The 65,554-nt window shown below is 43.9% G+C and overlaps 2 protein-coding genes across 2 annotated transcripts; both read left to right on the plus strand.

Moving 5' to 3' along the window:
* The first annotated feature begins 2,341 nt into the window (after positions 1 to 2,341).
* On the plus strand, positions 2,342 to 10,011 carry LOC130551255 (uncharacterized). Its single transcript, XM_057328809.1, has 17 exons — positions 2,342 to 2,380; positions 2,650 to 2,931; positions 3,751 to 3,844; positions 3,947 to 4,015; positions 4,341 to 4,736; positions 4,873 to 4,974; positions 5,916 to 6,148; positions 6,529 to 6,707; positions 6,974 to 7,067; positions 7,223 to 7,570; positions 7,664 to 7,781; positions 7,890 to 7,981; positions 8,927 to 9,044; positions 9,159 to 9,263; positions 9,399 to 9,560; positions 9,649 to 9,816; positions 9,917 to 10,011. The coding sequence occupies exons 2-17, from the start codon at positions 2,668 to 2,670 to the stop codon at positions 10,009 to 10,011; spliced, it is 2,637 nt and encodes an 878-aa protein (XP_057184792.1). The 5' UTR covers positions 2,342 to 2,380; positions 2,650 to 2,667.
* A 14,538-nt stretch (positions 10,012 to 24,549) lies between these two features.
* Positions 24,550 to 60,612, plus strand: si:ch1073-83n3.2 (uncharacterized). The gene is made up of 6 exons (XM_057328810.1): positions 24,550 to 24,748; positions 30,569 to 30,628; positions 41,526 to 41,784; positions 41,960 to 41,993; positions 42,469 to 42,637; positions 60,257 to 60,612. The coding sequence occupies exons 1-6, from the start codon at positions 24,550 to 24,552 to the stop codon at positions 60,610 to 60,612; spliced, it is 1,077 nt and encodes a 358-aa protein (XP_057184793.1).
* Positions 60,613 to 65,554: the final 4,942 nt, after the last annotated feature.

The following is a 65,554-nucleotide window of genomic DNA, read 5'->3' on the forward strand; positions in this document are numbered from 1 at the left end:
TATATGTACTGTGTAGTATGTACTGTGTAATTTGAGATGTTTCTTAAATATAAATAGTCTTGACAGTAATGTTTTGCACCTACCAGTTGGATGGTATGCCTTTGTTCCAAATCTGGACAATCCTCTAATTTAATCTCTGCAGTCTCGATGGGACCACCCATCAACACGTGAACTACTCAACTCAACTCAACTCAACTTTGTGCAGTGTTGGCTTGCTCACCGGGAGACTGCATTTATTTATTTATTTATTTATTTATTTATTCATTTATTTATTAGATATTATTTATTATAATGATCTTGCTTGGCCTATAAACACCATGCACTGTGCTGTGTTTTACCTTTCTGTGTTTTTCTTATTTGCTCCTGTAAAGCTGCTTTGGAACAATGCACATTGTGAAAAGCGCTATATAAATAAAATTGAATTGAATTGAATTGAACTTTATTTATATAGCGCTTTTACAATTTTCATTGTTACAAAGCAGCTGTACATGAGACACATTGACTACAAGCAAAACAATCAAAGTTTTACCTGCAAAAACAAGAAAAGGTTGAAAACACAGAAGACAGACACACCCACACACAAAACACTCCACACACACAACACGCACACGCACACGCACCAACACACACAGACACAGAGACACACACACACACGTACGTACACAGACAAGTACGCACACACACACACGCTCAGTGAGAGCACACATTTAGGATAAAGGAGAGAGAAGCACAGGTCAAATATAACAGATAATAAATTCCTATATGCAATATTAATTAAGTAAAACTTTAAGATTCTAAAGCAGCCCCCCCGGTCAGGCAGATAGTGCAAAAACAGTATGCAAACGGTGGCGAGGAACCCAAAACTCTAATCGAGAAAAAAAACCTCAGGAGAACCCAGGCCCAACCAGGGGATTCCAGTTCCCCTCTGGCAAAAGCTGCTGCCTCTGCACAAGCTCCAGAGAGCTTGCACAACAAGGCTAAATAAAATAAATAAACTTAATAATAAAATAAATTATAGTTTAAGATTATCATTAATAATCTAATAGCATTTGAAATTTTGTGGTGAAGACATGTCAAGAGACCGCGTCCTTCTTTATCCAGCTCTATCATCTCAGCTCTTGTCAGGTCCCCACTTCCCATTCTCCGCTCTACCATCAGGTCAGGCCATGAACTGCATCCTGCTCGCTGTGGTAACCTTGGAACAATGAGACAAGACTGGCTGAGAGTAGAGTACTGTTCTGTACTCTTTGATGCAACAAGTACATCAGTTGTGTTTTTGGTTCCGGTTGATCTAACTAATGCAGCCTAAACCCTCTAAAGATTTCTATTATGGAAGAGTAGTGTATGCAAGATTAAAAAGATGCGTCTTTAGTCTAGATTTAAACTGACAGAGTGTGTCTGCCTCCCGGACAGTGCAGGGAAGACTATTCCAACTACGGCTGGACTAATTCCAGGAAGCAAAGGGCCACCATGAAGAAATGAGTGGCCTATCATGCGCCCAGCAACCACAAATAAGTCACTATCAATCAGAGTTTGACTGCAACACGGAACAAGGTGATCCTGTTCACCCTCAAACAGGAGTGTTACATCTGCTATGCCTGAAAAAGAATGTAAATGTGTTAAAGAAATGCTTTATCCTTTTTCCATAAATTAAGACAGTAAAGTTTAAAACATTCCCAATAACAGCATGAATACCAAAATTCAGAGAAAAGCCTGTCCTCAGCTTCTCAACAGGCATACTCAGGAGATGTCTATTGACCCCATCACCAATGGCTGCATCTCCTGTAAAATATGTTTTAAATTAATTTCAATAGAGATACATTATTAAAGATGGTATGAAAAAACATTGCAACATATGTAAAACAGAAAAACAACAGAGAAATGTTTGGATTACAAAATCTATAAATCTGCGAATATACCTTGTAATATGCCAGCCTGATCTCACACATAAAACGTACATATTTACACGTAAATTAAAACTGCCCTATACGTATGCGATTTTACGTATTTAGAGTGTCTTTTGCGTATTATTTAGACGTAATTGTAGGATCGATACGTATCTAAATTTACGTAAGAGCAACTTAAAATACGTACAGATCCGAACGTGTTCTGACCAGTCAGTCATCCAGGAACAAGATATTTGCTTTTGAAGCCACTTTTAAATGCTTATATTAATTTAATTAATAAAAAAAACTCTTTAGCACTTTAGCACATATTTACTACTTGCTATAAAGCCTTATGAAATGTGAACTATGAATGTTGTGATTCCTTTATTTAAAACAATGAATAATCTGACGAATGGACCGCGTTCCCGACCGGACTTATTTCAGGGTTACACAACAGTATCAGAGTAGCTGCGGTGTTGACGTCTTTTCCCCTGGTGAGGAAATGTGTTTACATTTGTTAATTTATATTCCTGATGTTTTATGAAATATATTCGTAAGTAGTTAGTAGTTGTTGCTTTTTGTAAGAATAACAGCTGTTTTTTGGCTATTAATTTAAAAAGTGCATGGACTGAAGTGATGCTGTTAATTGGGTTTTAGCATCTGATAGTCATTACACATCAATGATTAGCGTTTAAAATGATCTAACGTTACAGTAGTCTAAATTCACAATTATTTGATGTTTGTTGTGTTTTAATGTCCTCAGATCACACTTTATCTCACTATGGCGGATAACATTAAAGAATTAAACGAAGTTATCCGAAAAGGGCGCGCTGTTGCTGCAACCCTCGAAGATATTCATGACCGCACTCAATTGGATGCTTTCGTTAAAAAAGGCCACACTGCAAAACTGGACGTGGGTCAAATCGTCAAAGAAGGACAAACTATTATTGAAATCCTTGACTATGAGAGTTCAAGAAATCATCTGAATCATGTTCTAAAAGAATCCATAGAGCTGCTTGGAAAGGCAAACCAAAATGGTCCAAAGGTCAGTCTTTTTTGAAAATCCAAACTTTTAGGCAATCGGTACCCAGCTAGCACAGGTACGTCTGCTAACGATCTGGAGATCTGGAAAACATTGTGTAAAAACATCTGCCAAACATATTGGAAAGAGCAGATTTACATCCATTCTAAACCATAAACATCTTACAGATGTCTTCTAGTAGATGTCTATATGACATCTGACAGCAGATGTCTTCCAGACCTATTGAGATGAGCAAACTGTCTTGCAGATGTAAATTCAGACATCAAATAGACATATGGCAGATGTTCGTGTGCTATCAGGGTATATAACATTTGGCAGAAAAAATATGATAATTATGAAAGATTGGTGGAACAATGGATATCCTATATTAGTACATTATATTGTTATTAATTTAAGATTACGACAGTTGTAATCATTAATGTTGATGTGGAAAACAAGTGTCAAGTTTTTGTAACAGAAAATGTAGAGTCTTTATGATGCACAGATATAGACGTTTCATGAGACGCACGCGCATTGCCACGGTTATGCGCCTAACCCAAAGTTAACTTACTGTGTTTGCTTATTGGTCTCTCTTGGGCCACAAAAGCCGTTTGTTTATGTTGTTGTTGGCGGCACTGAAACTGTCTATAGCAGTGTTTCCCAACCCTGGTCCTCGGGGCACACCTTCCAGAATGTTTTAGTTCTCTCCCTATATGAAACACCTGATTGATGAGTTGATTCAGGTGTTTTATATAGGGAGAGATCTAAAACATTCTGGAAGGTGTGCCCCGAGGACCAGGGTTGGGAAACACTGGTCTGTAGTGTACTGTTTGAAATTAACAGGCGAAGAAAAGAAGGATCCAGTCCAACGGTAGAGTCAGATGTAAATTGAGAAAGAAGTCATGTCCACAACAAGCAAAGCCTTCTACTTCACACGGTAAGGTTTTGTTGACCTAAAGGAAAATAATGTATTGTGTTGGAAAGCATTACTTTTGAAATAACAAAGATGTTTTGATGCACTTTTACATGCATTAATCAGATTCAAGACTCAAATCAAGGGCATGTCCAGAGCCAACAGAACGTCGTCAAGACCAGGGTCCAGTTCATGGTTAGTTATAACTTATTAGGTTATTACTTTTGAACATTTTTTAGTTTTGTTTATCTGCTTATTTTTGGCATGTATTAACCATATATTTTTCATGATGTGCTACATTAAGATAAAGTAGCCCTTATGATTAGAGTATATGATACTGCTATGGAAATAGTGCCCACAAATGCTTTGCTTTAATGTTACAATTATTTTTCAAATTTGAACAACGGCACTTGACATCACAACAAAAAGCAATTCTTTATAGTAAGATTTCTTAAAGAACAGCACTGCATCATTAGACAGGGGACTGTTTTGCATAATTGTTTTTTCTGGGGTGTGACAGATTCTCTTCTACATGAGTTGCAAGAGCTTCTGTCAGCTGTTAGTTGTAACCTCCGTTCTGAGGGAACCCCACATTCAGCATCAATGCATTGGGGCACACGGACAGCAGCTTCACCAGAGAGATGGGGGGAGGCCAGACCCTCTTTAATCAACAACAGGCTTGCAACAGAGCAGATCGAGGGACAGCTGTGTTTGGAGTGTAAGGCAAAGGTGGCAGTGGTCAAGTGCAAAGACTGTTTGCCTAAGCAGTATACCTGCATCAACTGTGACTGTGCTATACACCGCACACAAGTATTCCACAACAGGAGCACCATGATGTCAGGGTTCCACAAGGCTGTACCTCCCACCACAGTGGTGAAGCAGGACTCTGATGGGCAATACTTTCACCATCATGAAGGTACAGTTTTATTTTAGCAATAATAGTAATTATATTCATAGTAGTCCTCATAAATGTCTTAGGATCTCTTAAGATAAACCTCTTTATTAATTGTATTTATTGAACTAATTTTTATTGGTTTTCATTTTCATTGTAGATCAAATATTACCTATGGCACTACCAAATTCAATATGCAGTTGTGGGGAAGAAAAGTACAGTGTTGGAAAAGCGAGGTCCATTACTGTAATCAACATGAAGGGTGAGTGTTCAGCACATACATGTCCTTTAACTTATGCATGTTTATTATTAGAAATTTATCACATGTATGTATTGTACTTTTTAAAAGCTGTTGTGCTATTTACCAATATTTTTTTTACTTTATTAAGCTCCTCCACATGTATGACAGTGGCCATTTTGTATATTTCTGTTGGTTGATATTAAACCAGTCTGTTGATTTGCTTCACTAGCACATTTCTGAGGCTATAGTATATATAATATCTGCGCCTGGTTTGTATCAATTGTTTAGAATGTCTGTGTCTACAGTGGTTCTCAACTCTGGCCTGCGAGATCCATTTTTCTGCCGAGTTTAGCCCCCTGCGGATCTGCGCAGACTGCTTGGCGTATAACATAAAAATACTGCGAGAGTGATTCAAATGCATACGCCGGCAGATCTGTGCAGCGCTGTGCAACAAACGTGTCTGTTGCTGAAGACACTGATTAGCTTGTTCAGGTGTGTTTTATCAGAGTTGGGGCTAAACTCGGCAGGAAAATGGATCTCACGGGCCATAGTTGAGAACCACTGCTCTAGAGAAAACAAGACCTTGGCTAAATGAGAATCTGTGTTGAGTCTTTTTGCATTTAAATGTGTCTGTACACTGCCTGCTTTAAATTCTGTTTAAAGTTGCAATGCTGCATATAAACTTAAAAACTAAATTATACCTGTTCTAACCATGGTCATCGTGGTTACTCTAATAATAATATCATACAACACAAACACATCTGCACTGGACAGTTCAAGGTTTGTAGTTAATTGTAGTTAATTTAACTACTGTAAAAGTAGGACACTAACAACAATTAGCTTCGTTAAAGTAGGACAGTAAGCAGTTTTTAAAAGTGTGTGTGTGTAAATTTTTAGGAATCATTTGTGTTCTATCATTATACTTTGGTATTAAATTTCATTTACTAACAATTAATTTATAGGTCGCTATGAACTGTCATTGCCCCATCTTCACTGTGAGAAATGCAGAGAAACATGGGTACCAGGTGTGTTAGAAATGCAGAAGAGTGGCTACTGGCCTGCAACCATGAACTTTTGCACCATTTATGATGAGGAAGTCTTCATGTCCTTCAAAGACTTGAAAATGGCTGCTCCAGGACTGTCGCGTTTAGCATTCATAAGAATGCTTGACATGAAGACAGTGCACTACGGCAGAGTGAGTACCTTTCTCATATACTGGTCAGCCATTGCATTAAGCATAAAACAACCCGCATTAACCAGCCTGCCTATTATTTTTTTGGCTCCAACCTAATGCGTGGACAATTATTATTGTCCCTGTGACATATTGCTTTATTGTTTCCTAAATTCCTAAAGTCGCTTGGATAAAAGCATCTGCTAAATGACTAAATGTAAATGTAACAGTGTTGTTAAATGGGATTTGTGATATTTTGGTTGAACAATAAGAGCCATGTTAATAATATTCTAACTGTTTAATATTAGGGGGATATATTTAACTTATGGAGTATGGTAGATGTGGAAAAGACTTACAATGAACAAACCTAGTATTTAGTAACATTTCTGTGTATCTTTAACTAGAATGGCACCTTATGTGGTGATACATTTTTGAAGAGCTTTTTCGAGTGGTCCATCTGCCTTTATGAGGTTGACAAGATCTGCGGTGACCAACATTTCATGTGCCCAGCTTGTACCCCTCTAATGCTGGCAGTTGCTGTGGATGGCAACCGAAAACTTCATCGCTTTAAAAAGGCGGGGAAGTAAGTGGTTTGTTGTTGTTGTTATTGTGATTATTGGTTGACTTTTACTTTTTGTATGGTAATAACATCTTTATACTGTAATGACTTGGTGTTTTATTTTAGTAATAAAAGGACTTTGGAGCAGAATGTTTTATACTTTGAGGACTGTTTTGTTCTTTTTCTATTAATGCCACAACAGCTCTTTAAATTACCCTGAAATTGTTCTTAGATTTGTGTTTATTGTCATTAAGACATTTAATTTAAAAAAACGAATTATGTTTTATTAGTTCAGAGGACTCTGGCTACTTCGAAGGGTTGTTTCTTTGCAAAGATGATGATGTTTCCTCTTTTGTTCAATATATACGCAGAAAAGTGCAACACGTAAGTTTACTCAGATTGCTTGCAAGACGACATTATAATTCATGATTTGTTTGAGAAAAGTTTTATACAGTGATTTTACATACTGTGTACACAGTTCATAAATCAGGCCTATTTGTTTTTCTCTCTAACCCTTTTTTATCATGTATTTCATGTAGGTTGGGGGCAAGGGTGTTTGTGGATCTGCGGAGTTCACAGCCTCTAAAGAGTTTTCCAGAAAGACCAGCAGTAAATTGGATGAGGAGGGAATTGAAGTCGGTGTCTGTAGGCATGGTGTTCTTTTGAGGGCACTCAATATGTTCAGAGGAGAGATCTATGCATATCCTTTGTACCTACAGAAAGAGCTCTGGACAGAAAATGCAACTTTCTTTTGTGCTGACATCATGTGCAAATACTGGCCATACTTGAAAAAAGTTTGCCAGGCCTGCCCGGAACTGAGACATCTTCTGAACATGAAACCATTCCTTTCAGTTATGCACGCAAAAGTTCATGGTGTAAAATGTGAGGTATGTCAGGCCAATGTGTTCATATTGCATATTTATATTATACAGTCTATTCAGATAAAACCTGCATAAATTAAACTTTTTCTCATTTATTAGATCAAATGGAGTGGAAGTTTTCAAAAGGGTGCTGCATATACCATGGGGGAAGAAGTAGAACAAGCTAATAGCTTTTTATCAAGAATTGGTATAAGCACTAAGTTTATGTCCAAAGCAGGTTAGTATGTTTATATGTAATGTTGGCTTCAAAAACTTTTCTACATTTGTAAGTATGACCTACCAAAAGTAATTTGAAACTAGTGTATCTATTTGTTTTGATTGACAGGACGAACAGATTTGCTGACATTGCAGTGTATGGGGTGGAACAAAATGAAGACTCAAAATATGTGCCAAACTATTTGCACAAGATACCAAAAGGCAATCTTTATTTATATTCATCTTTATTATTTGTGGTAAATGTTGAAGCATCAGTCTTTTGAAGGTGTTTGGATTAGGATTAGTTTTAATCATTTGATTTTCAGGCATTTCTCACAGAATGTCATCTCATCAACATTTAAGTCAACGACACATTATAGAATTGTTAAACTAAGGCATTAGACGTATGGGCCTTTCAGTCGGGACACGGCAGTTGTGTCTAGTTTTTTTTCAATAGGAAACATGCAGAAAGCAGTACAACATGGGCGGTTTCACAGGTGGAGCGCCGGTGGTCCACACGCGGTGCTTGTGCACCCAAAATCCTGCCCCTTCCGTGAGCTCGGGTCTTTATAGCAGGCGCCACTGAAGATAAAAATATGTCCACTACATGCTGCACAAATTGCTTCCACTACATGAGAAAAGCGCATACCGTGTGAAACGCCCAGTATGGTTCCCCTAAACGGATGATCAAACTTCCTAAAAAATTCATATAGTCTTACAATGAATGTTCAGACCCAGTGTTTGTTTTTTACAATCCAACTGTCAACTCTCACTCAAACGTACATTCCATAAGTCTCTCTCACAAACAAACACAAATGCAGACAGACAAACGTATGCAACAAATGCAAAAACACACAAACGCAGAGACACACAAACACACACGTTTATATCTATTGAACTGTCTGCCTGTCTATTTAACTATCTGTCTGTCAGCCTCACTGTCTGTCTGTCTGGACATGAACATTCAATGTGATTGTATTTCAAGACATGAAAAATTATAATTGGTTTTGTGGCATTAGCTTAAACACATTATGATTTGCCTATACTTTTGTCTTCCATGAAGATGAGATGACATTTTGTGACCAGTTAATTCAGGAAACCAACTAATCATATACTTTTGCCATTGTAACTACCTGTATCACTGGTTTATTGGTTTGTATGTTTCAGACCCAGCAGAATCTAAAAAAAGAGACCGAAAGCCTACAAGACATGAAAAAAGAACTGTGTGTAGAAGATGGTGTACTGCATCAGTGGGTCACAGATGTACAGGAGTGGGCCCACACTAGTATGTAACAACTATATGTCATTCTGTTTACTTTTGCAAAATACTGTCACTGCAGTGTGCTGTGACTGACCAAGCAACTTTTTGAATTGATTGAACATTTTGAGACTTTTACAGCAACTGTAGGAGACAGTGATGCTGCAATTCAGCCAATAAGGAACACAATCGAAGAATTATCTTTGTGCATTAAACAACGGCAGCATCGTCTTTACAGACACACTGGTATGTTAAATATTTAGGATAGAACTACTTATTCATTGTCTTCATCGTTATTATTATCATTATGACTACTACTTCTAAAATTGTTGTCAATAACAAAGTAATTAAAATGCCCAATGTCAATTCATTATGTTTTAGCCACAAACAAAGGACGCAATAAAATAAGAAGAAAAATTAATGAGGAGAGAAAAAAGCTGGCTTCTTCCATTGATGCCCTTGTTGACCCCTCCTTTAAGATAGTGTCCATTGAAGAGGTCCTTCAAAATGACTTGGTTTTCCCCTGGCAGCTAACAGAGCAAGGTTAGTGTTGCATAACATTGGTATTCACATTGAAGTATTTAGCCACTATGTCTTTATCTTATTTACATGTTTTATCTGTATTATGTAGATGATGTCAACCTCTTGACAAAGAAGAAAGTCTTTGACAAGGTAATGCTGATTCAACGATTAGAGGAAGAACAGACTGTCCTTGTTCAAGAGGCAAAGCAGCACTGGCTTTTTCTAAGAAGTCAGGAACACAAACTGAACAGTTTGCTTGATACCATCATTTCAGGTGGTAAGTATTCATATATTACATGAGCTAAGAGCTCACCAGGACATTGTGAAAACAAGTTATCAGGCAATAGACACCATAACCGAACATTTTACTGTTGAAGAATGCGAATATCCTAGCTGGGCAGAACCTTCGGTAGCCCTTTACTCAAGCAGTACCGATCTGAGCTCTGATGAAGACGATACATTTCTGCTGTAGTTATCTATTACTCCCCTTGTCTTCTCACTATTTTTATTTTCATTTAGTCTTTGCCTCTGTGTTTGCATGTGTGCTTGTCTTTTTATACCATGGGAGATGAACCGATTAACTTTGAGGGATCGATTAAAATGTTCCTTTGGGTTTATTTCTGATGAGTTTTACAGACATGTATCCTGTGGGGGTTTTACAGACATACTACAGTATCTTGCTGGGATTTGGAGCTGTAAGGATAGTTTTGAGGAATGTTTCTATTTTGTGTGCAACAGAAGATTATTTGTGTGCGTGTGTGTGTGTACCCTTAATGAGTATTTATATATAAAGAGTTTATTTCCAAAATGAGATGACTCGGTTTAAATTTTTTCGAAATTGTTCTTTTTATTGTGCATTCCAATTAATATCAATCAAACTGCAGTTGGTTTGTTTTGATTTAAGCCATAATAACAAAAAATAGAGCTAACTTACACAATAAAAAGTGAAAGTGACATATTTGTCAGGTATGGTGACTCATACCAGAAATGTGACCTCTGCATTTAACCCATCCAGAGAGTAGTGAACACATACACAGCAAGTCGTGAACACACGTACACTCAACTTTATTTATATAGCGCTTTTTACAATTTTCATTGTTACAAAGCAGCTGTACATTAGACATATTGACTATAAGCAAAACAATTTAAGTTATACCTGTAAAAACAAGAAAAAGGTGAAAACACAGAAGACAGACATACCCACATACAGACGCTCCACACACACAATATGCACACGTACTAACACACACAAACAGACACACACACACGGACGCGCACACACACACACACACACACACACACACACACACGCACAGTGAAAGCACACATTTAAGGTAAAGGAGAGAGAAACACAGGTCAAATATTAAACAGACTATAAATACCTATATGCAATATTAAGTAAAACTTTAAAATGCTAAAAAAAAGCCCTAACCCTAACCCCCCCCCGGCAAGGCAAATAGTGCAAAACAGTATGCAAACGGTGGAGAGGAACCCAAAACTGCAATCAAGAAAAAAACCTCAGGAGAACCCAGGCCCAGACAGGGTACACATGGAGCAGTGGGCAGCTATCACTGCAGCGCCCAGGGAGCAAGTGGGGTTAAGGTGCCTAGCTCAAGAGCACCTCAGTCGTTACCCACCGGCCCTGAGAATCCAACCGGCAAATATTACATACAAGTCTCCTGGTCTACATTGTTGTTCCTTTGTTACATGACGAATATTAATGAATGTATGACAAATAAGGATTGTTTTTCTTAATAGGCAAATACTTACAGTGTATGAATGGATCATTATTACAGTGATTATGTTTCTAGCATGTTATATGTCTGGTTACTGTACTTTTAACCCTAAAAGATGAAGTGTGTAGCTTTTCATTTCTTAAACAAGCATGTAGGAAGACCTATGATGGCCATATTCCAGGATGATTTATCAGGCTCAAATGGTGAAAAACAAATGCTTGGGAGGGAGCACAAAGAATTATTTTCACACATGAATGAACACCTCTGACTTCTGACCGCCTCAGTGAAAGTCTTTGTGATGTAATGGAGGAGGCTTTACAGAGTGCTCACCTCTGGAATTGTCATTGTCAATACAAAGATTGATTCAGCTTGATAAAAATAAATGTGAAAGTGACATGTAAAGGCCAATTATGGTAGCACATGTCCTCTGCATTTAACCCATCCAAATAGTGCACATACATTAGGAGTAGTGAGCACACACCTGTGGGCAGCCATAAAGGTTATGATGTTATTTCCATCAAGTGCAACTCTTTTTTGGACCCAGAGACTCTAAATTACACTGACTTTATAAAGATTTACCAGATCTTTGTATAAGGTACGTTTTTTTAAAAGACATATTGTAGATGTGTGCTATAGGTATATAGGTTTACCCAGACACAAGGATTGTTGGATGTGTTGGAACAGACATGTTCATTGACATAAATACTTGGACTAAAGATCAGGAAAGGTTACAGCCCTTTGCAGGTGAATTGCATGCTGTTGTTTGTATGATTTGTTTACAATTTTGACATTACATTATGTCTGCATTCAATGATATAGAGTACAACAGTTTTTGTCTAATTACCACAAAATATATATCTTTTAACTATGCGAAGTACACAAAATAATTTACTCATTGTATCACTACAAAAAGACCATGCTATTAATGTTATTTAGTATTCACAATTTATGATACCTTTAAAAAATAATAGCAACTATTGAATGTAATATTGTAAATATAAAAAATATCTGTGAAAGGTATATCAAATAATTCCAGAACTTTTAACTATTGTTGTAATCATTTCATGTGTCAGTAATACCCCATCTGTGTATGATAACATACGCTACTTAATTTCAACCAGCACAGTTCTATGATAAATGTGCATTAGGGTTGTGGGTAGAGATGAGGCGAGGACTCATATGCAGAGTGTGTAATGATCTTTATTTAACAATGACAAAACCTTGGCAAAATCCTCGCCAATGAGTGAAAACACAGTCCTCTCAAGCACTGATTTTGTTTTACAGAAATTGACACTTCAGGCAAACAGGCATGAAGGGCCGGCAAAAACCTCACAGGTCAGGACTCCTGCAGAACCAAAAACATGGAGAAAAGACAACAAACAGAGAACAGAAAACAAAAGTAGAAACAAAGAAATGAGGAGGGTAAAGAATTAAACAGCCCATGGGACAAATAACTAATAATACAAGGGGGAACGGTCAAGTGCACGTGGCAGACAGCAATACAGTTCAATCATGTTTTCAAATGTCTGTACAGAAGTACAATAAAACTATATCAAATCCTTAATGATTTATTGCAGTGAGCTTCACTTCAATTTATTCATCTGAATGAAAACGTTCATAAGGCTCCCATGTGTCCTTCCACTTAACTCCACTGAAAAACAATATAAATTTGAGATTATTTTAAAATTTTCATTTAAAAAAAGATGCAAAACAAAATTTAAGTAGCAGAATTTTAGAAGACAATGAGAATAAAGACTACACAAACTGTAACTGTAATAATATTTATGTTCTTTACAGCTTAACTAAATATTTTTGCATGTAAAGCCCTGTGAAATTTATATATAAAGTACATACCAGCCAGAGCAAGGCTGCCAGCCTTGTCTCTTTTTTCCCCTGAAAATAAGCAAATTATTTATTTTCCACATTTTAATTACATATTTATTTTTTAGATTCCAAAGCTGTTGATCCTGCCCAGATATTCAAACCAAATTTCAAACTCAATGTTACTTACATTTTTTGCTATTCTCGTTCCCATGGTTTTTACAAAGGGAAAGTGTTCTTTGTGTTAATGCACTGGGCAGTCTAATAGGAAAGAGCACAAACATAATCACATAACTATTTGAAAAGGACTGAGCTTCAAATATACACAATGCCAGATGCATGCATGTCTGTCTGTATGTATGTATGGATACAAAATTAAAGGCATACAGATGAAGCAGCAAAATGATGGAAATAAATCTCTCCCCTGCTAAAAACAAGATCAGCAGATTCTGTAGCCATCTTTAAGAACTGTCTGAAAACACATCTCTTCCATCAACACCTGACTGATCAGCTCTGACTTCTATCTCTTTTCTACTTTCAAAAAAAAAACAAAAAAAACCTAGCTCTATGTGTGGTAGGCTATATGAGACAAATTTTCTTTTTTGCACTTATGCTTTTTGTTGTCCTTATGTTGTTCCAATTGCTTCCATTCTTTCCCTCATCTGTAAGTGGCTTTGGATAGAAGCGTCTGCTAAATGACTAAATGTAAATGTAAAAAATCCAGCATTCCTGTTCACCAGAATATGGCATGTTTTGCATGCTGGGACTAACATGGGATGATGGCTGCTGATACGAGCATAAATTTGTCTTTTGAATGCTAGTACAATGCCAGCAAGACCACAATATAAATTCATTTGAAAAGACCATGATGACTGACAGTTATAAGTTAAAACTACATGTTTTTCATTTTGCAAACCACATTCTTTTTGCCTGATGTGTGTACAGATCCTTTGAAACATGCACTTATACAACTCATCTGACCCTGTTTTTACTTCACTTTAACAGAGGAAGTAAAAAAAATCTGTTAACATGAATATGTTAAATATTGTAATAATCAGTCAAAAACGACATTCAGGGAATTACCTTTAATCTTGTAGCGAAATTTGTTTGATTTTGAGACAGGCAGATGATGGACACTGGCTGCTGAAGCAGAGGCTTGAACAGCAGCACTGGAGTTTTCTGGACCCAAAGAGATTGTAAATTGACAAATTAAATAGACAGAAACATGCTAAATGCATGGACGGTTAAACAGGCAGACACACACACACACACACCACACACACACACACACACACACACACACACACACACACACACACACACACACACACACAACACACACACAACAAACAAACACAAACACACCACACACACACACACACACAACACCACCACACACACACACACACACACACAACACCACCACACACACACACAACACCACCACGACACACACACAGACACGCACCACGCACACACACACGCACGCACACGCACCACGCACACACACACACACACACACACACACACACACACACACACACACACACACACACACACACACACACACACACACACACACACACACACACACACACACACACACACACACACACACACGACAGACAGAGCCGATGGTAGTATGGAGTCAGTGTACAGTGTTACCGTTAAATGATTTGAGACAGGCAGATGATGGACACTGGCTGCTGAAGCAGAGGCTTGAACAGCAGCACTGGAGTTTTCTGGACCCAAAGAGATTGTAAATTGACAAATTAAATAGACAGAAACATGCTAAATGCATGGACGGTTAAACAGGCAGACACACAGACAGACAGACACACAGACACACAGTCAACACACACACAACACTGCACACACACACACACACACGCAGCACACACGCAGACACACACACACACACACGCACACGCACGCACACACACGCAGACAGACAGATGGTAGTATGAGTCAGTGTACAGTGTTACCGTTAAATGATTTTGAGACAGGAAGATGATGGACACTGGCTGCTGAAGCAGAGGCTTGAACAGCAGCACTGGAGTTTTCTGGACCCAAAGAGATTGTAAATTGACAATTAAATAGACAGAAACATGCTAAATCATGGACGGTTAAACAGGCAGACACACAGACAGACAGACACACAGTCAGACACACACACACACACACACGCAAGCACCGCACGCACGCACACACAGACAGACACACACACACACACACACACGCAGACAGACAGACAGACACACACAACACGCAGACAGACAGATGGTAGTATGAGTCAGTGTACAGTGTACCGTTAAATGATTTTGAGACAGGCAGATGATGGACACTGGCTGCTGAAGCAGAGGCTTGAACAGCAGCACTGGAGTTTCTGGACCCAAAGAGATTGTAAATTGACAAATTAAATAGACAGAAACAATGCTAAATGCATGGACGGTTAAACAGGCAGACACACAGACAGACAGACAGACGGTACAATGAGTCGTATTGATTTTGAGATACTTAATTCATTAGATGCTTGTGTATATTTGGCATAGTTAGAAACATATGTATAATCTATTTATCTATACGAATAACAGGTAATTACCTCGAGAGATCTCCAGGATCTTCTTTTTTATCGGTGGCTGGCAGATTTGAGAGGGTTCTTGTGAGAGATCCACTGGAGTAAGGGTTAAAGTAACAACATCCTCTCCATCAGTGCTGGTACTAGGAGCATCCCCCTCTTCTTCATTGCTGACACCACGATCTTCCTCGCTGGGCGACATGCTCTGATTACTCTCAAATTCATTGTCCCGGCCAGAATATTTCACTGTAAAATAAGCAGAGCAGGAGCTGTCAGATCAACAGCTGGGCAAATGTCTATTACTACAGTAAAACAAGCCTGATATTCACATGATCTGAAAGGCTGCACTGTAAGAAAGGAGCAATTGCTCCAAATCTACACCACACCTACAGCTAATTCCATTATCGCACATCGACTGGCTGTCATTGAATGTGTTTGACAAAGGTATGGTAAAAACTGCAACATGAAAAATCTTTATCAGTACAGTTACCTTTTAGAAGTGTTGAAAAAATATTCTTTATTGTTTTTATGGACAACTTCTCCTCTGGGGATGAAAAGTAAGTATCTGTGATTACATCAGTTGTGAAAGATCCTGACACATTCCTCTTCCCCAAGAGCAGAAGAGGATATCTTCCTAATGCGTGAATTTTGTGCATCTGTAATTAAAAGGGGAAAACACATTAGTCACACATTAATAGGAACATGCTGAATGTAAAATATTACTTGTAATAAAATTAATAAGCTAGTGTAAATCTTTTTTTTCAAGAAGCAATTAAGCAGAATATAAAGTTGTTTTGGTTTCATCTTCCACTTGCCTATAAATCTTGTAGGAAAGTATCACTGATAAGTTCATAAAACATTTGTTTAGACAACACAAGACACTTGATCAATCCCCTGAGCCAGACGCAGCAACTCTGTGTTTGTATAACCAGTAGAATATGGGAAAATATTTTTGAAAACAGTGGTTACTTCACATTTCATATTTACATGAGAACACGCGCGCACGCACGCACGCACGCACACACACACACACTTAATAAAGGCCAACTTTAACATTTGAATGTATTTAATATACTGACTTACCAGAACATTCGCAGAATTTACAAGTTTACAGAAATTGTTTGCATCTTTCATATTTTTGACCCATCGCTCATTTATTTTTTGTTTTGCAACTTTTATGGCTTTTTTCATTTCTTGCTTTTGTCCACAGTATTTACAGGTTTTGGAAGCCACAGAAATGTGGACACTGCATGAACAACATTTTTTGAATGTACCCAGGCATCCTGTGATAAACAAAAAACACACATGAAGATACATGTAGAAAGTCATTCGATGCAATGTTATATTGCTATGCTTCTACACAACAGCATAGACCAATGCACTTTCATGCTGGTTAACGCTGCTGGCGTGGTGCTGCATTTTGGAACATGTCATAAATTTGTTATAAACAGGTCCAAGTTGGTCCAAACTGTGTCATGAGCTGATAAAAGCTGGTACAATTAGGAAATTAGTTGATCTAAACTAATCCAAGCCTGGAAGATTAACACTTCGATTTAAACCAGTGTCAACCATGTTCCAAAATACAGCTGTTTTTCCGCAGTTAGTGTGCTTTTAAGGTTAGTATGTACTGGTGGATTAAATATAACCCATTTTTACAGTACAATACAATACAATATACTTAAATGTCCCCTGGGGTAAATTTGTATTGGGCTTATTAGTGAATGCTGCATTTCCAAATCACACAATATGTAAGTAAATAAATACACGGAAGGTAAATAAATCAATAAATTAATCAGTCACATAAACTCGCTTTAACAATCTAGACATGGGAACAGAACACGTTTAATTTGAGTGTCATGAATAACAACAGGACTGTGGGCACTGACTGCTCTGGGGTCAAAAACTATCTCTTCCGTTTTCCTTACATTTAGAATCAATTTGTTGGCATCACACCACTGTACAAAGTTCTTTATCTCAGAATGATAGCAAGATGGGTCACTGTACAGTACATGTAACGTTACTTAGTATACAAGTATCCCGTCTGACTTAATCCGAGCTCATAAATCATCTTATTAATAAAGAAAAAAGACCGGGTTAGATAGTGTTTAGTAATGCATCATGATGATTTGGTGTTCGGAAAACATTAGCACATCTATGCCACAAGAAACACACGTTAATACATCATTACAGATCTTTACAGTTAAATGAGAAACAACATATCAAGTGAGAACCATTACTGATCAACTAGTATAAAAATACTAAATGTACAGTTTACTTTGAATACAATATCAGGTATTAACTAATATAAATAAGAAAAACACAGTTCCTACCTGTACCGCTATTTTTTTTAGCACGCAATGCGCGGGAGATTACGCAAAACGCGAAACACCGGAAGAGGTCCAAGCAAAGCGAAAAAACTTTTTGCATACCTGATAACACAGCATTTTCAAAAATACAACCCAAAAATATTATATATAATATTTTAAATTTCATGCTTTATTTCAAATATTCTTACCACATTTTATTTCATTTTGTATTTAATACCCGCTCTCTGAAATACTTAACTGGTCAGTCTCGACATAGTGTATAACACTGTGTACTAACAATAACTTATGTTATAGTGTACTAACAATATAACATAATACAATATAATATAATAAACAAAAAATGCACATATAGGCTAATATTACAGGTATTGAATTCATTTTTTTATTTTATATATGCAGTAATAACGACACACACGTGTTTGTTCAGTATATTTTCACACCGAATACCCTTTAAATACAACTACTGTTTATTGTCTTGTGTCTTAACATCTTGCACCCAGTAAATGTAAAACTGTTCGTAAATTTACAGGGATTTGCAGCATTTCAACTCATGCAGTGTGTTGCACTTTAGTCCAAAAACGATATGGTTCACAATGAATGATAATGTCAGAGTCTGAAATTAATTCTTATGCTGCCAACTATGGATCTGTGTCACTAATAGTATTTATCCAAATAATGTTTGGCGTTAGCATAGTTTTCCCGTAAGAGAACACTATTTTTCAGTCCGCATATAATTCCCTTTTATCAAGATATTAACGTTCTCACAAACAAAACATTGACAAGGCGGCTACCAAAACTTGCAGAGAGCGATCCCAGATATTGTCTTACAGGGAGATGGAACTGGGGAAAGCGTAACGGATAACATAGATCACTTAAAACATATGTGAACATGTTGAACATTAATGGGCAGGCAATCGATTCCTTTAATGAATAGCTCTGTCCTCACAAAAGCGGTTTATTCAGTGTAGTGAAGCTTTTTTATTATTAAAATCTATTTAAAAACAACAGCTGGTCTCCTTTCCTGCGTTTGCTAAAGCAGTAGCGTTAGCATTAGCCGTTTTTGGCTAAAAGTTGCAGACTTTCCATCTAGTGGGTTTGGCAATCCTGTAGTGAAGCTTTTCTTTCATTAAAATCAATTTAAAAACAACAGCTGGTCTCCTTTCCTGTAGCATTAGCCGTTTTTGCCTAAAAATGTCAGACTTTCAATGTAGTGGCTTGTGGCTTTGGCAATCTATCATATCATAACCTACAGGATAGCGGATTCGTCCCAGCATGCAAAGCGGCGTGACGTCGCTTCACGTTCTTTATACGTAAGCATTTATACGTTATTAATGTGAAAATACGTCAGTCTCTAACGTTTCTGAAGCCTTTATACGTGTATATTATACTTAGATGCATCTATTTATACGTCAAGTGCATACGTTTGCTAAAGAATTTTTTTACGTACAAATAGATACGTATTCTTATGAGATCACGTTGAATATGCACTTTAGTGGAGCAGCCCAGTTGACTCCCTTTGCCTTATAGAAAGATAATATGGCTCTGTCTTGGTCTTCAGGGCTATCTTTCAAATCTAGATAAAAACGCAGTGGCTTTTCCTTGCTCTGTTCTCTCAGCAAAGTCCTGCAGAACAGCAGAGATGCTATGCGTGGATCTAAAATCCTCATCCATTCTATCAGGAAGTACAAAAATAAATAAAATAATCAGATCAGCCATTGTCGCATGAACAAGAATAAATTAGCCCCTTAGGTTATTTATTTGTATTGGTAAGAGTAGTATAATAATTGTTGCCCTTCAAAGGTTACTTTCTTTGCCTCTTCAAAGTTAAAGGACCTCTCCAAGTATCCAGATGATTCCACTGCTGATGATGATGGTCCAGGAAGATCTTCATTCTGATAGGGACTGCCATTTGTGTCCTCCCTTGGACTATTTCTTATTTAAAAAACAAAAGTAAATCTCAGATGTTCATTTTTAAAGTTTATTGATTTAAAAACCACCTTAAAGGGTAACTCCACCCAAAAATGAAAATTCTGCCATTCATTACTCACCCTCAAGTAGTTTAACATCTGTATGACCTTTATTTCCCCCCAAAACGCAAATTAAGGTAATTTTGGAAGCTTTCTGACTCCTCAGATTGCAACGCGACCAATCTTCAAAGCGCTGAAAGTGCGTAAAGACACCGTAAAATTGTCCACGCGACTCCGGTGTTTCAATATAAATTAATATGTGACAAGGATACTTTGTGTGCAAACAAAAAAAACTAATGGTTATATTCAAAAACTTCCCGATTTGAGTGCATGTGGTCGATTACAGTGCATACGGTGTCAGAACCGCTCGACACATGCGCGTTCTAACGTAGAGCCTGGCTCTAGCGTGTGGCTCCCATGAACGCACGCTGGAAACTAACAATCAAATCAGGAAGTTTTTGAATAAAGTCATTAGTTTTTTTTGTTTGCGCACAAAAGTATCCTCGTCGCATTATATTAATTAATATTATATTAACTACTTGAGGGTGAGTAATTAATGGCAGAATTTTCATTTTTGGGTGGAGTTACCCTTTAAGTATTACTACCTGTCAATGCATAAATTAACATGGGTCTGGAGAAAATCAGTCAGTATCACTGTCTGGCAAATGGAGCAAGTCTGTAAAACAAATGTAAGCATTTAGGAAAGGTTAATGCACTCAATATGAAAACACTGATGTAACAGTCTTCAGGATAATGTGAAATTATAACTACCCCAAATGACTCTTCAGAATCTGTTACCTCAACATCAGGAGGAGTATCGTCTTCTAAAATCTCAGACTCCGATTTCTATTTCACAGGTTGCATGAATTATTTATTGAATGCTCTAAATTATATGTACAAAGGGTCGTAAATATCCAACAGAGAGACAAGACGTTAACAAAACTCTAAACCAGACCCCTGGAGCCAGGTTTTTGCTATAGTCTTTTGATGATGATAGCAAAAGAAACCAGGACAAAAGGGAGTGGGGGTTGATGGCTCTTCTTTCAATGACTCCGACCATTTGGCTTATGCTAGATTCTCTACATATTCCCCCTTTTCGGGAGATGAAGTTCGAGTGTAAAGTTCAGCTGACAATGGATAGTTGGATCATGATGGTAGGATGACTGGCGGTTCCTATTGGTCCCCAGTATCTCGACATACAGGCAGAGAATGTTCCCCAGTGGTCGGGCATTGTCTCAACTTGGGTACCTTTTCATCTTTTCCATCCTGCTTGGACATCAAGGGAGAGCAGCCCTGCACCTGTTTGCTGGTTCTTGCAACAGGTTGCTTTGGGTGTTTCCTGTCTCCACGGAGATGCACAGCAGCAGTCCTGGATGAAACAACAGGTGGGATGGCATGATTGGCTTCCATGCAAATGCCTATAGTGCTGTGTCATGGGGAGTGGCGTTGTCTAGCTAACCCCCCCCCACGTCTCCCGTAGCTGGGCAAAGTTGTGATACACAATCTTGTCACTCACATCACGTTCCTCTTGTGAAGCTTGCCGGGTGAAGCATGCTCTCTGGCCTTCACATTTTCTGCAGTGATTGCTGGGCAAAAGCAGGTGTCACACTCCGGTGTTTTTCATTGAAGTACTGGTGAGTGGTGTAGGGCGTGACAAGGATTGAGTCTCTTGGAGTTGGAGTTGTGGTGGTGCCGTCTGACCTCGGGCGGTGGTAAGAGCCGTTTTCTGCTGGTGCTCCTCCTTTCGTTCTGGTCATGTTGTCAGTGTAGACCAGTGTTAAGGCAGTGTTTGGCAAGTCCAGCTTTCAGATGGAACTCCATTCAGCAAGGGTAGATCAGGCATGTGGTGAAGCGCAGGTGCCATTTGGTGTGTACATGGCACCATCTTGAGCGCTCATTTACATGAGTGGGCAGTTCTTTTAACAGTTCACGAACCTTGTAGGTGGTGTTCTGTGTAGCCCAGGATGCAGCTAGCTTGGGATGTAATGTCATGTGGTTCTGTGAGTGGGGCCACATAGTTGACATTAGTTCTGCATAATTGTCTTTTGTGAAGAGCAGCTCTAGCACTGGCCGTTGATGGCAGGTGCAAGGCATGGTCCATCTCCTTGGAGTGGTAACCCGCTTTCATTCTCTTCATAAATACGTTGTTCAAAATCTTTGGTAAATGTACTCACTTGTACAGTATGTACGCTGCAAAATATGACGTATTCAGTAAAAAGGGGGTATGGCTTCCAGAGTGGGCCATGCTCCACGTATTCCATTGAATATGTGTGGTTGAAGGCGTGGTCCCACTGTGTGTTGAGCTGAACAATGACCCCTTTTGGTGAATGCAGGTGCTATAGTCTCATTTATTCACCAGAGTGCAAAGCTCTGGGATGTTCTAGTCTAGTAGAAAGTTCTCGCACTTGACAGGGCCCCCCATGGGGCTGTGAGATTCACGAGAACCAGGAAGTAGCAGTTATAGCATTGGTTATTCCATTTAACGTTCAAAGTCCTAGGCCATGGCCGTGGTTGACAGGCATGAGTCCAATGGAAACCGTGCGCACTTGACAGAAGAGGAAATGTCTGATCCTGGTGTTGTTGTGGAGAGCGTGGGAACAGTGCAAAGCTGATGTCTGAGATAACTGCCCCTAGTTCCTTTATGGTGCCTGCTATCATCATGTCACTTGGTGATGTGCCTTTGGCATGTAAGGGCAGGAAACGTTTGGGTCGTCGGCTGGTTCGACCTTGAGTCTGAGTTCTCGTGACCAGCTGAGATGCATTGCCAGGTCACAACAGTCATGCAGGACATTTCAGATGAGTTGGCTGGCTGGAAAGCTGAAGTTCCCTTACTTGAGCCCAATTCTTTTGTAATGGTTAAAGTCTCTTAGAGGCTCAAAACAATTCAGCAGGTCTTTGCTGGTGAAGAGAGGGCGTGTGTCCATCTGTGATATGTACATGGGGTGTACATGCTTGTGGAGCTGTTGGACAGGTTTGTGGGAACGTCTTGTTTCAGTCATACCTCAGTTGATGGCCGCATGTGTGTGTCTCGGCTTGTTCTGGGTAGTCAGCCGTCTGCTGAGATGTCTGGGTCTGGGTGTCTGGGTGCCATGCTCATATTGTGTTAGGATGACTGTCTCTGTGGTCGACAAGCAGGTTGCAGAGATCTGGACGTTTTCTCAGTAGGAGGGCATTCATGAGGGTTATTTGTTTCTCATGCCACTCGTGGTTCAAACGAGTCTGATTTGGATTTTTACATCCTCCTGTTGAGGTTTCTTGTGGAATCAGCTCCTTTGATGTTCTCAGGATCTCTGCTGGCTCAGACGTATTTGCACGGTTTTGCTCGCTGGACAGGTGTCGTCCATGGTGTTGAGATGAATTCCTTGATGACTGTTGGGCCGAAACAGGTCAGTGGCTCCTAGGTTGCCAGCTGGGTTTCCACGGGGCGCCGTCTTTCGTGTCCGATGAAAGTGGTCAGCTCCATGTTGTCGCAGGGCATCCTGTCTGGTGCTTGGCTGTTCCCAGCAGGCTGTAACGTCTGCTGAGTCTCTGCTGAAGATCTGCTGCTGTGGTGCACCCTCCAGAGTCATTTCTTTGTGATGTGCAGAGATAGGCAAGATTTAAACAGTCTTTATGGAGGCAGCGCTACGTTCTCTGTAGGTCTTATGGGCTGAGTTCCGCAGATATCAGGTGATCTTGGCGGAAGAAGGCAATAGCGCTTAAGTGATGACTCACAGTGTGATGCGGCTTTCCGAGGCAGGAGAGTTTTGCATTGAAGTCTTCTTCCCTTTCGGCCTGTTCCGTCCTCTCATATAGGATCGGATGCTGGCTGTAGCAGAGGTGTTGTAGCTGCTGTAATCTGCTTTGACAGTTTCTAACTGCTGGCATAGGATGCTGTGGTCATCTAGGCTGGAGGTGATCCTAAGCAGGTGGTCACACTTGGCAGTGTTCCTGCCTAAGAGTCAATGTTTTGCAGGTAGGAGTTTGTTGTGGCCTCCTGCAGTGTTCAGGGTGACAGCATCTAGTGGTGACAGCTGTCATGTTTCTGGCCAGCTTGCTGGGGTCTGTGGGGACACGCAGGGTATGTGTCTGCAGGTTCTTTTGAATGGTTCCTGCCCCACCCCTCTGTGTTTGCTGGCTAGTAAGGTGTGAACAGTGGGCTTTCGCCCCACCCCACCCCCCTTTCGCAGCTTTGGGCTTTTAGCTGGGGGGCTGGACAGGAGAGATTCTGTTGCATTCTCCTGTCTGTTCACCTTGTAGTCTGCAAGCTATGTTCAGTTCCTTTTGGTTCCATTGCTGAGTCATGGCTTGGACTTCAGCGTGGACTGCTTGCAGATGGCCTTTATAGGCCTTGGCCGTGGCATTGTATTGCTGTCTGCCGGGGCCATTATGAAGAGAGCTTCTGCATGTTGAAGTTTTCCTACCAGTTCCTCTCTGGCGTCTGCTCCAACTGCTCTCTTCTCTCAGTCTGTGTTGCAAAGGACTTTTGTAGCTTTCATCTTCTCCTGTAGCTCCTGGTCCTCTTCATCCGCTGTCATTTGCAGGTCCAGCTGGTCTAGGCGGTTCTGCACGTGCTCATGGCTCTAGTAGGACGATCTGGTCATGGTCACTGATGATCCTGGCTGTGCACTTCAGATGAGTTTGTTGTCTCTCTGTAGTTGTAGCTCTGGTTTAGATCGTGGTCCCTTTGCCAGTTTAGGTCGTCCGACCAACTGCTCTCAGCACAGTTGCCGTGTGCAGATGTTGGTCTTAGGCAGGAGTCCATCGCAGTGCTTAGCCTGGACTCTAGCTAGTCTGGCAGGTGACAGGACTGGATGGTCTGGACATATTGAGACAACAAGGGAAGAGAGAAAGGCACAAAGAGCAAGATGCAAGTCCGTACAGATCTGCTGAGCTAAATATGTGGGCTATGTTTTGAATGCTTAACTGAGTTGGTAAGTTAGTGACACAAACTAAACGCTCATTATCCTAGCCGTGAAGGCGGGGGCGGATAAGTGGTGTGCGTGAACACAAGAAAAACTATGAATAATGTTGCTGAAGAGTGTTACCTACAAGGTCATTCTGTGACTTAGGCTATTTGGTTCATCAACATAATTACCAAGAATTTTTTCTGATGTTCAGACAGGTTCAGTCTCTGATAGGAAGAAGAAAAACCAAAACCACATAAGTGAAGAGAGTGAGAGATTAGGATAGAGATGGAGGGTTTCCTTGTTCACCGGTGAACTGTCTCCACACTAAGGTCTATGACATGGCCCGTAGGTAGGGTGCGCTATGGAGTCATAGTAAAGTAAAGTCAGTTAAATCATTAAATGAATAACTGAAATACAAAAATTAGGCGATTGTCTGATTGAGAGTCTGATTGTTTTGATCAAAGCTCAAATTCAACTAAATTGATTTAATTAAAATTGAAGTATCATCAAATACAATTCTAACTGCAAGGGAGAAAATGTAAGAAACCCTGATAAGTAATTAAAATTAAATTAAAATTAAATCATCAAAACAATAATGGAATAATATTAATTATCATTATAGTTTGTATATAATAACAAATAATAACTACTCTCAAATAAAGTAAACGGTGAAATAGCAGAATAATGAAATCATAAAATCAAACAAAAGGAGAGACTGCCTGAGACTTCACACTAGATAGCATTGACCGAGCAAAGGGGGGAAGTCGGGCAGAGATGAGACAGGAGAAGTGTTAGACACTTTAAGACAAACTGACCTCTAGTGTTAGTAGACGGTAATATGTCTTCTGCCGGACTTCCGGTTCCACATTCTATGTGGAATCACACTTACCTTACATTAACGCGCATTTGCTATGGTGACAAGTGTAATTTGATCGCAGTTCTAATGGCTGAACCCGGGTTTACCTGAACACGGGTACATGGCTTTTCAACGTACACACACAATAGACACACAATACTACACTATAACTGACTAACGGGATTTCTTCACCGTCCTGTAAGTTATTTGTGTAACTTGGTTGGGATTCTTTGCCGACTGTAACATAAAAATAAACAAAACACTTGATCAAGATTTTTATCACACTCCTCTTTAAACGGTCGTCATCTACTGTTTAACTATACAATATACAGTAAAGTACATATACAGTACACAGTATCCTTTCGCCTCGCCTACTCAAGAGAAAATGAGAAAGCACGCATTAGTTAGCTAGTCTAATGGTTAAACTTCGGGAAGCGGTGTGTCTTCGATGAAAACATTGGAACACGCAATGCTTCAAAATCTAATTTACACATAATTCGGCCGTACACGAACTAGGGGGGAAATTCGCTCCACTATTTCCTTCGCGCTAACAAGATTTCTTCACTCAGATTAGAGCGGTCAAACGATATCGGGACACTCTATAAAAGATTTCTTCATTTTATAGGATCACATTAAATTGCAGTTAATGTAACCATCATTAACAGTACCTTGGGCTTTTCCTAAATAGGTCACAGAGGCTTGTTTCAGCACAGTAACTTAAGATAGCGAGCCTCGCTCTACCTTCTTCGCGCTAAAAGAGGATTTCTTTGCTCAATTTAGGGCGGTAAAATAAATAGAATAGTGCGCTATAAAGAGATTTCTTCGTCTTTATATTGTCACTAAATCTTTGACAGAGGCTGAGGTTTTCTCTGCGAGAAGCTCAAAAGTCTGCCAATGATAGGTGGGTGGGTCCACACCTTCATTCATACATAAAGTGCCATTTAAGAGAGTATTCGTTTTCAATAAACACCCATAGAAACACACATGAATAGTCACTGAGTTCTGCTCACAAAACAAGGTTTAAAACTGCGCCCGCATTCCCTCCACCAATTATGTAGCGGTTTTAGCTAACGTTATTATATTGATGACCAAAGCTCACCAAATATGGTTCTCCACCAGATCTTTCAAGATCATATCCATGAAATGAGTTATTTAAAACATCAATTTCAGTCAAGGAATTATTTTAGTTTAGTTTAGTGATCAAATATACATATTTTACGTTCTCTGATTAGTAATATAAAGCATAACAATACTTGTATGCATTCGTCCAGCGAATGCCTCAATGATATTATACACTTTACATTATCTCATGGCCATAAGTAACATGACTTTACCAAACAGGATTTAGAGCAAAGGTAGCGAATCGAAACACAGTAGAAGGGACCAAGTTTGTGAGCGTGAATACAGAAAACCCATCACAAATGAATATATATGGTTGTTTATTAAACTCTACTCTACAGGATAACAAAACAATGACGATCGCATAAAACGAACAAAACATTTAAACTCAAATATGCTTGGTAGCGCGGAGGGAGAAGGAGTGAGAAGAGAGAGAGAGAGAGAGAGAGAGAGAGAGAGAGAGGGCATGGCATGGCAGCGATTTCTGAACACCAATAAAAATCATCTTTAACAAAGAGGCACAGACTTAACGCAGCTATTCTATAAATAGAAACGGATACTTGCAAGCTCTGTGCTGGACCGATATCCGTTTGCGCGTGTAGAGATGGAATTGTTCAAAAGGTTTCAGAAAGGCAGTCCTGCAGAAAGTTGTGGGCCTCGTGATCGGCCCGCATGGCTTAACCACATGGCAGTAGAAGTCCATTGTTCCATCCCTTTTCCCCGGGGGTGGGGGGGGATAAGGTAAAGTAACGACAAAAAAAAAGGAGTTGAATTTTGTGGGGGAAGTTTTCGTCTTTACTTTCCTTTTCTAACATTTGCTTTGTTCATTCGTTGAGTATGGTACAAGAGATATCTAGACCACTACCAGGTGAAACGGCGGTAGATTTTATATTCAGAAATAACAAGGGCAGGCGATGAAGGGGTTAACTCAAAAAATATTTATTAAACAATAAAACAAACAACCCGCGATGGGGGAACAAACACTATAAACAAAACCTATTCAAAAAGACAAACAAAAACTTCCCGCAAGCGGGGCAAAATGAGAACTAAAACTAATGAACAAACCAAACTCACACACACGGACAATGCAGGGACACTAGAATTACAAGAACAAGGACTTCTAAACTGCACTGAGAAACATAGAACAATGAACCGACAAAAACTTGAGACTGAGGGGAACATTAAATAGGGAGGCACTACAGAGGATAAATACAGAGACGAGGGACAGGTGACGAGGATAAAACAATCATGGAAAGATTACGGAAACAAGAGGGCGGGGCTAGGAGACAAGACCGGAGGTCACGTGACGCACAATAACAAAATCCACGCGCCTCCACACCAAACACCCGCAGGACACGGTTCTGTCAGGACTGTCCAATGGGTTAGAAAACTCGAGACCAGAAGGACCGAGTCCTGACACCTTGCTACTCCATTTTTTATTTCTTATTTTTTTTTATAAATAATTACTGTCTATAATATTTTTACATGTTGGTCTATTTTATGGAAGGACCAAAATTAATTTTTGATTTTTAATCAGATTTCCATTTCAGATTGTTTTTCACCTTGTTGGAAAATGGCTGTAATACATGTAGATAGTGTTGTCACGGTACCAAAATTTCAGTAGTCGGTACCAATACCAGTAAAATTCCACGGTTCTCGGTACCAATTTCGGTACTGAACTCAACTCTCAACTCAACTTTATTTATATAGCGCTTTTACAATTTTCATTGTTACAAAGCAGCTGCACATGAGACACATTGACTACAAGCAAAACAATCAAAGTTGTACCTGCAAAAACAAGAAAAGGTTGAAACACAGAAGACAGACACACCCACACACAAAACACTCCACACACACAACACGCACACGCACCAACACACACAGACACAGAGACACACACACACACGGATGCGCACGCACACACACACAACACACACACACACACACACGTACACAGACAAGTACGCACACACACACACGCTCAGTGAGAGCACACATTTAGGATAAAGGAGAGAGAAGCACAGGTCAAATATAACAGATAATAAATTCCTATATGCAATATTAATTAAGTAAAACTTTAAAATTCTAAAGCAGCCCCCCCGGTCAGGCAGATAGTGCAAAAACAGTATGCAAACGGTGGCGAGGAACCCAAAACTCTAATCGAGAAAAAAAACCTCAGGAGAACCCAGGCCCAACCAGGGGATTCCAGTTCCCCTCTGGCAAAAGCTGCTGCCTCTGCACAAGCTCCAGAGAACTTGCACAACAAGGCTAAATAAAATAAATAAACTTAATAATAAAATAAATTATAGTTTAAGATTATCATTAATAATCTAATAGCATTTGAAGTTTTGTGGTGAAGACATGTCAAGAGACCGCGTCCTTCTTTATCCAGCTCTATCATCTCAGCTCTTGTCAGGTCCCCACTTCCCATTCTCCGCTCTACCATCAGGTCAGGCCATGAACTGCATCCTGCTCGCTGTGGTAACCTTGGAACAATGAGACAAGACTGGCTGAGAGTAGAGTACTGTTCTGTACTCTTTGATGCAACAAGTACATCAGTTGTGTTTTTGGTTCCGGTTGATCTAACTAATGCAGCCTAAACCCTCAGAAGATTTATATTATGGAAGAGTAGTGTATGCAAGATTAAAAAGATGCGTCTTTAGTCTAGATTTAAACTGACAGAGTGTGTCTGCCTCCCGGACAGTGCAGGGAAGACTATTCCAAAGTTTAGGCGCTAGATAGGAAAAGGATCTACCACCTGCACTTGATTTTGAAATTCTAGGTATTACCAACTGACAGGACGCCTGAGAGCGTAATGCACGTGAAGGACTGTAATACAAAAGGAGTTCATTCAAGTACTGAGGAGCTAAACCATGTAAGGCTTTATAGGTAATAAGCAAGATTTTAAAGTTAACGCGATGCTTTATAGGTAACCAGTGCAAGGTTGACAGAACCGGGCTAATATGTTCATACTTTTTTGTACGTGTAAGAACTCGAGCTGCCGCGTTTTGGACCAATTGGAGTTTTTGTAATAAGCCTGCAGGGCAACCACCTAACAGTGCATTACAGTAATCTAGTCTTGATGTCATGAATGCATGAATTAACTTCTCTGCATTTGAGATTGACAGCATATGACGTATATTTCTGCGCGCATCTCTTGTGGATCGGAGCCGCGCTTATCCGCTCATCACGTCTTATTGCGTCTATAAACAGTTTCCGACTGACAACCTGTCAGACAGAGCGTCAGTACCCGGTTGACCCGGTACGTCGGTGGTACCGGGTCTTATGAAAATTAGGTACCGACAACTTTTTTATTTTTAGGTACCGACTTGGACCCGAAGTACCGGTACTTTTGACAACACTACATGTAGACATGCTGATTTGTAAATTTGGAGTGGTATTTTATTTTATCCCGCAGCTGTATATTGAGCGATAACCACTAGTGACATCTAATGTGTTGACCTTCAGTTTGGTGGGATTTTCTCTATCCTGATTGGCAGTTTATGTAAGCATGTGATGTTTATGTGCACCGGTGTGTCTTTCTTTTCAGATGCAGTTGGTACAATCCCATAATGACCTGCTCAGCATGCAGCGATTGGACACTGCCGACTGGAATGTCCTAAATGAGTAGGGGTTATTGCTCTCTCTCTCTCTCTCTCTCTCTCTCTCTCTCTCTCTCTCTCTCTCTCTCAAAATGAGGGCAAAACACCAATTTGAACTCTTTGTATCTCTGCAGCTTGGCTAAGCACAGGAATGAACACAGCAGTGATACACAGAGGATTCCTCAGGAAATATGGTAAAGCTACAGCTTTCCCCTTTTTTCTTTACTTTCTTCTTTGCACACTTCAGCTGTCCTGGACACTGTCCTGGTTTGCTGTAAAAGCTTTAGTCAAATTTGTCTATATAAATTAATTATTTTAAGAGCAATTAAAAGCTATTTGACTAAAACCCTTGTTGTTTTGTATCAGTGTGAACGCAGTAATTTGTAGATTTTATGTTGCGCTAATGTTTAAGGCTAGATTTATTATATTTTATGTAGCTCTTTTATACTTACACAATATACAAAATGTATTATCTTGAATTAGCTTAACATAACCCAATATATAGCTATTTGCAATGTGCATTTAAAACCAAGTCATTTCATTAAAAGTTTCAATGCAAATACAGCACTATTCAAATGTGTTTAAATGTTTTGAGCATTGGTGCTGGTTTGGCTTCAGGATCCATATTTTTTCACTGAACATCAAATAGTTTTACACTGTATACATTTATTAAATTGCATGTTGGTTTATATCTACTTTCCTAGACCAGAACAGACTCATTTGTGGTGGCATGTGAGAACAACAAGTAGATTATTCCAGAACATTGCGCTTGTTTTGTTCACCTGATGAGACCCAGTATTCTATAATATTAATCCATTTGAGGTTTAAATAATCTCTAATCTGATGTGAACTATTTCTGTGTGTTCTTCATCAAATGCTGTTTGGCATTCACAGTTTAAGGTGTAAACATGGTCTCTGTATGTATTTCTTGTATTTAGATCAAATAATGTAAAAAAATGTAAATGACACAAATAATTTTGACTGCATGGTTCACACTTATTTTGATGTTTTCTAATGTTTTTAGTAGAATTTATTTTTTAATTTTTTAGTTCATTGTGACGTCTTTCAAATGCTTTTTTGCTTCTGCACAAAGCTTGGTAGGCATTGTCAACACATTTTTATTTTACCGCCACCTGCAACTCTGTCTGGTGTATTGTGCACACTTTGTAAAGATGCAGTTTTTTATTCCATTCGTCTTTGCAACTCATACTATTTTAAATGTCTCCTTGACAGCAACAGGATTAATGTCTCCCTAATTTTTAACATGATCTCTGCATGTAGATATGCTGAACACTGTCACCGGAAATGACTGAGCAGCATCGGGGAGAACGCGGAAGACTACGTGCAAGTAGCAGTGGAGGAGCTAGAGTTTTATGTATGGGGTGGCCAAGGCTACTTAAGGGGGTCCTCAGACCATGGCAGAAAATTAGTGTATAACCCTGACCTGAAATTGAATTATCATAAATAATAATAGTTCCTCAATCTGTGTCACAAATGTGACAAATACAAAACAATTGCGCAATGTAATGAGATTAATGTAATTCTAAATTTGTGTAGATTAAATAGATTATGAAATATAAATGATGAAAATGTTGCAAACATTATTTAACCCTGATAACTTGTTTAATTTGAACAGAAACAAAGCAGCACCAGAAGTGTCTTTAAACAGAGGTGGATCAGAGCAGCAAGTCAAATGTTATAAAACATTCCATAGGACTGCAAGATGAAAACAAAATCATTGATGCTGATTATTTCCCTTGATGTTGTAATCTTGTTTTGATGATTACTTTCAGATATTACAGCAGAATACATGAAAACCTTTGACATTCTACAAAACAAGCTGGGCTACAAAGCTTTTATGGATGATTTTATTGCCGTTTTGTGCTTTTATCAAAGTCGGTGCACAATGATTCTCTAAGGAACATGAAAATCAAAATGGTTAATTATTCAAACAGGAGACAGAAACAATCAAAGAACATTCAACATCACTAAAACACTCAATGGCTTCAGGTTATACATTAAAGTGATTACTCTACATGATGAATCTCTTTTTTTACGTTGTATCTGTACATGTGTCACGGTCCTACCTTCTTGTTTATGAATTCCTAGTCGTGTGGCAGGATCGGGACAGAGCCCTTAGGTTTTATGTGAGAAAGCCATGAGTTGTGTATGTTCTTTACTTCTCATGTGTTTTCTCGTGTCTCGTCAGTGGCCCTGCTCCTCTCGTTTCTAGTATTGCTTCCCTGCCGTGTCTAATGTTTCTCACCTGCCCTGTGTCATTATCCCTCGTTTGTGTTCCCTTTAAAATGCCTCATGTTTCATTGTCCTGTGCGCTTCGTTGTGTTTGGTTTGGTTTGTTTTGTATGACCCTGTGTTCCCGTGTCTCAGTCTTGCCTTGTCCGTGAACCTGTTTCTTTATGTGAGTAGTTTAAGTGTTCCTTAGTTTTTGTTTTCCCCCATTGCAGGAAGTTTTTCTTTGTCTTTTTTGAAAAGCCGTTTTGATATTGTGTTCGTCCCCCATCGTGTTTTTTTTTTTTTGGTTATTAAAGTCTGTTTTGTTTACCCCCTCCATCTGTCTGCGCCTGGGTTCTGTCTCACTCGAGATCGTGACAGAACGAAGCGCCAAAGATGAACCCAGCAGACAGCGAGGAGGAATATTCGCGGTCTTCCCTGCGGACCCGCCAAGCCCATCTCCGTTTTGGGATCCGTCAGGGAGGCCGCGGAATACGCGATTTTGTCCGGGTCTTCGCGGCAGCAGCAGGAGAGACAGAGTTTGGTGAGGCGGAACTTAAGGTCATTTTTAATGGCTGCCTCACCGAGCCTCTCAAGCTGTCAGAGACCCGGATGCTGGGCCCCCTGGAGTTCTGCGACATGGCCAGGTACGTGATCAACCGGGATGAGCCCTGGCCATCCGTCCCTGACTGGGTGTCCTCCTCACTGGCTATCGTCCTGGAGGATCACGTCCTGGCCACTGTCACCCTGGAGGACTCTGCACCTCCCTCCGCTAGCTCCGCGGACCTTGGTCCTCTGGCGACCCTCCGCGGCAAGCGGGGAAGGAAGGCGTCCGGGGAAATGTCTACGGACTCCTCCGGTGCGGAGCTAGCCACGCCCTCCACCGCCATCTCGCAACCGACCACAGGCCCTGCGGTTTGGTTGAAGAAGAAGAGGCAGCAGAGAGGGGCGCGGACTCCAGTACAGCCTGTGTCCAGTCCAGCACCCAGCTCAGTGCAGCAGCCGGCGTCCCAGCCGGTGATCCAGCCGGCGTCCCTGCCGGCATCCCTGCCAACGTCCCAGCCGGTACAGTAGCCAGCGTCCCAGCCGGTGATCCAGCCGGCGTCCCAGCCAGTGCAGCCGGCGTCCCAGCCGGCATCCAGTCCGGTGCAGCCTGCGTCCAGTCCGGCGTCCAGTCCGGCGTCCAGTCCGGTGCAGCCGGCATCCAGTCCGGTTTTCAGTCCGGTGTCCAGTCCGGTTTCCAGTCCGGTTTCCAGTCCAGTTTCCAGTCCAGTGCTGCCGGTGTCCAGTCCGGTGCTTCCGGCCCAGCCAGTCTTCCAGCCGGCACCCAGCCTTGTCCCGCTGACATTCCAGTCGGCGGTTCCCCCCAGGACTTCCCCCTCAAAGTTCCCCAGGACTACGCGCCCTCGAGCGCAGCCGGGGATTAAAACTGTTCCCCCATGATCTTTGTTGTTCCCCCTCCCCTCCCTTGTTTGTTGTTTTTATTGTCCCACCCCAACACGTTCGTTGTCATTGCCTGTTTCCACCTTGTCATGTTCAACATGTTTGTCTGGTTCTTGTCTTTGTCCCAGTCTGTCATGTCTTGTTAGTCACCCCTTGGTGAACACCTGGGGGTGTTCATGGTCCTACATTCTTGTTTATGAATTCCTAGTCGTGTGGCAGGATCGGGACAGAGCCCTTAGGATTTATGTGAGAAAGCCATGAGTTGTGTATGTTCTTTACTTCTCATGTGTTTTCTCGTGTCTCGTCAGTGGCCCCGCCCCTCTCGTTTCCAGTATTGCTTCCCTGCCGTGTCTAATGTTTCTCACCTGCCCTGTGTAATTATCACTCGTTTGTGTTCCCTTTAAAATGCCTCATGTTTCATTGTCCTGTGGGCTTCGTTGTGTTTGGTTTGTTTTGTATGACCCCGTGTTCCCACGTCTCAGTCTTGCCTTGTCCGTGAACCTGTTTCTTTATGTGAGTAGTTTAAGTGTTCCTTAGTTTTTGTTCCCTTTCTGTCGGTCTCTCGACGTTGTGTCGAACCGACAGAATGGGGTTTGTCTTGAGAACCTATCATCTTCTGAGTATTTAGAAAAGGCCAATGAAAATTGGCGAATGAAATTTGCATGCCGGGCTCCTCCCCGGATGTCCGGGTATAAGAGGGAAGCCGGCGTGCTCATTCATTCACCTTTTGTTCTTCAGAGCCTACGCATCTGGTGAGCTTCTCTACGATCTGGATGATCTTTCTTTCTGCTGGAATCTACGACGTGGACAGCGGATGGTCCCTTCCTGCAGTGACTCTCCCCTGGGCGTCTCGGCAGTTCCGGAGGTGTTCGAGCAAATTTCCTTTTCTAAAAGAGCAAATTTCTCCAGCGTGGCTTGTCCCGCTGTTCTCATGGGTGCAACACACTCATCGAGGAGGGGGACGGACACAATGCCTGCTTCCAGTACGCTGGGGCAGACGTTGTGGATACGTCCTGCCCGCACTGCGGGCGGTGACGATTCAGACGTTGCGTCACAGGTGGCTGTGTTCCCACGGGACTCAGCCACCACCTCGTTTGCTCCCCGTTCCGTGGCGGCAGGACTACGGCCCTGCCGTCCGCTATGGCAAGCAGCGAGGGTGATATGAGGATTACTGTGAGCGATAATCCGCCAGCCACGGCTCACGGACCGTTCACACCTCGTTTCGCTCGTCTGACCGTTCCCCAAAAAAGACGGTCCGCCGTCTTATTCCTCAATCACGTATTCGGACACGATGCGTGATGATGAGATGTCTCTTGCAGCATCGGGGGGTGACGTACTGCCATCCGACTCCGACGATTCTTCGGGCTCCCTCCCTCGGGGGGTCGAGCCCAGGAAAAAGCGGATGTCGAGATGTCGGCCATGCTTTCCCGGGCCGCCGTGAGTGTTGGGTTGCAGTGCCCGCACTGCCTCTCCCGGCGTTCGCGGCTGGCTACATGGCGCCTCGGGTTTGAGCGCGGCTCCAAGCCGCGCCCGCCCCCAGTGCCGTGTTTACCGGAAGTGCATGAGGAACTTTGTAAGACCTGGAACGCCCCTTCCGGCACGTTTCACGTCAAACAAAGTTCTGTCACCCTCTCTTCCCTCGAGGTTGAGACAGCTGGAGGATGCGTCGGTGTCCCCAGGTGGAGTTGCCGCCGCGGTGCACTCGTGCCCGTAGGTGGCGGCCACCTGGGGGGGCTCGACCTAGACTCCCGTCCAAAGCATGTGGTGTCTCGGCATCTCTGGTGTCGAGAGCTTACATTGCGGCGGACCAGGCTGCCTCCTCTCTCCACGCTATGGCTCCTGCCAGGCCAGGGCGTTGAGAGAGCTCCACGAGGGTAAGACCGACCCAGCGCTTATGCAGGAACTCCGCGCCGCCACCGACCTCGCTCTACGGGCGACCAAGGTGACCACGCGGGCCCTGGGTCGGACGATGTCCACACTTGTGGTCCATGAGAAACTCCTCTGGCCGATCCTTGCGCAGATGAGTAACGCTGAGAAGGTCCGCTTTCTCGACGCACCCGTCTCGCAAGGGGGGGCTGGTTGGTGTTACTGTCGAGCCGCAGCGGCCCCGCTCACCCCCCGCCCGTCGGGGGGGCGCGAGACCCGCATGCGGCCTCCCCCGGAGGGTTCTCGACAGTAAGAAGCAGTCCTCCGTGCCGCAACTCGGCCGCCTCGGCCGTCGAGTCCCGTGCACTGTCTGCTTCCCAGCAGCCCTGGTCCTCTTCAACGCCCTCCAGCTCTGGCGCCCCCCACTCAGGCGGCCCCCCCTGGAGGAGACAGCGAAGAGGAGACCATCGCCCCATCAGCAGCCGCGGGCAGCGGCTGTCATGGGATCACCTCAGGGGGATCGAGGCTACCATTGGGCCCGACCCCAGCCACAGCGCTGGTAGGTCGGATAGGGACGGTTCCTGCCCCGTCCCTCCATCTGCTGGCCCCCTCCGGGGGGCTAGCGCCCACTTACTCTCAAAAAGGAGAGTTCCTCTCTCTCTGGGTTACCTCAGCCGCTCTCACCCTCTGCACGACGGTGAACGGCAAACTCGACGTTGCGTCATGGCAAAGCGCAATGTCGAGTATAAACACCAGCCCTCAGCACTCTCAGTCAGACAGTGCGTTGAGCTGCGCAGTCGCCAGGCAGGAAATATGGCAGAGCCGATCTCCTCCCCGGGGGGCCTCCCCTGGCAAGGAATCCGTACTGCTAGCCATCGAACCACCCTCCGCGGGGGCGATGAAGCAGATCAACCTCTAGTCCCCTGTCACAGTTCTGGGAGCCCCCAGACTGTCAGGCGGGCTGAGGAAGACGATCCGTCTCGGCTACGCGATTCAGTCGCTACACGTCCGCCCAAGTTCCGGGACGTCCTTTTACCTCAGGCAGAGGCAGGGATGCCCCCGTACTTCGGGCGGAGGTCGCCTCCCTTCTGGTGAAGGGAGCGATCGAGCCCGTCCCACCGGCCGAGGTGTTCAGCGGGTTTTACAGCCCGTACTTCATTGTCCCTAAGAAAGGCGGAGGGTTGCGCCCTATCTTAGATCTGTGTGTTCTGAACAGGCACCTACACTAGCTGCCTTTCAGGATGGTCACGCAGAAGCGCATCCTGGCGTCCGTCAGGCGTCAGGACTGGTTCATGGCAATCGACCTGAAGGACGCGTACTTTCATGTCTCGATCCTCCCTCGACTTCGGCCGTTCCGACGGTTCGCGTTCGAGGGACGGGCATATCAGTACAGGGTCCTCCCCTTCGGTCTGTCCCTGTCTCCACGAGTCTTTACGAAGGTCGTGGAAGCCGCCCTCCTTCCCCGTTGGGAAGGAGGTGTGCGGGTACTAACTATCTCGACGACTGGCTCAAGTTTGGGCACACTCTCGAGATCTGTGGTGTACACACAGGGACCTGGTGCTCCGGCACCTAGATCGGTGGGGCCACAGGTCAACTGAGATAAGAGCAAGCTCTCCCCGGTGCAGAGCATCCTCTTTCTCGGTATGGAACTCGACTCTGTCCTCACGGGCGGCCCCGCTCACCCCCGGGGGGGGCGCGAGGACTAGCGCGCCCGGTCAGTGTTGAACTGCCTGAGTTCAGACAGTCAGCGGTCCCCCTGTAACAGGAGGCTCCTGGGATTCATGGCATCCTCGGCGGGGGTGGCCCCCCCTCGGGTCGATGCATATACGACCGCTCCAACACTGGCGGCAGAGTTATATACATGTTGCTGCTGATTGGGCTGACATTCTTGACACACCCACCAAACAAGTACAAAAACGTACCTCAAACCCTGTTGCACACCGTTGCAAACCGTTTCCAGGAAACGTGTCGTTTAACCCGGAAACCATAGCAAAACATTGCTCACCGGTTTGAGCTTGAACATGCCTCTGGTGAATCATCTAAATGCCTCTGATTGGCCAGTATATTCATGAATTGTGATTGGCTGTAATGCTCAAAGCTGTAGCGGAGCAAAATGTAACGCTGTCATGGACATTTGTACATTTTCACCTAATCTTATTTAGATTGTGACTGTCGTAGTTGGTTGTTATTTTGCAGGGACCGTTGTTCCCCTTTTATCTTGAATTTGGAATGCAGTTTTGTACACCTTGTTTTTTTTCCATACCCTCTAATAATTTCCAACCCTGATCTAAACAATGTAACGTTATGTTGGGAATCGATCTTTCTTCTCTAATTAATTATCTGTTAATGGAGCCTAACGTTATCTTTCACAATGAAAAGTTATTTGGGAATCCTAAACCCAAGGCTAAAGAGTGAAACTAAAATACAATGCTTCCTTCTTGTGTAAAGTTATTTCTAAAGTTTGTATTAAGTACATCTGCTAAGAAAGTTTAAAGACATATGGGATCTCTCCCAACACTGTGTTTATATTTATCTAAGGTTAGAAAATGCTGGGAAAACTTTACATTTACGCAACAAAGGTGTAATGTTATGTGGCAATAAATGGCTCAGGAGGAGGAGCCCCGAGGGAAAATGGGTTTTAACGACTACGCCACCAAGTATAACTACCTGGGAAATACAAATACAGGACACACAGGTTCATATCTCTAATTTAACAAAGTCCATGAGGCATGGATATCTTAAAAATCATAACACACTATTAAATAATCAAAATAATTCAAAAATGGCCCGTAACCCTCTTGAGGCTCACAAATAAATTTAACAGAAAGAGGGCACTGCTGCCTAAACAATAGGCGCACAAGTTCCTCCAAAGAAAATGTACTTAAACACTTAACCAAAGAAAGAAAGAACTGAGGCACCCCAGAGGTGGGGCAAGCTAGGTGACTGGCCTCCAACTGGAACACACATGCATAAAGAAACCCAAAGGTAATGCACACAGGTGAAATCCACTACAATCTAGGTCAACAGGAAACCACAATCAGTTGAAGAAAGCTCAGAACTCAGGACAACTAGCCCGCCCCCCTCTGGTCCTCCCCAGTTCCTGAAAATAAACAAACAAAGAAATAATTCCACAAAACGAAAACTTATAAAGCAACATATACAAATAACATTTCCAAAGTAAAAGAAAGAAAATAAAAAAATAAAGAAAACCCAACCCTCAAACCTGGAGCAATCCCACGCAAGCAAATGCGACGGTAATGTAATCTGCTTGGTTTTCCAAATCAGTCCAAGAAATGTGTAGCATCAATGGTGATGACAGGGATAAATTGCTTTAATCACCCCAAACATAAGGAGCTACGTGAAAACGACTTGGTCAAGCCACCCTGCGAACTGGAGAGCAACAACAAATTGGGACACCACAGCACCCCACTGCCCGGCTGGTAGCCAGGTCAGCAAGCAGAAGGGAGCTCACTGGTCAATAATAGTTGCCAAAAAGGAAAATAAAACAACCAAACAAAAACAAAACTATATTAAGATAAAGCAAAACAGCAGCGTTAGTGTTATCCCCTGCAGCACCAAACCGCCATTAAATGCACCAACGCACTGGCGTACATCTAAAATACACAAAGAGAATAAAACCTTAAATGGTATGTGACTTCACATACCATTTAAGGCGATCGTCACATTAATAACTGAGCCCTACATACCCGCATGCAGGAAACATGTCACCCATTCGGCAGACAGCACGTCAATGCTGCGCAGAGATAAATAATCAGACTGATATATTCACTCAGCGTACCACATTCAAAAGGAAAAGCGAGTATAGGCATCTACCTACCGAACAAAGGCAGTAGCCACGCACCAGCAACTCAACAGATTCTTTAAGAGGGGATATTGTTGCAGATGGCAAAACCAACGCCCCGCATGGCCAACGAAAGCACCGAACAGACACCAGCTTTTCCAAAAAGATGGCATAAGTCATCAAATTAAATCAAAGAAACAAAAAAGTAAAAAATTGCCTAATGTATTTCACTACAGTCAGAAAGCAGGTAGATAATACTATTATGGTATGGTTCAACAACAAAAAAACGTACCTGGTCTGACATAAAAAGGCTAGCAGGCATCCACATTTCAATATTCCATTTGTTTCAGCAAATAACAGCGATCCATTTGCTTCTTTTCTATCTTTCGTCAGTCTTTAAAGAGAAATCTCAGATTTTGCACTGTACAATCATTCGCAGAACAACCTTCCCCCCATTCTAAACAGAGTAAAGATAGCGGTAAACGTTGCTGCATTCAGTCTTTCTGCCAAGTGACTCGCTTGACTTTCTTTTGCGGTGACTTCATGTGCAAGCGCTGCTGCCGAACGTCAAAGTAAATACTTCACTCAACGAGAGGTGAAATCAGATGTCGATCAACAGAAGTAGCGAATCAAATTTTGGAGTAGCACCCAGGGTGGCCAATTGGATGTCAGGGGTGTTCAGTGCCACCCTGGATCCCCTTCTGGCTCCGCCACTGGCAAGTAGTCCATTGTCTGATTTAAGTATAGTAAGTAATTATTGTAGAAACATCTGGGACAAAATAAGACTTTCTTCTGGAATTATTAAATTACTGTTGTTCAAAATATTATTTTAAAGACAATTAATTCTTTGGATCATTAATGTTTATTAGATTACACAGATCTGCTACTGAGTGCTGCAACCAGAAGTTACTCATTAAACCTTATGAATTTAAACCACACTGTAGAGTATTTAAAACACATGACACTTTAGAGACAGTAATGGAAAAAAAAAATTGCTTATTGGCAAAGTATATTTTAACAAATGTAGGATCGGGGGTAATACTTTGGAGACTGACAAAATCTATATTTTTTAATATTCTTCTAAATATTGTCCATTCATTTCAACTACTAAATGATGGTTTGGCTGCAACAATGAAAATAAAAATACAAACATAATTGTATTATCACTTTCAGATTTCTTATCTGAAAGTCACCATGAAATCAAAAAGGAAAATGTACACAGTGTTGCAGTGATTATTATAAATTATTTATCCGTGCACAACATTTTTCTTTTTGAAAATGAATTTGCACTTGTAATCTTTAATCAAAAAGATTAAGCTCCCTTCCCCCTCTCAACAACAACTCTTCACCACATGATGTTAGCAACAAAAAAGGGGTAGGACTATACTGACTGTCCAATGGCCAGGCATTTTTAGCCCTTCCCTCCACAACATATACTGTAAACTGGCATTCAAATCTACCTCAGTTATGTTAGCAACGTCCAATTTACAACAAACCATTCAAAAAGGGAAGAGCAAAGTAAAGCCCCGCCCTACATTTTTTTTTCTAATTTCAGATGCCATTGCACTCGGATATGTGTCACGATACAGAAAAGAAGTCAATCGCAACTTCCGTTTCATGGTGACTTTAAGGGTTTTATCATTTGTTACAATATTTCTTACGGTTACCTTCCCAGCAATAATCATGTAACACTGCTCACTCAGGTAGAAGCACCAAATAATGTCCCCTGACCTTGTTTTATTCTTTAGGGGGCTTTATGTTCAAACAATGGAAAGAAAAATTTCTGGTGTTAACGGTAGAAGGAAATCTCCTGGTCTGTCGAGATGCAGACTCACCGCCTGACCAGGTGGTGCTGCTGCAGAGCCATTGTGAATCCATAGTGGGTGGAAAAGAGATCCTGGATTTGCCCCGCTTACCTCATGGAGGGCGTAGAGACAGCTGCTTTGCTCTTATACTCCCCCAAGACAAATTCCTTCTGTTGCTCTCAGATGGCCCAGATGAGTGCAGGTAGGGTCAAAAAAGCTCAAATAATGTGGCATAGTTTTCTTAGACATGTGTTGTATTGCATGAACTGATTAAGTGTCTCAAACAAGCACAGTATATTAGTCAGCTGACAGATATTTATTTTCTTTAAATTAGAGGAATTTCAACTAAGTGACACAGATGTTTTTATTTCCAACAGTCAATGGCTGAAGTTACTCAGGAAGGTGAAAGAGGTATGGTATTACTATTAAAAGGGAAGAAAAAAGCACTTCACCATGTTTTCTTATCAATGCATTATATATTGCAGGTATAATTAATTACCATTAATTTGTTTCCATACAACCAAAAGTCCATAAGACAACATCACCCCCCACCCCAACTCCTGGAAATAAATGTAACACTTAAAAAAGATTATAACGTTTTTAGGATTTAAAATGTTTTAAACTAAAAAGATTTTAGATTCTGCACTATAGGAACCCTGTAATTGTATCATGACAAACAATATGGTTTCATAATTGGAGTTCTAATGTCTACAGAATTAGTTACAGGACATCTGGATTGTTCTCCATGAATGTTACGTAATATGTCATGCAGCACAGCCTACATCAGTTTCTATATTAGTGTTTTAGTAATCTCACATGAGAGAGAAACAGAAATGGGTATTGGAAATACATTAGAATATATATTTCTGCACCCTTTTTTATTCAGGGTGTGACTTTGCCACTTGCTCTAAAGACACAGCAGAGCATCACGCCTTGCATCACAGACAGAGAGCCACTTACAGACATCTTCGGTGACAAAGATCCCTCATCCCCCCACCTCAATGACAAGGCCCTGAACTCCCCATGCATCCACTCCAGAGAGAATTCCTTCAGAGGTGTGGTTACAGAAATGTATCATTTCTTCTGGGTGTCATTTCATGTTGAAAAAACAGTAGATATCGAGCCCACCAGTATAGGCCTTTGTGTGTGAGAGGGGGAGAGTCCCGACTCCCGAAGTGTTTAGTCATCTGCGCGGGTCACGTGTTACTTAACTCTTTTACTAGATTGAATGGCTTTTCCACGCCTTAAGCAACTTTTGTTCAGAAGAAGTGCATAAAGACAAACCAAGCATCTTTTTGAATAAACCTTAACTTTCATTCAGTGGGAAACTGTTATCAGTGAGGTCTTGCTGTCATTCAGTTCACCGTACGGCAGACGGTACAGTTCGTCTGTAAATAAACACATGTGCCCTTAAATGTTCTGCTTGTGCTCCTAAAATTTTAATTCATGGGCTACAGTAAAGGAGAGAGAAGCACAGGTCAAATATAACAGACTATAAATTCCTATATGCAATATTAATTAAGTAAAACTTTAAAATTCTAAAGCAGCCCCCCCCCCCCGGCCAGGCAAATAGTGCAAAAAAACAGTATGGAAAAGGTGGCGAGGAACCCAAAACTCTAATCGAGAACCCAGGCCCAACCAGGGGATTCCAGTTCCCCTCTGGCAAAAGCTGCTGCCTCTGCACAAGCTCCAGAGAGCTTGCACAACAAGGCTAAATAAAAATAAATAAACTTGCTAATAAGGTAAATTATAGTTTAAGATTATCATTAATAATCTAATAGCATTTGAAATTTTGTGGTGAAGATGTGTCAAGTGACCAGCTCTACGATCTCAGCTCTTGTCAGGTCGCCGCTTTCCATTATCTGCTCTGCCATGAACTGCATCCTGCTCGTTGTGGTAACCTTGGAACAATGAGACAAGACTGGCTGAGAGTAGAGTACTGTTCTGCACTCTTTGATGCAACAAGTACATCAGTTGTGTTTTTGGTTCTGGTTGATCTAAGTAGTGCAGCCTAAACCCTCTATATAATCGAAGTGTAGTGTATGCAAGATTAAAAAGATGCGTCTTTAGTCTAGATTTAAACTGACAGAGTGTGTCTGCCTCCCGGACAGTGCAGGGAAGACTATTCCAAAGTTTAGGCGCTAAATAGGAGAAGGATCTACCACCTGCACTTGATTTTGAAAAATTCTAGGTATTACCAACTGACAGGACGCCTGAGAGCGTAATGCACGTGAAGGACTGTAATACAAGAGGAGTTCACTCAAGTACTGAGGAGCTAAACCATGTAGGGCTTTATAGGTAATAAGCAAGATTTTAAAGTTAACGCGATGCTTTATAGGTAACCAGTGCGAGGTTGACAGAAGCGTGCTAATATGTTCATATTTTTTTTTACGTGTAAGAACTCGAGCTGCCGCGTTTTGGACCAGTTGCGGTTTTTGTAATACGCCTGCAGGGCAACCACCTAACAGTGCATTACAGTAATCTAGACTTGATGTCATGAATGCATGAATTAACTTCTCTGCATCTGACATTGACAGCATATGATGTAGTTTAGGTATATTCTTAAGATGGAAAAACACAATTTTACAGGTGTTGGCGACGTGGCTCTCACATGACAGATTACTATTGAATAGAATGCCAAGATTCTTTGCTGATGACGAGGGTTTTATGGAACATCTGTCAACAGTTAAGCAGCATTCTTGGTTGTTTCGTATAGCAGTTTTCGGTCCAATAAGTAACACTTCTGTTTTGTCCGAGTTCAGTAATAAAAAGTTGTTACTCATCCAGTTTTTTATATTGCCTATGCATGCTGTCTTTCATGAGGCTTTGAGGAAATATAAAGTTGAGTATCATCAGCATAACAGTGAAAGCTAACTCTGTGTCACTTTATTATATCTCCTAGAGGTAGCATATATATAATGTGAAGAGCAGAGGCCCTAAGACTGTGTTCTGTGGTACACCATACTGGACTTGCGATTTGCGTGACACCTCATTATTTATTGCTACAAATTGAAAACGGTCGGATAAATAAGACTTAAACCATTTCAAAGCTATTCCTTTAATGCCGACGTAATTTTCGAGTCTATGTAGGAGTGTGCTGTGGTCAATGGTGTCGAATGCAGCACTAAGGTCTAGCAGCACCAATAATGAGATACAACCTTGGTCAGATGCCTATAGCAGATCATTTGTAGCTCTGATCAAAGCAGTCTCTGTACTGTGACATGCTCTAAATCCAGACTGGAATTCTTCATTGATGTCATTCCTTTGAAGGAAGGAGCATAATTGAGTTTAAACTACTTTTTCCAGAACTTTAGATATGAAAGATAGATTCGATATAGGCCTGTAGTTCCCTAGTTCTTTAGGGTCGAGTTGGTTTTTTTTTTACAATGGGCAGCCACCTTATATGCTTTAGGCATGTCAGAGATGAGTTAATAATACTAAGAAGATGATCTATAATTTCTGGGAGCATCTCTTTCAGTAGATTTGTAGGTATAGGGTCTAGTATGCATGTTGTTGATTTAGATGATGAAATGATTTTAGACAGCTCATCGTGATCTACAGTATAAAATAATTGCATTTTCTCCTTAAGGGCGCTGTAGCTAGTTTGTTCAGCGGGTTTCACTTCTGATTGCATTGTTATATTTTTTTCTCTAATATCTTGGATTTTATTTGTGAAGTAGTTCATAAATTCATCACTGTTATGCTGATATACAGGATCAGAAGTCACTGACGATTTATTTTTTGTTAATTTAGCCAATGTGTTAAATAAAAACCTAGGGTTGTTTCTTCCATGCTGTGCGAAATACCTCTAATTTAGTTTTCTTAAAGATGCGCTCCATTTTTCGGGCCGCTTTCTTTAGAGCCCGAGTGTGTTTATTATACCATGGTGTGGGACTGCCATTTTTAATCTTCTTTAAGCGTAGAGGAGCAACTGTGTCTAGCGTTTCCGAGAAGGTGGAATTAAAATTTTCAGTGGTCGTGTCAAGATCTTCATCGTTCTGTCTCATGCTAGCGATTTGAGACAATTTGGGCAGATTATCGAGAAACGCATCTTTGGTAGTTGAAGTTATTGTTCTACCATATTTGTAACAACGAGTTTTATTTGCAGCCGTAGGCCAGTGAAGCAAACATAATACCAGATAATGATCCGAAATGTCTTCACTCTGCTGAAGGATTTTAACATCGTCCACATTTATACCGTAAAACAATATTAAATCTAAAGTATGATTACGAAGGTGAGTGGGTCCTGACACATGTTGACTAACGACCATGGAGTTAAGAGTGTCTTTGAAAGCCATTCCTAAGGCATCTGTATCGTTATCTACATGGATGTTAAAGTCACCAACGAAAAGGAGTCTATCTGCGGCCAGTACTAGTTCTGATAAGAACCCACCAAATTCTTTAATAAAATCTGTGTGGTGCCCTGGAGGCCTATATACAATAGCCAGAATAAATTATAAAAATGTTTTATCCTTAGTATTAGGTGTTGAAACTTGAAGTACCATGACTTCAAAAGAATTATATTTAGAGTTCGAGTTCTGGGAAATGCTAAGAGAGTTATTGTAAAGTGCTGCGAAACCGCCCCCTCTGCCTTTTAGACGAGGCTCTTGTTTATAATAATAATCTTGGGGGACAGATTCATTTAAAGTAATATAATCATCTGGTTTTTAGCCATGTTTCTGTGAAACAGAGCATGTCTATTTCATGATCTGTTATCATATCGTCAACAAAAAGTGCTTTATTAGAGAGAGATCTAATATTTAGCAATCCGAGTCGTAACAATTGATTATCTGTATTTTTTCATGTTTAATTTGTTTAACGTTTATTAAATTACTTTCAAGAGGTTTACGCATTATTTTATGTTTGCTAATCCGGGGGACAGACACAGTCTCTATTTTATGATGTTCGGGAGAAGGGATTATTACGTTGTACATTTTGTGTATTCTGCAACGTGAGACGGCAAGCAGACAGTTGGTTAAGCCATTCTGTCTGCTCCCTGACCTGGGCCCCAGCGAGTCAAGCTTTAGCATTAGCATTATTAAGACTTTTGCCATATTTCTAGACAGCATGGAAGCCCCAGCCCATCTTTAGTGCTAAAGATGGAGACCATCTCGTTTCAACAGGTCAGGTCTGCCCTCAAAACTCTTCCAGTTATTTATAAAAACTATATCATTCTGCAGGCACCACTTAGACAACCAGCCATTTAGTGATGATAATCTGCTATAAATCTCATCACCACGATAAACAGTTAGGGGGCCAGAGAATTGTCACGACTCTGCTTTATCTTGTCATGGATTTCTTGGTCTTGTGGCAGAGTTGTGGCAAAGCCTTATGTTTAGTGTGAGAAGCCATGGGGTGTTTACCTTTTTGACATTCCATGTGCTCTCTCGTGTCTTGTCATTGGCCCCGCCCCTCTCGTTTCATGTATTGCTTCCCTGCCGTGTCTAATGTTTTCCATCTGCCCTCGTTGATTATTCCTTCGTTTGTCTTCCCTTTAAAATGCCCTCACGTTCCATGTTCTGATGTTCCCCGTATGCCTGTGCCTCTCGTTGCTGTTGACTCGTGACCAGAAGGTTGCCGGTTCGATTCCCAGGGCCGGCGGCTAACGGCTGAGGTGCCCTTGAGCAAGGCACCTTACCCCTACTTGCTCCCCGGGCGCTGCAGTGATAGCTGCCCACTGCTCCGGGTGTACATGTGTTCACCACTTGCTGTGCATGTGTTCACTATGCTCTGGATGGGTTAAATGCAGAGTTCACATTTCGGGTATGGGTCACCATATCTGACTGATAGGTCACTTTCACTTCACTTCACTTTAGTGTTAGTTAGTTTACGTCCCTTTTTACTTATATTATTATCTTGTTCTTGTTTTCACCCCCTCGTGGGTTTTTGTTTTGTGTTTTTTTGTTCAAATAAAGTCTGTCTTGTTAACCCCTTAATTCCCTGCTGCCTGCAGTTGGGTTCTCCTCACGTTTTCCTGACAGAGAATATTACAGTGTTTGACATCGTGCTTGCAAGCTCACACAGCTCTTTAATGTTATCTTTTGTGATCTCTGATTGACGGAGTCGAACATCATTTGTGCCGACGTGAATAACAATCTTACTGAATTTACAATTAGCCTTAGCCAGCACATTTAAATTTGACTTGATGTCAGGCGCTCTGGCTCCCGGTAAACATTGGACTATGGTGGCTGGTGCCTCTATGTTAACGTTCCAAACAATAGAATCACTGATAACTAGGGCACTTTCAGGAGGTTTCTCAGTCGGTGTGTCACTGAGCGGGGCAAACCTGTTTGAGACTGTAATCGGTACGGTTGAGTGATGTTTTGTCCTCCGACTACGCCGTCTCACAGTCACGAAGTTTCCCAGCTGCGGGGGATTTTCAACCGGAACCGAGCTGTGTGTGCTAATGTTGCTCACATCCAAAGTGTTTTCTATGGTCGTTAAACTCTTACTATCCTCAGATAAAGATAGGATGCGAGACTCTAAGATCTAAGATCCTCTCTGTCAGCCTAACTGTACAAAAGCCTGTCCTAGGAACCGAAATTACTGTTGAGGAGGCACCGATTTAAGTGTTGCACGCAGGAAGACCAACAGATGTGCAGATGACAACCCTAAGACTGTTCAATAAACATCTTTGTGAAGAATCTCTTCTCCAATCTCTGATTCTCTGGCAAGATGAATCTGACTACCCATCTGGATGATTACGATGTTGGCTACCAACCTGCAGGTGACCCTCCTCCAAAGGCTTCCCCTCACTGTCCTAGTAAGTCCCGAAGTGTCTCGAGTAAAATATCTCGCAGCGGTGTCAGCTCTCACTCCAGAGCGAGTAGGCATTCTATTACATCTGCTGGCATCTACGTCATACCAGAGCTCTCTAGAATCCAGACTGCTATGTTGGAGGAGAAGATTAAACAGAGACAGTATTACAGTCTACGGCAGCAAGTAGAAGAGGACTCCATGATCGATCTGGAACACCAAAGACTGCAGACACAAGCTACAGAGGCTCAGCGTATGCAAGTGGAAGCACTTTCCGCAAAGGTGGTCCTGTCCAAACACTCACAACGACAGTGTAAGCTTCAAGAAGCAGAGACGGAGCTTGAAGTAGCTAAGCTTGTATCTTCCATGCTCTCTATAGATTCTAGTGCTACCACTCCAATCCCTACGGACTCTGGTTCTCCAAACACGCACCAGATTGCAGCACAACGCAACCAGACCAGTTCACCTCAGCTTATGTCTTCGTAGTCTCAGCAGCCCCCTTTACAGTCACCAGCTGTGACATTATTGCTGCTGCCCTGTCCTACAGAACAGCCTGATCCTTATGACTCTGCTGTGTCCCAGCCGGCACCTAGACAGCCACAGTGGGCCTTACCTGCTACTCACTCTGTGGGTGCGCGCTTGACAGACGTCCCGGACCACAATCATCCTCATTGCTAGTCCCTGAAAAGACCCCCTCTGTTCATACTGCCATCCCGATGCCCTCTGTGTCATCAACGTCAAATATGGCACCTCAGCCTTCAGTCACGCCCACCAACCCGACCTCTGCTGCATACCCCATAAGCATCAGCATGTGACACAGCAGCCTATAACAGCCACACTACCTACCCTTCGCTACGGGCAACACCAGACGGCAACAGCGCCAGGGACAACGTTTCCAGGGCCATTGCAGCTCCCTGTCTCCAGCCACCAAGCTTCGGCAAGGACATCTCATGCTCCAGGTTACGTTCAAGCAGCTTCATCTGTGCCTTTCTCCCCAGCTGGCTGCTCACCTCATCTGAGTCCAGAGCTCCTGTTTGCCTCAGCCTATGGCATCCCACGACCTACGTTACCAGTTTTCGAGAGTGGAACTGAGAGTGACTTTGCTTTGTTTAAGTTAGCTTTGGACAATTTGTTGAGCAATCACAATCATAATCAACGAACAGTATAAATATCATGTTCTCTTAAGCCACTTGAAACTTTCCAGTGCTCATCAACTAGCTAAAGCCTTTATGTATCACCTTACACTGCTGCACTGCAGGCTCTTCAAGAGAAGTATGGACAGCCAAGACAGCTCGTTCAGTCCGAGTTGGGTGCCATCCTAAGCACCCCGCCTCTTAAGTTGGGTGATGCTAACGCCTTCAACTCATTTGCATTGTCAGTCCAGTCCTTGGTGGGTATGCTGAGAACTCTTGAGGGCCAGAATGGATATGAGCTTTTATGTGCAAATTGCCATAAGCCTATCGCGACAGTTTTGTGGAATACTGTTTGAATCGGGGTATCCTCCAGATGGGCACAGACAAGACTTACACACTTCCTGATTTCACAGAGTGGCTCCAGATCAAGTCCCAAGCGAAACGTATCTCCAGCCGAGCCACAGCTATGATCCAGAATGAAACCCCGAAGGCCCCTAGTAAAGCTAGAGGAGCGCCTCATCCCAGAGAGCAGCCTAGGCCGGTTCTCCTGACACGTGAGAGCGTAGCTAAGGCTCTTGAGCCGACACCCCCTAAATCCAGCTTTAAGCCCAAGCCTTACTGTCCGTATTGTGACAACAGGGATCACTACCTTAACTCTTGTGAGACTTTCAAGAAGTTGACTACCGCTCAGACCGTAGCTTGGATTGAAGATGATAAACGCTGCTGGAGATGTGGAGGTTTCATGCTGTAGAGTCGTGTAACCTTAAACGTCCATGTAAAATCTGTAAAGAGCTACATCTTACAGTTCTTCATGATTACATTAGTCACCCAACCAGAGCTGTTCTCACTGTCAGCCTCCCACCTACCCGGGTGTACTTGGACAGACCGAACCGTACACCTAGAGTTATGTTGAAGGTCGTCAAGGTCCTCCTCCATAATGGACCCCACACAATGGAGGCACATGCTGTTCTCGACGACGGGTCAGAGAGAACAATTGTGCTTTCCCCAGTCGTTCAGCAGCTCAAACTTACCTGTTCCCCAGAGTTACTTCATTTACAGACCGTCCGACAGTGTCACACAGAACTTGAAGGGTCGGCTGTTTCGTTCGAGGTCTCGTCAGTCACCAAACCTACACAGAGATTCACCATCCCTAATGCCTTTACAGCAACCGGCCTGAGCCTGGCAGAACATAACTATCCAGTGGTTGCACTGGGGGACATCGACGTATCCTCTAGCTGTCTCAACCTCGAGGGAAGAGAGGGTGACAGAACTTTGTTTGACGTGAAACGTGCCGGAAAGGGTCGTTCCAGGTCTCACTAAGTTCCTCATGCACTTCCGGTAAACACGGCACTGGGGGCGGGCGCGGCCTGGAGCCGCGCTCAAACCCGAGGTGCCATGTAGCCAGCTGCGAGCGCTGGGAGAGGCAGTGCGGGCACTGCAACCCAACACTCACGGCGGCCCGGGAAAGCATGGCTGACATTTCGACGTCCGCTTCTTCCTGGGCTCGACCCCCCGAGGGAGGGAGCCCAAGGAATCGTCGGAGTCGGATGGCAGTACGTCACCCCCCGATGCTGCAAGAGACATCTCATCATCACGCATCGTGTCCGAATATGTAATTGAGGAATAAGACGGTGGGACCATCTCCTGGGGAACGGTCAGACGAGCGAGACGAGGTGCGAACGGTCCGTGAGCAAGTGGCTGGCGGATCATCACTCACAGTAATCCTCATATTCACCCTCGCTGCTTGCCGTAGCGGACGGCAGGGCCGTAGTCCTGCCGCCATGGAACGGGGAACAAACGGGGTGGTGGCTGAGTCCTGTGGGAACACAGCCACCCGTGACGCAACGTCTGAATCGTCACCGCCCGCAGTGCGGGCAGGACGTATCCACAACGTCTGCCCCAGCGTACTGGAAGCAGGCATTGTGTCCGTCCCCCTCCTCGATGAGTGTGTTGCACCCAAGAGAACAGCGGGACAAGCCACGCTGGAGAAATTTGCTCTTTTAGAAAGGAAATTAGCTCGAACATCTCGGAACTGCCGAGACGCCCAGGGGAGAGTCACTGCAGGAAGGGACCGTCCGCTGCACCACGTCTTAGATTCCAGCAGAAAAAATGATCACCAAAGATCGTAGAGAAGCTCATCAGATGCGTAGGCTCTGAAGAACAAAAGGTGAATGAATGAGCACGCCGGCTTCCCTCTTATACCCGGACATCCGGGGAGAAGTCCGGCATGCAAATTTCTTTCGCCAATTTTCATTGGCCTTTTCTAAATACTCAGAAGATGATAGGTTCTCAAGACAAACCCCAATCTGTCGGTTCGACACAACGTCGAGAGACCGACAGAAAGGGAAGTTTGGTTTAATGACGAACAACCAAGCAAGCAGAATGTTTTCTCTCCGTTTCAGATTTCTAACACACACTTACAGTGGTCAGAGTGTCTCGCGGCTGTCAGAGCAGAAAAAAAATCCTGCTCTCTCTGTATGTTTATCTGCTGCGTTCATATGTAAACTGTGTGCACTTATTTTGTACATTTGAAAGATCGACCAAAATGCATCTTAATACCAAGTATAAATAGAGTCCAACCCACAGACACATTTAAGCAGGAAAGTTAACATGCACGTTTTAGTTGCTCCATCTCTAACACAGCCTCAGAGGGAGAGAAATTCTCCGGTACAGAAACAGTATTGATAACATTGAAGTTTTTCTAGCTATACAATGCGGACAACTGTAATAATTAAGCCGCTGGGCTCATCACCAGGTTTTCGGAGCCGTGCATACATGTAGCGTAAACTATATGGTTGAAGGCTCGCTAACAGTAGAGTTCCAAAAAGTTACACGCATTCTCAAGTAGCATCACATTTAATCAATGAAATATACAAGGCTAGATTAAAAACGAATGATAGAAATAATTTAAGTCTTAACATTTTCTTGTTAAGTTATCAGGTAGGTAAAAAGTTAGCTTGCAGAGGGGGACATCACAGAGTTATGCCGCAAGAGGCAGCGTCGCATGTTCCACAACAATGCTTAGCTTCTCACAGATGCACCTGCGTGTTAATCGGCCTAGTTTGCGGCACAATCGGCCGATGCAGATTAATTAAAAAATCCCCAAAATCGGCCGATTTATCGGCCTGCCGATGAATCAGTCGACCTCTAGACAGAACATTATAGGCAAGGGGACCCGCGTGGTATGTAGATAGAAATAGCTCATTCCAAGGTAATAAAAATATAACGCTTCATTGTGTAAGCTCTTTATACACCTCTGAAGACATAGTTATGTATATTTGTCATAGTCCTGCCTTCTTGTTCAGGATTTTCTAGTCTTGTGGCAGGATCGTGCCAGATCCCTTATGTTTAGTGTGAGAAAGTCATGGGGTGTTTACCATTGACATTCCATGTGCTTTCTCTGTCTCGTCATTGGCCCCGCCCCTCTCGTTTCCTCTCGTATTGCTTCCCTGCCGTGTCTTATGTTCCTCACCTGCCCCTCGTTATCTTCCTTTGTTTGTCTCCCTTTAAAATGCTCTCGTGTTCATTGTCCTGTGCTCGTTCGTTGTGCTTGTGTGCCTGTGTGATGTACCGCTGTGTTCCTGTGTATGTTTGCTTTGAATACCCAAGTCAAGTCAAGTCAAGTCTAGTAAGTCTTTAGTTTAGCTTTTGTCTATTGTTGTGTAGTTTAGTCTAGTGTTAGTTAGTCTACGTCCTGTCACTTGTACCATTGTCTTGTGCCTTTGTTTGTATCCCCATCGTGGGTGTTTTGTTTTATACTTTTGTTTTGTTTAAATAAATATTTCCTTTTTAACCCCGTCACTGCCGCTGCCTGCATTTGGGTTCTTCCACCACGCTAGTCGTGACAGAACGAACGAGCCACAAGTGAACCCAGTAGGCAGCCATGGACGCCGCAACATCTTCCCGGTGGTCCTGCACCTCCAACCTGGTGTGGTGGGAGGCAATTGCCTTCCAGTCGCAAGCTGGAGGTGGCCCCTTCCCGGCCCAGCGCCGTCTTCCTCTGCGGGACTATGCTCGGGAGGTTGAGGCCAGGAGGGCCTCCGTCCCCGAGGTGCTGGTCTGTGCCTACCTGGTGGCCGGGATGGACAACCCTCCACCTTTTCCGGAGCGGGAGGAGTTGGTTTATCAGCCGTTCCCCCAGTTGGTGGAACGGCTGCAGCTTCAAGAGGAGCTGGTCCAAGGCGCTTACCAGGCGAAAATTTTGGAGGACTTGGGGCAGCAGCTGGACAAAGGATCCCCCTCGCCAACCTTGTGGAAGGAGGTCCTTACGGTCAACGACATCGTCCTCCGCAATGCTTGTCAAGCTGTCCAAGCTTGAGGGCACTCCATGGCGTTTTCTGTGGTGGGGGAGCGTGCTCTTTGGCTGAACCTGTCAGGACTCCCTGACAGTGTGAAGAGGCGCATCGCGGGCCCTCTTGAACCGTGAACTAAGAAATGTAGTTACGGTCACGCACTCCCACTGGAGTTTCCCATTATGGGTATTTCAATAAAAGTCTTCTTTATAAAAGAAAAAAACGCAATATATCCTACGCAATATATACATCTGTACCCAGAAATCAACGACAAGGTGCGACGACAAAAAGAAAGAGCTATTTCTGCCTGTCATGTGGGCTTTGAGGGCTCAACAGTCGGGCAGCATCCTTTAATCCACAGATTTATGAAGGGTGCCCGTCACTCCTTGCCAGTCATCAGGAGAACCGTCCCTGAATGGGACCTCTCCATGGTGCTGGAGGCCTTGTCTCAGTATCCTTTTGAATCCCTGGGAGGTATTTCCTTGAAGCTGTTGTCCTTCAAGACGACTTTGCTTTTGGCCTTGGAGTAAGCCAAAGGTGTCAGTGAGCTACATGCACTCTCAGTACATCCTTCATGCACTAAATTCTCTCTGAGTGGAGATAAGGTTTTTCTTAAGCCTAACCCATCTTTTATACCTAAGTACTTCCCTGCATTCACTTCGGAGGTTTTGGAGCTGTCCGCTTTTCACCCTCCGCCTTTTTCCTCTGTGGAGGATCAGAGGCTGGATGCTCTGTGTCCTGTTCGTGCGTTACAGACATATATAACCAGGACCAGTGTTTTCAGGAAGAGCAACCAGCTCTTTATTTCATGGGCGCCCCTTCACAATGGGAGTCCCCTATCTAAGCAGCGCCTCTCACATTGGCTTGTGAGCGATATAGCCTTGGCATATGAATCAAAGGGAGTGCAGCCCCCAGGGACCATCAGAGCTCATTCCTCGAGGGGCTTAGCTGCCTCTTGGGCTTTGTTCAGGGGAGTATCACTGCAGGACATCTACTCTGCTGCCAGCTGGGCTTCTCCCCATACGTTTGTGCGTCACTACCAATTGGATGTCACCAAAACCTCGGTAGCACATTCTGTTTTAAGAGTGGGGTCTTCATAGCCTCTCCGTGTTATATTCCTTTACCTTCTGTTTACACATTGTAATGGTAACAAAGGTTGAATGGGCCGGCGGGCCATGCACATTCATGTCACCAAGCATGCATTCACATTCCTGCCTGGGTGTTATTTATGTGCCTCATACATGTTGCCTGTCCTGCATGTGCACAGCAGCTATGTGTGCGTCAGGGTTGCCAGGTGCATGATTATGGGATTCGTCAAGTGTATTGGGCAATTGAGGAGCTGTCCATGTCTCTCCCTATAGGCGGATCTAGAACACGAGATGATGAAAGAGAACAATAGGCTACATTTGTAACCCTGTTTCTCTGAAACATCGAGTGGAGAGATCCACCAGCTTTGCCCCGCTTGCTGCACGAGAAGCAAATATACTTATTGGAGAATAGTAGCACATGCAGACCTTATATGCTCTCAGGTAAGGAGGTGGGGCATCACCTGGCATTGGCTGCGTGTTTCTCTCTGTCTAGCCAGACTTGGTGCAATTGGATGCTTCTGCAGAGGTCAGGTACGGATGCCCTTCCCAGAGGTGGATTTCTCTGCTCGATTTTTCAGAGAACCGGGCTTGCGAAAGTAACCTATTGTTCCCTTTCTGTCGGTCTCTCGACGTTGTGTAGAACCGACATATGGGGTTCGTCACACTCATCGAGGAAGGGGATGGACACGATGTCTGCTTCCAGTATGCTGGGGCAGATGTTGTGGATACGTCCTGCCCGCACTGCGGGCGGTTGACGATTCAGACGTTGCGTCACGGGTGGCTGTGTTCACACGGGACTCAGCCACCACCTTGTCTGCTTCCCGTTCCGTGACGGCGAGCAGCGAGGGTGATATGAGGATTACTGTGAGCGCTAATCCGTCAGCCACTGGCTCGCGGACCTTTCGCACCTCGTCTTGCTCGTCTGACCGTTCCCCATGAGACGGTCCGTTGTCTTATTCCTCAATCACGTATCGGACACGGTACGTGATGATGAGATGTTTGTTGCAGCATCGGAGGGTGACTTACTGGCATCAGACTCCGATGATTCCTTGAAGCTCCCTCCCTCGGGGGGTCGAGATCAGGAAGAAGCGGACGTCGAAATGTCAGCCATGCTTTCCCAGGCCGCCGGCATTGGGTTGCGGTGCACCGCACTGCCTCTCCCAACGCTCGTGGCTGGATACACAGTACATCGGGCTTGAGAGCGGCTCCAAGCCGCACTCGCCCCCAGTGCCGTGTTCCCCCGGAAGTGCATGAGGAACCTAGTACGACCTGGAACGCCCCCTTCGGCGCGTACACGTCAACTAGTTCCATCACCCTTTCCACCGCCCTCTGGCCGCCGAGATCCTGTGCACCGTCTGCTTCCCAGCAGCCCTGGTCCTGAGACCACCACCCCGTCAGCAGCCACGGCGAAAGCCAAAGCGGCCCTCATGGGAAGACCCCAGGGAGATCGAGAATACCTTCGGGCCCGACCCCAGCCATTCCATGGCTGGTGGTCGATCCGGGATGGTTCCTGCCCCGTCCCAACAGCCCATTTCTAAAAGTTTTCTCCCTCTCTGGGCGTTTATCACAGCCGCTTTCACCCTCTACATGATGGTGTTCGGCAACTTGACATTGCGTCACGGCGAGACCCAATGTCGAGGATAATCAGCAGCCTAAGCACTGTCAATCGACAGTGCGTTGTGCCACATCATCGTCTGGGTATTATCACAGCCGCTCTCACCCTCTACACGACGGTTTTCGGCAACTCGACGTTGCGGCAAGACCCAATGTCGAGGATAATCATCAGCCCAAGCACTCTCATTCGATGGTGCGTTGTGCTACATCATCGCCAGGCAGGTAAAACAGCAGAGCCAATCTCCTCTCCGGGGGTCCCCCACACGGCGAGGGATCCACACTGCCAGCCATCGAACCACCCCCGGGAGGTCGATGAAGCAGAACGTACCTCTAGCCTCCTTGTCTCGGTCCCTAGGAGCCTGACAAGAGCTTCCCAAACCGTCACGGTGACTACGGGATACGGTTCGTCTCGGCTACGTGATCCTACTCCCCAGATGCCCGCCCAAGTTTCGGGGCATCCTCTTAACCTCGGCAGAGGCAAGAATGCCCCGTGCTTCGGGCCGAGGTCACCACCCCTTTGGTGAGGAAGCGATCGTGCTCGTCCCTCTAGCCGAGATGTTCATTTCCCTCAGGGAGAGAGGTGTGCGGGTACTAAACTATCTCGACAACTGGCTCATTTGACACACTCGTGAGATCTGTTATGTACACACAGGGACCTAGTGCTTTGGCACCTAGATCGATTGGGACCACAGGTCAACCAAAAAAGAGCAAGCTCTCCTCAGTGCAGAGCATCCTCTTTTTTGGTATGGAACTCAACTCTGTCTCCATTACAGCGCAACTGCGCTCAGTCAGTGTTGAACTGCCTGGAATATTTCAAGCAGTCAGCGGGAAGAGGCTCCAGGGCACATGGCATCCTCTACGGTGGTGATACCCCTCGGGTTGATGCACATGAGACCGCTCCAACACTGGCTACAGAGTCGAGTTCCCTGGAGAGCGTGGCTGACCGGCAGCAGGCGGATGGTGATTACGTTTTTCTGCCGACGCACCCTAACCCCTTGGTCTTCAATGACCTTTCTACGGACGGGGGTCCCTCTCGGGCAGGTCGAGACGCGTCAGGGTCGACAGACGCCTCCCTGCAGGGTTGGGGTGCCGTGTGCAACGGGCACGCAGTGTCGGGGCGATGGACGGGCCCCCGCCTGCGCAGGCATATCAACTGCCTAGAGTTGTTGGACGTGCTACCTGCACTGAAGGGGTTATAACCTCTCGTGCAGAACAAGCACGTGCTGGTCCGGTCGGACAGCACAGCTGCCATAGCGTATTAAACCGCCAGGGTGGCATTCGCTTACGGCAGCTAACACGACTCGCCCGACGCCTCCTCCCATTGAGTCCGCAGGTGAACAGATCCCTGCGAGCAACACATATCCCAGGCGACCTGAACCAGACAGCCGATGTGCTCTCTCGTCAGTTGACGCCTCGCGGAGAGTGGCGACTCCACCCCCGCGCAGCCAGCTCATTGGGTACAGTCCGGACGGGCTCAGGTAGACCCCTTCGCCTCCCTGGACACCACCTATTGCCCGCTAAGGTACTCCCCGCCCGAGGCCCCCCTCGGCACGGATGCTCTAGCGCACAGCTGGCCGTGGGACAAGCGGAAGTACGTCTTCCCCCCAGTGAGCCTCATTGCACAGACCCTGTGCAAGGTCAGGGAAGAGGAGCATCAAGTGTACTAGTTGCGCCATACTGGCCCAACCGGACTTGGTTCTCGGAGCTAATGCTCTTGACAACAGTTCCCCCCTGGCCGATTCCCCTGACGAAGGACCTGCTTTCCCAGGGGAAGGGCACGTTATGGCATCCTGGACGGAACGAGGAGATCCTGAGTGGCCTACCCCCTGCGGAGGTTAAGACCACTACTCAGGCTAGGGCCCTGGCCACTAGGCGACTATACGCCTATAAATGGTGACTCTTCTCATCCTGGTGCTCTTCTCGAAGAGAAGACCCGCAGAGTTGCTTGATCGGGTACGTGCTGTCCTTCCAGAGACTCGAGAGTAATCTCTCCCCTTCCACACTGAACGTGTATGGAGCCGCTATTGCGAATCAGTTGCTGGTAATCTCTAGGACAGCACAACCTGATCATTTGGTTCCTCCGTACCCTCTTGCGACCTTGATGAGGTCCTGGAGCCCCTCGGAGATGCCGCGCTTTCTCACCTCACAATGAAGACGGCTCTCAGGATGGCGCTCAAGAGGGTAGCGGACCTACAAGCATTCTCCGTGTCCACAGATTGCCTAGAACTCGGGCCCGGTGATTCTCACGCTATCCTGAGAGCCCGGCCCGGCTACGTGCCCAAAGTTCCCACCACTCCCCCTACACCAGGTGGTAAACTTACAGGCGCTCCCCACCGGGGAGGAAGACCCAACCTCATCCGTGTTGTGTCCATTACGCGCATTGCGCCTCTGCTTGGACCGCACGCAGAGCCACAGAAGCTCTGAGCAGCTCTTTGTCTTTTTTGGAGATCAGCAGGGAGGGCTGTCTCAAACAGAGATTGGCGCACTGGATCATGGATGCCATCACTATGGCGTACCTGTCCTAAGATCGCCTACGCCCACTGGGTGAGAGCTCTCTCCACACGGAGTACAGCCTCCTTGTGGGCACAGGCTCGAGGCGCCTCTCTGGCAGACATCTGCAGACAACTGTTTTGCCTGTGCTACAAAACTTTAAACCTCTGTAGCACCAGTGCTATGTCCAAAAAAGTTAACGTACAGCCCTGCCAACAGTCATCGAAATGCCCATCAAAAGCCTCGGATGCTGGTACACTGCAGATGTTAAAGACTCCAGACAGGTGGAACAGCTCAGGCCAGAGACAATCAGTGGAATCAAAAGAATAGAGATGCTGCTCCAACTTTGACAACAGGGAGGAAATGGAATCCAGTTTCAGATGCAAAGGCAGCCCTCAGAAACAGGGATATTGTGAGGCAAGTCCAATAAAACAGAGGGGGACTTAGATTGGGAATAACAACACCTACATGGCAAAAAGCTACACCAAAGGAACAGAGACCGCTGGTGATGAAGGAGGTACGCTGTTAGGAGGAAGCAGCTAGATGCACCAGAGCAGTCTCTCAAGCCCAACAAGGCCCCTGCATGAGGTGGGAAGGGATTGAACTGTGTATAATCACTTGGGGTGAGCTGTGGACCATGGAGACAAACAGGTTAAGTTTTATCATTAGGCCACATACTGTATGATGTGCTGCCCTCTCCTATAAATTTGCAGGTATGGTGTGGACAAGACCCAGCCTGCCACCTGTTTGCAGCACCGGCAAATCTCAGACATATTCTGGTGGGGTGTAAGAACAACTTGACACAGGGGAGGTACACATGGCGCCACAATCAAGTCACAGTTACTGAAAGAAACAGCCACTGGCAGTGGCTGAAGCGGATAGACAAAGTGTAGGCTGCCAAATGACTTAATAACTATGTGACACACCCGAGTCTGATCAGCCTGTGGTTAGGTTAGGTGGTTAGGCTGAGGGTGTCTTGTAAAGGGCCGAAACACTCAATGAGGCTGGGGTACACAACTGATGATGTGTCGCGTAGTTGTACGCATAAAGCAATTGTAAAACACAACTGATTATTGGGTATGGAGGTAATAATTCTACATTAGATATGTATAAACTTAAATTAGGATTTTTATTGCAGCCACTGTTTTCTGAACATTGGTACTGGCCACAATGAATGCAGAAGTTACTATTACAAACATCATTAACTTGTTTCCAATGTGCAATTATTACATTATTTACAAATAATACAATTATAATTACATTTTGTCATTATCTATAGCAATGTCTTTTGTGACCTTTAGGCAGTATAAGCCAGCATGCTCCCCACAGCCCTACCATGGCTCCACTCCTTCACTCTGCAGACTGCCTGCGCCATGGAAACAGCAGTGATGCACGGGCTGTAAGGGCAGTCTGTCTATTGATGGGTGGAGCAGCAGCTTCCTCAGCGCTCGGCTACTTGAACTCCAGTCCACCTGCCTCCTCAAACATGGAAGTTCGTACTCCTGAAATGGCCCATTCAACAGCTTCCTCTGAGATGGGGGAAGGCAGTTCATACCACACCTGCAGCCAAGCCATAGAGTCACCACATATTAACAGCTTTGATTTTGAAGGAGATTCTGATTTTGATGCTTTTGACTGTGGAGGGTTTGCCTTTTAGGTTAATTCAGAGAAAGAAAATTTGGTAACACATTACTTGAAGGGATGTTCATAAGACTGACATGACACCTTCATAATCATGACATGACACATGTGATGAATATGAAAAGGATTTTATGCATGTTTATGACCACTGTCATTAAGTGTCATTCACTGATTTGTGTCATTTTTAATGCAAAGATGACATTGTTTGTTATGACAACTTGACATAAAGCAATACACAATATCTTGTCTGTGTGTTTGTCATGACAACTTGACATTATCAATGTCAAAGATTCAAAGATATTTTAAGAGCACCTAACCCCTATCCCACCCCTTACCCTAAACCTAACCACTTGTCAACCATTAAACACAACACACAAGTAAAATTACAGTCACATGTATTTATTTCATAAAATGAACAAAACAGTATAAATGTATTACAAACAAGTCGCTTTGCAAACCTTCTGAACTGAAGCCATACAATAACTTAGTTAAAGGAACTCCGGGAACGGACATCAACGCATCTTTTTTAATATTATTATTATTTTACTAACATCAACACATCTGTAAACAAGCCGGAACATTAGAATGACGCAATCGTTAACGAGAGCCAATAGCATTTCACACTCAACGCTGACGCAATGACGCTGTCTGTCATGAGACAGACAAAAGCCAATGATATTTAACTATTAAGGCTGATGTAACTTGGCGCCAGATTTGAAAATTTGGAAACACAGCATAAACCGGAAGACAGCAGATGGGGATCGCTTTCGCGTCTGTTCCTCACATAAATCAATGGTTTCACCTCGGTACACTTGGAATATTTGTACGTTTTAAACATTTTAACTGCTTTGTATCTGTATCGTGCTGTTATTTAATAATATGTTGTGTTACTTGCTCAAAAGGCCTGAACATCTGTGTATGTGTAATGTAAATATAGTTATCACAACATTTTAAAATTAAAATAAAACCCTAACACGCGCTATTATTGCAAAATAATACCCCAAAATGTACATTTTAATGACGGTAGGCGATAGTCTTGCGTACTGCCGGGAATGGAGCCAATTTTGTAAATTTTTAAAATTTACGTATGTCATATGGGATGGAGGATGTTGCATTAAAATGTCATTAAGTGTTAATACTCTGTCAAATGGTTTTATAACAGTGTCATGAATACTTTTCTTGACCTAAACTCAGAGGTGGGACCAAGTGTCATGGCTCTGCCTCACTTAGTCATGTTTTTCTTGGTCCTGAGTCATGACAAAGCCTTTGGTTATGTGTGGAGAGAAACATATTATTGACCTTTTGACAATAATATGCGTTCTCTCCAGTGTCTCGTCATTGGCCACGCCCCTCTCATTTCCTGTGTTGTTTCCTGGCCGTGTTTGATCACCCTCACCTGCCCTGTGTCGTTATCCCTCGTTTGTATTTCCCTATATATTGACCTCGTGTCTCTTGTCTTGTACTTATTCGTTTTGTATTCACCGCTGTTCCTAGTCCCTGTGAGTGTTGCATATCCATTGATCCTGTCTTCTTGTGTGTATTTAGTGTAGTCCTGTTTTAGTTCCCTTTCTGTCGGTCTCTCGACGTTGTGTCGAACCGACAGATGGGGTTCGTCCCTGAGAACCAATCGCTTCCGACTACTTAGAAAAGGCCAATGAAAATTGGCAAATGAAATTTGCATGCCAGACTCCGCCCCGGACAGCCGGGTATAAAAGGGAGACGGCGTGCATCATTCATTCACCTTTTGTTCTTCGGAGCCTTCGCTGATGAAGATCGACTCTTGCTACTTAGCAAAAGAATTCTACTTGCCGGTTCTACGACGTGGTGCAGCGGACTGTCCCTTCCTGCAGCGACTTCCCCTGGGCTTTTCGGCGGTTCCAGAGGTGTTCGAGCTGCAGACGGTGACTCACCGTCTGCGTTCTAAAAGAGCTAATTTCTCCAGTGCAGCATGTCCCGCTGTTCTCGTGGGTGCGGTGTCCTCATCGAGGAAGGGGACAAGCACGATGTCTGTGTCAGGTGTTTGGGGGTCCAACACGCTGAGGCAGCCTTCGTGGACTCATCTTGCCCGTACTGCGGGCAGATGGTCATAGAGACGTTGCGGTCACGGGTGGCTGTTTTCTCCCGAGAACCAGCCACCACATCGCAGGCTTCCCGGGCTGTGACGAGGAGGGCTAAGGCCATTCCGTTCGCCAAGGCGAGCGGTGAGGGTGATATGGGGGTTTCTGCGAGCGCTAATCCGTCAGCCAAGTGCTCGCGGACCGCTCGCACCCCGTCTCGCTCGCCTCATCGTTCCCTAGCTGGCGGTGCCACACCGTCAGCGTCCTCCTTCACGCATTCGGACACGATGCGTGATGATGATGAGATGTCCATCGCAGCATCGGAGAGCGAATTGCTGGCATCCGATCCCGACCACTTTCTGCAGCTCCCCCCCAAGGGGGGACGAGCTCAGGAGGAAGCGGATGTCGAGATGTCGGCCATGCTTTCCCGGGCCGCCGTGTGCATTGGGTTAGAGTGCACTCCGGTGCCTCTCCCCCAGCGCTCACGTTTGGACACGTGGTTCTTGGGCTCTGAGCGCGACTCCAAGCCGCGCCCAACCCCGGTTCCATTCTTCCCGGAAGTGCATGAGGAACTGACAAAGACGTGGAACGCCCCTTTCTCGGCGCGTACACGTCAAACCGGTTCCGTTGCTCTCTCTTCCCTCGATGGTGGGGCGGCTAGGGGTTACGTCGACGTGCCCGAGGTGGCGGTGTCGCGGTGCACCTGTGCCCGCAGGCGGCGTCCAGCTGGAGAGGTCGACCGAAACTCCCATCCAAGGCATGTAGGACCTCGGCATCGCTGGTGTCGAAGGCCTACATGAAGCCGCGGACCAAGCTGCCTCCTCTCTCCACGCCATGGCCATCCTGCAGGTCCATCAGGCCAAGGCGTTGAAAGAGATCCACGAGTGTAAGACCGACCCGGGGTTAATGCAGGAACTCCGCACCGCCACCGACCTCGCTCTAAGGGCGACCAAGGTGACCGCGCGGGCCCTGGGTCGGGCGATGTCCACCATGGTGGTCCAGGAGAGGCATCTCTGGCTCAACCTTGCTCAGATGAGCGACGCCGAGAAAGTCCGCTTTCTCGACGCGCCCATTGCGCAGGGTGGGCTGTTTGGTGACACTGTCGAGGACTTCGCTCAGCAGTTCTCGACAGTGAAGAAGCAGACGGAGGCGATTAGCAGACATTTGCAGAGCTGCGGGTTGGGCTACACCCAACACCTTCGCAAGGTTTTACAACCTCCGCGTAGAGCCGGTGTCAGCCCGCGTCCTGCATGGCCACATGTAGGACCGGCAACTGGTAGGGTGTACGCCTGTTCGGTTCTTTTCCCCCTCTCTCGAGTGGGTCAGTATACCATTTCAGCCTCCCTTCTTTCCCCACTAGGCGAAGAACAGGCACTCCATCCATCACTAAGCAAGCACCCTCTGGGGTGGGCTGGGCAGAGCAGCCCTGCCCCATAGGCCAGGTATCCCGGAGTTATTTCGCAACATAGCTCTAACCGGACCTAGTGCTACCAGACGTTGCAACCCCCCAGTAGGGCGGTTCCGTCTGATGTATCTTCATGCTGGTTCCCACCTTGGTAACCCATGACCTCCCCGGGTGGACCTCCACCTCGCGGTTTACTCTTCAGCCGCACTTTCTTCCCATGAGTTCTTCCCCATCGGTGAGACCATGTTGGTATCTCCACTAGACTCCTCCCTGCGGTAGGAAGTGGTCTCTGTAGCGCATCCCCCACTTGAGGAAGTAGCGCTTACCCAGTGGCCTTACGGTTCCGGGCGGCTTCTCGCTGTTAGAGAAACAAGGCCGCCGCCTGTGAGGCCGAAGGTAGGAGCCTTCCCACCTTTCAAGAAAGCTCTGGGACCCCCTACCTACCCACTTGTAGGTTACAATTTTGCGGTAGCGCTCACGGCTGACACGCCCAGGCCAGTCACCGTCGCTTCGTTGAGATTGTGACAGGGCATAGTGTTATGGCGTTTTCCATTGGAACCCCATCTGTCGGTTCGACACAACGTCGAGATACCGACAGAAAGGGAACGTCTCGGTTACGTTTGTAACCTCGGTTCCCTGATGGAGGGAACGAGACGTTGTGTCCTCTTGCCACAACACGTGCTCTCCTCTGCAGCAGTCGTGAGATTATTTTATTATTTCCTACACAATTGGATGTGTTTGAGATGAAAAAAACTTAAATTTAAGGTTGAAAGGTTTATAATTGCTGCCTAGAAAGAAGTTAAAGTATTTTAAATACATTATTAACAGTTTACTAGCACTTGTGTCTAATTTATGGACTTATTGTCCGAAATATGAAATAAACATATGTGGTTTAAAACACTGAACAGTTTTGATAAATGACAAGTGCCCGCATCACAATGGGCGAGGCTTTCTCTGGCACAGTGCCAAAGACAGCGCGCAGTCTTGTCTCTTACCTGTGTGATTCGCTGAACAGCCGACCGTGATCACAACTTCGATGTTTGGTTTTAAAATATATAAAGACTTGCCGAGTCATAGTGTTCAAGTCAAGTCATGAGTCATTGGTGTCCAAGTCGAAGTCTTTTCTGATTTTGTCGAGTCGAGTCCCAAGTTACCAAATTTGTGACTCGAGTCCGAGTCGAGTCCAAGTCATGAGACTCGAGTCCACAACTACAGTGGTACAAATTAACATGTTTATGACAGATTTATGACAGGTTATGTTTTCTTGGTAATGTCAAGTTGTCATGACAAAGACACTGACAGGTTATGATGCATTTCTTTATGTCAAGTTGTCGTAACAAAGACAACTCAAACAATGTCATCTATGCATTAAAAATGACACAAATCAGCGAATGACACTTAATGACAGTTGTCATAAACATGCATAAAATCTCCTTTATATTCATGACATGTGTCATGTCATGATTATGAAGGTGTCATGTCAGTCTTATGAACAC

This window comes from Triplophysa rosa, unplaced genomic scaffold, assembly GCF_024868665.1.
Source record: "Triplophysa rosa unplaced genomic scaffold, Trosa_1v2 scaffold83_ERROPOS274636, whole genome shotgun sequence".
Taxonomy (NCBI): Eukaryota; Metazoa; Chordata; class Actinopteri; order Cypriniformes; family Nemacheilidae; genus Triplophysa; species Triplophysa rosa.

Excerpts from the sequence above, each read along its gene's own strand:
- LOC130551255 (XM_057328809.1), top strand. The coding sequence starts at position 2,668 with ATGGCGGATAACATTAAAGAATTAAACGAAGTTATCCGAAAAGGGCGC. Across the intron at positions 4,016-4,340 it reads AGACCAGGGTCCAGTTCATG|ATTCTCTTCTACATGAGTTG; the intron begins GTTAGTTATAAC and ends GGGGTGTGACAG. Across the intron at positions 7,068-7,222 it reads TACGCAGAAAAGTGCAACAC|GTTGGGGGCAAGGGTGTTTG; the intron begins GTAAGTTTACTC and ends TATTTCATGTAG.
- si:ch1073-83n3.2 (XM_057328810.1), top strand. The coding sequence starts at position 24,550 with ATGGTCACTGATGATCCTGGCTGTGCACTTCAGATGAGTTTGTTGTCT. Across the intron at positions 24,749-30,568 it reads GACTCTAGCTAGTCTGGCAG|CTTGGCTAAGCACAGGAATG; the intron begins GTGACAGGACTG and ends GTATCTCTGCAG. Across the intron at positions 41,994-42,468 it reads TACTCAGGAAGGTGAAAGAG|GGTGTGACTTTGCCACTTGC; the intron begins GTATGGTATTAC and ends TTTTTTATTCAG.